Source organism: Ornithodoros turicata, chromosome 2, assembly GCF_037126465.1.
Source record: "Ornithodoros turicata isolate Travis chromosome 2, ASM3712646v1, whole genome shotgun sequence".
NCBI classification, from domain to species: Eukaryota; Metazoa; Arthropoda; class Arachnida; order Ixodida; family Argasidae; genus Ornithodoros; species Ornithodoros turicata.
In genome coordinates this window covers 132,987,122-133,055,119 of record NC_088202.1, presented here as the reverse complement: position 1 = coordinate 133,055,119, position 67,998 = coordinate 132,987,122, and the positions used below count along the sequence as shown (strand labels likewise).

Genomic DNA, 67,998 nt, shown 5'->3' with positions numbered 1-67,998 from the left:
TCGGTGGCGCACGACAACAAAATCGTGAGCCAAACCCTACACTCTTAAAAATGAACTTCACCTCATAGCACGCTCCTAGCCAACCATCATCTCAAATGATATCGTTATCTGTCCTGATTTGTTGAAAAACGGGGGGGGCGTACGCCTTTTTGTGACAAAAAAATGTCACAAAAAGCGTACGCCCCCCGTTTTCAACAAATCAGGGCAGATAACGATATCATTTGAGATGATGGTTGGCTAGGAGCGTGCTATGTGGTGAAGTTCATTTTTAAGAGTGTAGGTAACAAGAAGTTAGTGACGCGAACTTCGCTCTCCATGCATCTCCGAACTGCCTATACCGATGTCAACATGGCGGTCTTGGCGCAGTTGCCTCCTGCTACCGCTAGATACCGGTGCAGAACCGGTGCAGAAACCGAAACGAAATCTTATGTGGGTGCTTATGCGCTCATGGAGCTTGTAAACGCGGGCGTCATTGAGATTCACGCCTAACGAAGTGTAGTTTCGTTTCAACGGATGAATTTCTGTCACTCTGGTGACAATGATGACACGTTTCTGCACCGCGGCTACGCTAGTGGTAGTAGGGCGCAACTATGTCTAGAAAGTCGTGTCCCATTGGAAATGCACGGAGAGCAAAGTTTGCGTGGCTTTGCAGGGATAGCTGTACGAGGGAACTTTTGTCAAGGACACGGCGTGGTTCGCGACATTTTTTTTTCGGTACGCCATTCATTGGCTGAGCTAGACCAGTAGCAGAAATGAGAGAGCAGATAAAAAAGAAAACGAAAAGCGGTCACAGGCTGGCATAGGAGGATTCATTGGGAGCGCGCGAAGTCCGCTCTTATACTGACGTTTCAGACGTTTTCAGACATATGTCGGCACAGTTCCCTTAGCAGTCGGCCGAGGACGCGCATTCTCCCCGGGGCGTCAGTCGTGACGTTGCCCAACTGTGTGAGGCCGACAACGGCGCGCCCTTTCACCACCACATACCAAGCGTTCTTATACATTCTCAAATCCACTGGCCAACGATACGCGGCACTGATGTCCACGTTACCATAACCATGTATAACAGCGGCTGTACTTATGTTATGACTTTGCATGTCACAAAGAACTACGTACAAGAAAGGTACGTGACAGGAGAGAAGAGATATTAGGTACAGGAAAGCCACAGGAAAAATCTATGTATAGGACATTGAAAGGTGGAAGATCCAGCGAAATGAAAAAGGATATAAGGGAAGAGCATCAGGACGACTATATACCGCCGATATCTCGAACTGAGAAGTCTCGCCCAGAAGATGAGCAGACCCTGTTCGATATATATATCAGAGACACTTCCCGCTGTACTTCTTGCGTAAGTACGGTAGGACATCCCGCACACGATGTATCCCCTCTCGTAAAAGCGTTGCATTAAACGAGCATTCTATAACTGGATCCTCAGAGTCTACAGTTCAAGGACGTGCCACAAACACTCTCGGTCGAGTTGCTTCAGCCGAGGAAATTTTGAGTACTGCAGCCAGAACCCTCGTCAACGGCTTGACTGAGTTCCTAAACCAAGTCGCCAGCAGTATAGACACCGCTACGATAAGTTCGCTCATTCAAACTCTGTTTGCAGTCACCAGCGCTTTCAATCAAGTGATTTCCGTTCTGATTCCAGCTGCAAAGCCAGGAACATGTGCTATCGTTGCATGCTCAAGCTCATGTTAGTTTCGCCTTTTCTCTTTGTCTGTTAGTAGTGTTTTTGACTTACTAAAAGTAAAACTTGCCGTCCTTGTGGATAAATTTGTAAACAGGATCTGCAATTCATCAATCATGTCCTTACAACTTTATTCATCACCATACTTCGTACTGATAACCTTCCTCTGAAGCTTCCAATTCCCAGAACCAATTTCGGGCAGTTTAATTTTGCATTTTTTTGGTGCCAAGCTCTGGAACGTTTTCTCTTTGGTTGTATGTCAGCCTACCTTCATTCGTAAATTTAAACAGGATGTGAAAGTGTCTCAGATTGTACTTACGACTTTTGAAGCCAGGAAATAATATTACCGTGCACAATATCAGCAAGCGTTACAACATTAGAACGCTCCCCGGTTTCTTTTTGCTTCTGTATGTACGTCGGCATATAACAGTGACGTGATGTAATGTGAGAGAGGAAGAAAAATACACTAACACAAAGAAGTATACAACGTTATTTCCATGGCTCCTCGTATTCGAACGTTAAGGAACTGAACAGAAACACTGTTATTAATACCGTTACTGTTCCTTCCGTGCTACACGATTAGCGTGAGTTCAATATCCTCAACTTCATACGCACCATCTGCTTAAACGGGAACTGCATCTGTGCAATACACCACAGAGAGGTCTTTGACACAACATCGCGCCGCTGCTTCATAAAACAATTTAGTCGACAGAACTACCGCGTTTTTCAAGAGTGAGGGACGATGTTTAGCGATGTCATTGTGCGTGTAATGAATTTCTGGAGGTGAATGTCATGTAATTTGAACGATACTTATTCCTCTGTGATATCCATCCGTGGTATCGACGGGAGGGGAGGGGATATATGTTCATTGTGAAGAAGAAAAAAAAGAGGGAAAGATTAGCCTGCGGTAGGAGTCTTGCTATTCCCAGCAAAAAAAAAAACAAAAAGATAAAGGTAAAGAAAGAGAAAAAACACAACAACAAAAAGAAGGAAAGAAACAAACAAACACGGAATTGGTCACAGTTCATCCAGGAGGCCACAGATCCGCAGGAACCGAAGAAGTGCCTTGGGCACTTCACTATGCTCACTGTTGTTCGGAAAAGTGTTTTAAAATGGTGAAATAGGTAGATTTACATATATACTCTTTTCACGTGAGATTTACTTCTAACAGAAGGAGAAAAAGTGATACATTTCCCCTTCGTTTGAGAGGAAGGCGAATAGGTGGTGTACGACCCCCCCCCCCCCCTTTTAACCGTTTGAACGGATTAAATCTCAACTGTGCATTCCCGTCATGACATAAAATACACTGAAAGATGAAAGTCACGCAATCTGTCTCTCATGAATCATGAGCCCTCACCAACAAAAACAAATTATTTGTGAACATGTTTGATTCTGCCGCAGTCCCGTACCCTTACGCGATTTCCCCGTTCGCGTCGGTTTGGTTTAGAGAATGGCGAACCCAGGTCGGTGCTCGGTAGTTCGCAATACATATGGTTTGTAAGTTTTCAACTGTGACTGGGACGTTGAAGATCCTATGTGTGAAGCCTCAGAGTTATCAAGGAAATGATACTTTGCGGAAGGATTGTTCGGACTGATTGCATTTGGCAGCATGGTTCACCCACACGGTAGGGAAAAGCCCGAGATCCTGTGGCGAGCGATGCGCGATCGCAGGAGAAGACGGTGTTGGCGGTAACGGGTGCGGTGAGCAGCAGGTACGGAATGTCTCCTTAAACAGGCAGGTGGGGCAGATGGGTGATGAAATGTGGCCCATCTTAAACAGGAGCACTGGAGTCCGCGCCACGTTCATTCGAAGCCTGTGGAGCAAGGACTCTTCCTCCCTAGGGTTGGCCTACAAGAGTGTCCATCGTCCGCTCAATCGAGCGCAGAAAAGAGTTCGTCCTGACTAGCGTCTTGGAAAAAGGGCACGAGATCTATTCGAGCAGTATCGGTGAATGACTAGCCGTCAGAGAGACGGGGTATAGCGGAACGGAAGTGACAGAACCAGCTGCACAGGCACACCTGGCCGCAGAATCGGCGAGGACATTCCTCGAGATACCAACGCGGCTCGGAATCCACTGGAACCGCACACTGTGGTCGAGAGACGACAGCATGGCGTGCAGGCAAAGGATCTCCGTGTAGAGTCGTCGATCACTTTGGGCGAATACGATGCCAGGGCCTCCAAGGCTGACTTACTGTCTGAAAGAATAGTCCACGCTTTTGGTGTCGACGAAGAGGATGTACCGCAGAGCAGATATATATAGCAAAGGCTTCGGCTTCTGTTGTTGCCAGCGCGGGCATGAGCTTTGAATCGCACTTGTATGCGTCCTCATGAACATAAAAAGCAGATTAAGATCCATCGGAGGACTCCAAGTCGTCAGGTGTAAGCCTCCGTTCCATTTCAGTGCAGGGAATGGAGATATTGCAGCGTAAGCGGGCATGCAACAACAGCTGGGACGAGGCTCTTTTTCGCAAAACCAGAAACGGATGTGAACCATGTTTGTGTAGTATGAACCGCATTTATGCATAAGATGTTACTAATGGTAAGGAGCGCCCCAGTTTGCATCGTTTTCTCGGGATATATACATATCGTGTTAGTGGTATTATAAATCGATTTTGTTGAAGAACCCACGTGATATCCTACGTGTTCTTAGTCTGCGCTTTTATATGTCTTTGCGGTAGCCGCATTGTTTATACTTAAAGGGGCTGCAACATCATACTCAAGTTATTGCAGCGAAATGTAAAATGCTATTGTTTGCATGGATATGGACCTACCTTCCAAGTTTTGCAACCAATGGGGCAATAGACACGTAGATAACCGGCACCGCGAATACCGAAATCTACGGTCACTATATAAGCTTCGCTTACAGTATCGACACGCTTTTCCTCATTCATCTCACTGCCGACGGTGGTCATTGGCTTAGAGGAGTCACGTAAGTGCGCAGAGTGGCGTGCGAGAGCCGTGGGCGCCGTCATCTTGGGGCTTTCGTTGCGAGGATGTGACTCTTCACTTCCAGAATTGTGTTTTGTGCCCAGAATTCCGTAAAAAGCTGTGATATCCCTTGCTGCGCAGCTGTATATTGTAAAAGCAGCACCGAGAAGGGCCATATAAGGTTTACAGATCTCCTCTCAGAAACAAGGACGAACATTTTATCACGGCGTGGCTACACATCGTGAATTGCAAATCCTTTTCCTTGCTACAGAAGTCCCCGCTGCGTGTTTGAAAATCCTGATGAAAGCCCCAAGACATATACGCTCACCGAAGTTTCAAAAACAAAGCTCAATATCGAAGCCACGCGGCGCACTTCAGTGCGTATTGAAATCAACTTTCATTGAAAATCGCGTATGTGATGCAATCCGCCCGGAGCGAGTATCAAGTCAAATCCCTAATCCCTTTAGTACCTGGCCCTCATTTCCTTTCAAAATAAAATAAAATGAAATGATAAAAAGTAAAAGAAATGAAATGGTAGAGTGCACATGCTTTTTGCAGTGTCGGCGGTTTTTCAGCGTGTGTTTGGTTCACTGGCCGTTCAAAAGCACTGTGTGACTGCCGTATGAGCAGTGAAATAGAGACACCCGAACAGGAAAGCAGTTCCGCACACTGCAAGCTGTCAGTGCCAAAATAACAGTAAATAGTATTAATTAGAAGCACACATAATAGTAAACAGAGTAAATAGTATTTGTCGGTATGACGCAGGGTTTGCGTACGCTTGTTGAAGTCCTAACATCAAATCTAGCGTTTGCAAGGGCACCTTAGCAGCTCCGTAAAAAATTAGGTTATATCGGCTGTCGTGTGTGCACATTATGCAGTGGAATTCGGTAACATGCAGCTTACATACAGAAAGAACGGCGCAACGTTCACGCGGAACGGTGATAGCTGCAATATACTTGGGCAAATTTCAATGTTGTGATGATTTCTTACGACGATTGAACACGTATCTTTCGCCGTAAGTATTTTCAGCATTAAACGAAGCCTAATACACAGGTCACAGCATCGCGTATGAGTAATGGCGGAGCCGTCGCGAGGCGAGTTTGCCGCCGGGGCAAGGTAAACGTGAACCCCCCCAATCTGTCTCTCACTGTCGTCAGAAGCTCCGTAAACAAAGAAAAAAAAACGCTCACATCGCCCTGCCGAGATCGGAAATGTAAACTGTTTTCATTCCCGCTTTATACTGTATACAAACAACCTGCCAGGGGCCTGCCGTTTGGCGCCCCCTCTGGCGAGGGCGCCCGTGGCGGCTGCCCCTCTCGCCCCACTCTCCCGCCATCACTACGGCTCTGAGCAATGGACTTCCTACACACAGCGACGAAATGAAGTAACGTTACCGCTGGGCAAACCGAAACGCGAACTGCGCCGCTGCGCTGGGAGACGAACGCCACAAAATGGTCGCCCTGTTTGCCCGCGTTCCTCAGTGACGATACTGTAAGCGAAGCTTTTTGACTGAACCGAAACCCATGAAAAGCTGTCACTCACGTCAGGACAGGTCAGTCTCCGCCAGTGAGGAAGCACGAGGGAGGTGTGACGTGCTTACCACTACGAATGTGAATGGCTATAGATCTGATGTCATAACTTAACGAGTATACATCTGTTCCAGGGTTTATATTTCGCCAAGTACTACACGTAGAAAAATAAATCGTTTTTTTTTTTTGTTTTGTTGCAATACTCAAGTTTGCAATTCAATGTGTGCATGATGTAATAACATCTATCATAGCGTTATACCCCCTTTAACTTTCTTGTAAATCGTTAAAAGTATACAGTTAATCCTTTCACAATTCTTTTCGATTAGTGTGGCAAGCTGCTATAGGAATAGGAAATTGGAATAGGAATCACAGACCTAGAAGCAATTTCTTAATTCCATATCAAGACAAATTATTCGATTTCTCTTGTAGCATTCAAAGTCGCGTCTGTACCGTATTGATTTTTTGTTCTACTAAGAAGTTAATCAGTTTGTCGCGCAGCTGTATACTATTCGCTACTCAAGTAGTAGGAATGGAATAATACTGATATTATCTCTGCTTTCCACCCAGATATCGACATATGCAGATAGATATTGATAACATTTAGTTAAATGTAGTAAAGTGCCATAACGGAGTGAATCTCGTGTCTTCAGAATTTTGCCAAATTTATAAAATTGTAATCCACGTTTATTCCACTGTATTTTCCCAAAATATTTTTTGCTATTTGAATTGGAAGTGGCATAAAATTAATTTATAGTTTCGAGAATTGTGACGTCACAGTGTGCGCAATCCGCAACGTGCCTGGCAGGAAACGACGCTGGAACTCACAATAACGTTGTAGAATCCGAAATGATGAAGTTTTGCGGCTTCTTTCGAAAATGGTCACTCACTGCATTTATATTTTGCGTACTCAGTTTTGAAGGAGATTGACCAATAGTTTTTGTTTCGTAGTGGGGCTTGGAAGCACCGTTGCTTAAGTTGCCTCTTTTCTTTAAATTCCAGGTTAGAGGTTAGCTCCGCGAAGCAACTGTGGCTATGAGCAGCATACAGATGTGGAGAGATGGAGAGAGGACAGCAGGAAGGAGTGGGGACAGGGTGTTTAGTATGCCTTCTGGGCCGACTTCATGGGGAACTGTGCCGACATTCGTCTCGAAAGTCTTCGGAAAACCCAGGGAAAACCTGAGACAGCACAGCCGGTTATGGGATTCGAACCCACCACCTCCCATTCTTCAGCACGCCCCTTGGCTACCATCAACGAGCAGGACGCCTTAACACGCTCGGCTATGCCGCTGGGAAAGTTGCCTCTAACGATACGTATGATTAAAAGAACGAATAAGGGAGAGATAATCAAATGTTCAAATATGATGCCTTGGCGTCCTCAACGATACGTAGTTTTGAATGGACAGTTAGTAATCTGCCAGTTATTCTGATGCTAGGTAATTGCTATGCGTTAATGCTGCCATTTACATGCTGATTTATGCAGGCCCCCGCGTTGAAACACGAAGAGTAAAATATATAAGAAAAAAATTCACGTATATTGTTAAAGCACGGCGTTAAAGGCGTTAAAGAGAAGCGTGGCCCGCGGTGTCGTACACCCGCTAACGAAGAGGAAAACTGCCAGCACTGTCTTCTTGTGCATCTCTGTTTTGCGCCTTTGTGACAGGTGTTTAGCGTTTTACGCAGAGATGCGAAAAATTCGTTGGCCAAGCATCTCGCGATCATTGAGGATGCCGTTACGATCTTCTTCTGATGTACATTTCAGAACAACAACAACAAAATACACTGATGATTATGATGAATGGGGAAGTTAGCCACCTTGGACATTTCAGAAGAAGATATCACGATCTGAATGTTTAAAATTTCTGTGTTGTTGGTTGACAACGACGTCACCGCTTCTGAATAAAAGACGGTGACATTATCCAAGAGGTTTTCCCCGTTCAATTTTCTCAAGAGGTACGCCTTATCTGGCGGTGATGGCTGAAGTACAATGTACTTTGAAGTGAACTCTCTATGTACAACGTGTGAAGCTTCGGTCCGGGGTCCGTTAGCGGTCCTAATCATAGAAGAATGATTATCTTTACCAATACCAGTGTGATATGAGGGAAATGAGTAATCCAAGCAGTCAACTCCCGTTTGATACCCATACACGTGAGAAGGGTCTGCAGTTGTTACAACCCATTGGCCGGGGCTTAACCGAGACCCCGACCGCCACCGTTCATGGTTTCTATCCCTTTATCTTTCATCCCCTGGGCACGGAAGGGAATACCTTGGGACTTTGGGACTGCGGTCCGTGGCGGCAGCACTCACCAGGCATCAGCAACGTACGATGCCCTGTGCGGGGGTTGTGCCAAGCAAATGTGATAGTCAATTATTTGCACAGATGTGAACCTGTATGAATTTTTTTTAAACGGGGGTGGTGTAATAGACAGGTAGAAAATCCACACTGCGAATGCCGAAACCCATCCGGCTCTGACGTCAATGGAGGCGTCTCCACCAGTGAGACTACGCGAGAAGGGTCACGTTACTTACGAGTTCAAATGAGAATAGCCCGAGCTCTCGCTCCTCTGACGTCAGAGCTTGAATCGTAAGTGTGTTCTAGGGTATACATCTCGACAAGTACCTTACGTTGAAAATTAATTGTCTCTTTTTTCCGCAACACTGGAGCGCAGTATAATGTGTGCATGATGTGTGGTAGTACGGCTCTCGTCAAAGCCAGCCTGCGAAGCGAAAAGAGAGCCAGCCTGGCAGCGCCTAGCAGAAAACAACGCTTCCATAACGACGGTTACCCCTCTAACTGTAAATAAATGACAAAAAACACCTTCCGCCGTTATTTCCGCTAAGCACCACCGGGGTCTGCAGGCCGGAATGGCGTTCAAGTTAACTCTTATGCGAGCTGTACCACACATATCAAAGTGAATGCCTTGAACTTTTTCTCTCTCTCTTTTTTTTTTCAAAGGAAGTTATGGGGATAAGTTTGCCTCCTGACTATGTAGCGTACAATAATAAATCAATAAAAAGAAGCAAAGTCCCGGTTCAGGCATCTGCGACTAGACCGTAGCACACTGTGTCTCGAAACATAACATAACCGTAGGAAGCGCGTGGGGTGCCAGCCTTATTTCACTTTCCACTTCCACACCAGGGGCCCTATTGTTGTTAAAGTAATCGACCCCAATTGCTTTGTGTCTCGCCTGTCATTGGTCGTTACGTGAAGAAGGCGTGAAGAACAGAGCTGAATGCCACGCGCCATCAACCAACAGTCGAGCTCTTGTTCCTCCATCTTCGTGATAAAGTATAGATAAAGCATGAAGAGTGCAGGATCAAGTGCTCGACTATTGGTTGAGGGCGCGTGGCATTCACCTCTGTTCTCCACGCCTTCTTCACGTAATGACCAATGACAGGCAAGAGCAATCGAGGTAGATTAGTTTGACGATAACAGGGCCCCAGGAAGGGAATGCACGGTGAACATCGAGCAGCTGCTGCACAGGCAGATATTATCTCGTACTCTACTATTTGGGCTCGTATTGACAACCGTGCTGCGCATCTGTGTCTGTACGCGGCCCGACATTACTCTCCAAAGCAAGTAAGTTGTGCCGAGTCCATGCATATGTGTATGTGTGTTATGCTCTCAATCGACTCCACACTCTTAAATATGAACTTCACCGCATAGCACGCTCTTAGCCAACCACCATCTCAAATGATATAGTTATCTGCTCTGATTTGTTGAAAACGGGAGGCGTACGCCTTTTCTGTGACACTTACGCTGTTCATAATTGTCACAAAAAAGGCGTACACCTCCGGTTTTCATCAAATCAGTGCAGATCACTATATCATTTGAGATGGTGGTTGGATAGGAGCGTGCTATGCGGTGAAGTTCATTTCTAAGAGTGCATGGGTGGGAGTCACCTTTGGTAGTAATACGTCTCGCAACAGCTGCTGTATAGGGTTAAGATACGGAGCAATTGTAGAGGAGGTGGTGTCCCTACACATGAGTCCTGACCGGCGATGATGGAATGTCCCAGAGGGCAGAGGTTCGTGGCCTCACGCTAAGACGGTGCCGGTAGAACTGCCAGGCGCAGTGGCGCGCGGCAGCTTATAGGCACATCTTCATCGTTGTCCGGACACACCCCAGGCAGCACAGCGCGACGATCCAACGTCGGTGCGCCCGCTGCGACCGACCCGACCCGACCATGGAGCGGCATACGGTTTGCAACACGGGGATGTTAATGGTCGGTTATCGGCAGCCTGTATCGTGCCCCAACGATTTCCCGAGGTGCAGCCAATGCACACTTACGGGTACCTCCTACCCCCCAAACAAGAGTTATTTTGCGCGATTTTTAAAAACAAAATCAGTATGTCATTGTAGAAAGCTCTTTATTGCATCATAGTCACAAGATACATGGGTTCTTTAATGCATCACTTCACCAGCAATGAAAAAAGGAAAAAAAAAAGAGTGTTACATTGAAAGTATATAACCACCAGTCCCGCATATGTACTATTTACTTCACAAATATTCACTTAACACAGGTTATATGGAACAGAGGTAGAAGTTGGAACTCGTTGCCAGTTAAGTTAGACTGTTGAAAGATGGAAGTCACTGAAAAGGTTAGCCAGAACATAATTGTAGGCCGGTTCCACTTTAGCTCAGACAGGGAGGTCCCATGGACCTCCTGAATTTTCATGATTTTTTATATATATTTAGACGCTCATCGCAGATGATCAACATTGGTAAAATTAATCATTCGAATACTTTCCGTGCAAAAAATTGAGAAATCCAGCCCTGAATTCGATTGTTGCAATTTTGCCGTGTTTGCACGTGTATACATCCTGAGTTTTAAAAGATATCGTAGCGCAATTTTTTTGTGCTTTAGTATACCTACCTGCCAGCACTCCGAGCGCAAATTTAGGCGCACAGGTGCAACACTGTATGGTATAAAAAGCGGCGAACGTGCTCTGTCGCGCAGTTTTGTTCAAACTTCGACGCTTCTTGCTCTGGCTGTAGATATCTCCGACACGTTCGTACGCAGTGGGGCCGCGTTTTAACGCGCTAATTAGCAGTATACGCCTTTGGAGACGAAGTTTTTGCGTTAGATGAAAGGCTTAAGATCGGGCCATATCCTGGCAAAATATATACGAAATCAAGTGGGACATTTTTGAGAAATACACGCGCAAAATCCATGTTTATTTCGAAATATGCCTAAACATTTGCCTATTTCAGCACATGCGGCTAGGGAGTATATGGAAGATAGATATATGAGATGAAAGGACATTAAAAGCTGAGTGAGCCGATACCAAGCATTGCGATCAGGTACATCTATAGCCAGAGATACCAGGCGTCAAAATTAGGACAAAAGTGCGCGAGAGGGCATGTTCGCCATTTTTTATATCACACAGCGTTGCACCTGGGCGCTAAAATTTGCTCTCTGACAGCTGGCCTGTAGGCATAATAAAGCACCATAAAAAAATTCACAACAATATCTCTTAACACTCGGGAGGTATACGCGTGCAAACACGGCAAAACTGAAACATCCTAATTCAGGGCCAGATTTTCTCGATTTTTTTTGCACGAAAGTTATTCGGCAAAAATGTTGATAATAATATACGATGAGCGTATCAATATAAAAAAAAATACTGAAGACCCAGGAGGTTGATGGGACCTCCCTTCCTGAACTGACGTGAAACCGGCCCGTAGCTAAATTTCGAACGCAGTTACACGTAATAAAACGTAATGAAAATTGACGTAAAGTTCCTAAGCTACTTTAGAAATGTAACAGGTTACCTTCAAGTTATTTTCTACTCAATATATATACTTTTCAGCTTTTGACCTGTCTATATGGTTAATTCAGACCTTGCTGTCACAATGGGCGATTCAAGACGTTTCAAAATAGTCTTGATATACAAAAAGGTTATCAATATCTGCTACGACAAGAGAAGCCTACATCTATAGGCTTCTTTAGGGAGGGATTTGATTATTTTGATCTTGTAATAAGGCACATGAAAAAGGAGCACAAAGCAAGTTTATGCTCTACGAGTTGTCCCCTACATATATATTATATAGAACCGTATCAAGTTTTAATCCTGCTACTCAATGCCCTCTATCATTATCAATACACTGCTTATCGTTAAGATACGCGATACCTGAGCTTCCTAATGCTCGGCTAAAACATAATTTGTAACATTCACTGCGTAACAACGGGAGTTAGTCGCGCCGTGCACGTGCCATCTTTCATCTCAAGTCATGGGGGGAGGACTCAGCCTGCGATGTTTGTAGACCAGAATCGAACAAAAGGAACTTTGAACTTTCTTCAAGTTACTTTGACGAACTTAACCCCCCCCCCCCCCCTCGAAACAAAAGAAAAAGGAACGAGCTCCTCAAGAAGTTACTGGAGCTCAAAAGCGAAGAGCTTTGCAAAAAGTTACTGATAATAGCTAAGCCGAGTAGCCTAGTTACAGTGTCGAGTTACTGGTAACAAGTTACGCACAACAACATGGAACACGTGAACAACTTGAGAATTCGTACTACATGTGTCATGATCGTTCTATACCTTCTTTAAGAAAATAGAAGAAATATTTGCGCACCTTTGCTTATACGAGGGCAACATACACACAATTTGGGAACCACAATCTAAGAAAAAAGGCGTGAGCAGATGATAACTTCCTTAGTTACCTCCTAAGCCAACATAGCGTCTGATAGGGGGTGTAAAAAGGTGGTAAAAGGAATTATCATCCACCCAAATTACAAAAAAAAAAAAGAAAAGGTGTACGCCCCACTCGCTCACCGAATCAGAAGCGGTAACCCTATTATTCGTGGCAGAGAGTGACGTAGCAGGTAGAACTTTGCAACCTTTTAGGCACAACATATGCGACAACCATTACCTCCTAAAAGGTCTAATCCACCCGTTTTCTGAGAGTGCAGTATGGCACATGTAGTGTGACTCGTACCCTTGTCTTTAGGAGAAATATTAATGTATCAAGAAAATGCCTTTTCTTATGGCTTTCTTGCTACGAAGACCTCTTATTATGGATACCTGAAGTCCTTTTAAAAGAAAAAACAACACAGCATAGCAGATTGTATTCCTTTCAAGCAAGCATCACAGCGCGATAGGTTCATAGTTTAATTGTAACCGAAGTGCGGGGTGGATTCTAAAAGTGGAAGATAGCTTGAGGTCAGGGTTACACTGAAAAACGTACATCACACCACAAGATGCACACGTTACTGAATACAGACCAAGTAGCTAAACTTACAGTTTTCAGCATGACATGACAAGATCCGCTAGAAAAATCTTGACCATCATCACTGGCTCTGAGGCAGAGATCTCGTGGTGGGCACTTCGGTGATACCTTCATCGAGGCATTGATTTCTTTAAGCACGCTTTGGTAGTGGTCCAGCATGACATTCTGAATGAAAGATCAGGACAGCTTTCATTCACTCGCAGTTTCAAACAAATTGACAAATCATCCGCCGATCGCATTACGCAAACGGATTAAAGCGGAATAATTTATTCACTCTGGAGGTTCCTTTTCTTCTTTTCTTTTTATTTAGAATGACTACAAAAACGAACCTTGAGCTGAAGTCCTCCAGCATTCCAGTTTTGTACGCACGCAGGAGATCGAAAGCACAGCTGCAGCACGCAGTCGTCCTGAGAAATTGTTATATTTCGTTTGATGTCAGATACACAATACATACGATTCCATACTGAACCATGTTTTCACCAAAACGGAGTCCATTATCCTAAAAGCAACGCATAAACCACAATGGGTCACTGAAATCGAAACTATGCGATGCTGCGATGCTAAGTTTCGAGAGAAGTCTTATAGAACGGTGACACTCATGTTGAAAGGAATCTATGAGTAACGTTTATCAATGCGAGGAATACCACAAAAAGAAATAGCACTTACTGCTCGATGAATCGCGTAAAATTGTTGGAATTCCTCGAAAGTGTCGGGAGCACAGCCGGATACATACGTTTCTCGCAGCCAGAGCGACGGGGACTCCGACAGTGCAAACACGGCTGAATGATCGAGGAACATCATTGGCCAGATTCGAAACTGTCGGTTACTTACCGCCAACCTATTTAGGCAGACCGCCCGAATCCCCCCCCCCCCCCCCCCCCCCCCCGTTGTCCACGGGCCGCCACACAATAAGCTATGTATATAGAACAAGCAGGCCAACCCGTATAGAGACAACGGCAATTCGTTTTGTATCTATGTTTTTTTATCAATTAGCCTTAATGCCGACTGGAATTGGATTGATAGAGCGCAGTTTTTTTTTAATTGAGCATCACTCTTTTCATTTATCTTCTTCGCAAGCACGGTTTGGAAATCTTGATTCTAAAGTGTAAATTATGATGGGTTTCCACATCACGGAGCACGTATAGCTTGAAATTATAGTCGATTGTGTTATGCGACATCCAAACATATGACATCTCTGATTCCGATGCTCAACGAAATCTAACAACTGTTTTCTTAATGGCTGGAGCCTCATAAAAACTCCAAGCGTCGCGATCAACATCAGTTATCGTGTCTGTGCCTCTACTGTATCATTATTACGATGCATAAGTAATGTCAGTGAGATTAGACAGAGTGCATATATAGCATGCGATGCAGCACCTTTGGGTTAAGGTATAGCGCGCTGTTCCAGACCTGGGTGCAGTTGCATCAAACCAGTAGGCCTTACAGAAAGCCGTCACCTCGGTATGACACAACGTGAAGCCAGTACACTTCAGCCATCTCGTACACAGAGAGTCCACGCGATAATGGCGGCAAGGGGACACCCAGGTGCTAGCAGGGGCGGTCCAAGTGAAATACTTTTTTTTTTTGGGGGGGGGGGGGTGCTCTGTCGCGCAGTTTTGTTCAAACTTCGACGCTTCTTGCTCTGGCTGTAGATATCTCCGACACGTTCGTACGCAGTGGGGCCGCGTTTTAACGCGCTAATTAGCAGTATACGGCTTTGGAGAAGAAGTTTTTGCGTTAGATGAAAGGCTTAAGATCGGGCCATATCCTGGCAAAATATATACGAAATCAAGTGGGACCTTTTCTCGCACGAAATCCTATCACTGGTAATCCATTTTAGGTATAGTGCCCAGCATAAAGCCTGTTGTACTCTACAGTGTCACAGGGAAAGAGACGAAAACTGGACCAGGCTATGCTTTTGGCCCTTGGGACCGCCATTGGGGGCTAGATAGGTGTAACTTCCAGAGGTGGCTAACGAGGTAGAATCACATTTGCGGGGAGCTGTACGAGTAAATCGAACATGCCCGTACAGAGGAACATGCCTGAAAGTAGCACGGTGACGCGTAAGAAATGGTCTGTCTTGCCCTCCCTTCTTGTTTGCTTTTCTTATTTCTTGTTATTTTTTCTTCTTTCCGCATCAACTGCCAGAGCAGCGTATTAGCTTCTGTACTCTGCAGTTGCAGGTAGCATTTAAATTCATTTCAACTCTGATTTGTTCAGTGTAGAAGGGCTATAGGGCGCAGGCGAACTGGTACATGGCAACAGAATAGTAACACGAGACAGGGAAAGTGGGATGAAAAGGAAGGTGTTGTCGTTCCAAAGGAACGTTTTTAGAACGTGTTGTCCTATATTCGCCCCCTTTACCCTGTCTTGCGTTACCATTCCGCTGTCTTAATTGTTCTTTCACCGATATTAAACATTTCAGGTGCACACAGCCTGACAGCCGCAGTGCATTATGTTACTTCCGCCTGGCTTTCCTTGTGTCCTGTTTGTAGCGCTTGTCCTACGAATCCAAGAGACATGTGGCGTGGAAATCGACCCTTTCAAGTAAGTACTCGTCACAATACCATAATGAAATATATTACAACATCCTAGGTTATGTACGCGAGGTGAGATTCCTATAAACACACATAAATTGACGCACATACGCTTTTTTTTTATCATATCACCATCACCATCCCCAGATAATTTGATAGTACACCAGGTGGTTCACCATACAGGAGTACCATAGTTTGATATCATTGGTATCATGTTATCATTGTAATATCCTTTGGTATAATTGCCATGGTATAAAAGAATGATACTTATCTATCATATTATTGCTAAATAAATTATATTATTATTATTATAAGTGCCAAGTCATTCTGTTTCACTGCTCACGCTAGTTCTATCATGGGCGACAGTTTCCAGAAGAACGCGCAACGCATTCGACGCTCAGGTATCGCGAATCTAGGAAAGGAGACGCAAGGAGCCCTGGGAAAAGCATCCATACACATCCGTAAGTTTTCTTTTACTGTACTGTTTAAAATTGGCGTTGATGTTCACGATAGACCAGAATTTGTTCGCCGTGTTTACTGCGCGACAATTTTGTAGCGACTGTGGGCACTGCAGGAAATTCGGCTCAGTCCTATAGGGGTGGATCCAGGGGGCGGGGCGATTGCCGCTCAAATCATCAGGCTAAACATTAGGTTATCGTCTCTCGCTAGGCGAATCGACAAAGAAATCACCCCCCACTCCCTCAGAGCAATGTAATGCAATGAGAATTTATTTCCACAAAGGAAAATTGTGGTGGAAGCTGTGAAAAAAAGTCACTACAGTGACTTGAGGGACTCACACCTCCCAGCGACATACAATTGGCAATTGTGATACACTGCAACATTCGAAGGAAACACGCATCACTGCATAACGTATTAGGCGGTCAAAAAAAAAAGAGACAAATGTAAGTCAGTATCAAACATCAACATAGCTACAGAAACCAGTTAGTTCTACACCACACAAAAGTACACATCAAAATACAAAAAAAAACGTATTCTTGACACCTTTACCCCTGCTATTGATCATTGATAACTACTGGTCAAAACAATTAACTACAGAAATCACGAATGCATGTACGGGACACATTTTAAGGATTGAAAGGGCATTCATTTAATAACTGCGGCAAGCGATGACTTACCCGCTGTTCCCCGTAATTCGTCCCACAACGGGGAATGTTCCACTGCTGATGAGCGCGGAAAGCATAGTGACGTGAAAGCTCTGTGAGATCGAACATTGACAAGACACCAACCAGTGATTTCTTTACAGCCAATTTATAATAACAGATAAGTCTGCACTTATACAGATTGTGTATGGGAACCAAACCGTACCTTTCGAAACGACCAGTTGTTGTGTAGCAATAAGTAGAGGCGGTCCAGAATTCGTATGAATCTGTTTTGCAGGCTAAATAACCTATTCAGATTCGTACTTGTTGTGGTACCCCATACCAAAAAGCAATAATTGAAGTGTGCATATATGAGTGCATAGTAAAGCATCATGACAGTTCCCCTTGACATATAACTGCGATATTTGAATAAAAAGCAAAAAGCACGAGATGCATTGGTGTGTACATGACCTATGTGCAACGATCAAGAAAGGTTCGAGGTAAAGGTCACTGCAAGAATTCTAACACTATCAACAAGTGAGTGATTGTCTGGATCCGCCCCTGTTCAGTCCATTCGCGAAGTCGTGCGCTCGGTACATAGCTCGTTGTTCAGGCGTCCAGTTGGCTTTGTAAGTGTATGTTCTTCTATGATCGCGTTTCATAAGGCTTAGGAATAAAACGAGGCAAAAACCGAAGTCACTAAAGAGTGTGCTACCTAATAAACTTCTGCGATACCGCAGGTGCTATAGGCGTTTCCTAGTTTGTTGAATCATACATCGAACATGTTTATGTTTCTCTGTGTTTTCGTGGTGCAGTCTTATCGTAAGGGTTTTGCAGTGTGGCGCAAGGGGCTACAACATTACCGTTAGTACTCAATTGATTGTTCGAATATCAGGAACTAACGTAATGACGGCGGGGCCGCTGCTAAAGTAAATAACGAAACGTCGCCATATCGCCGTTATCAAGCGAACATGCAGCGTTCATCCCTGTCTCATCGTAATTCATCCGCAATCACTTTTCGAGAACTGCATGGCCACCGCACCCAGTAACCCACATGCATGCCCAATCGGATTGATGCTGGTCAGCGACGCAAGCCCAATGTGAAAGGGCATCGTCGTCCGTGTGCAGAGTGCCAAGCGCAAATGATCCTCGAGCGTGAGCGCACAGGTTTAAACGGTTGTAAACTTGCGCGGAGTTTCCATTCTGCCGGAGGGGGCCGGGGCACAACCAGGGTATCGGAGCGAATCGAAAACCGGAACCGAAAACCGAAAAAAAAACCCCGCTATTTTGGTGCGAACCGGAACCGAATCGAAACCGCATACGTTTTTTTCGCTCAGGAGTGAAACCGAAAAATTTATTTAACGGTTTTCGGTCCAAGCAAAAACTTCGCCGATTTGTACTACGAGTAGGCGAATGAAACTGTCGTCGTGTGTTCTGAAGTCATGTCATGGATACTTTACGAGGGTTACGGTTACGGTGCAATGTATGTCGGTATACTATGACCCTTAAGGCTGGTTCACACTGCCACGTTCGCGCTTACGGGCTACGGGTTGCGCTTACGTAGTACCCATCTCGTTGCCAGCTACGTTCCTCCATCGTTCACATTACTACGTTTCGGCGCTCCGTTCCTCCAATGAGGAGCGGCCTCCTAGAGCACCATCCTTCGGAAGAAAAGTGAAATAGAGCCACAGAGTAGCACGGCGTCCAGCGTCGAGCACCCCGGGTGCCAGCTGCTTTGGAAGACAATCAGACATTCCTTGACGATGTTCTTAACTGTTAACTGTTAGTGTTCTTAACTTAACGCCATCGTCGACAGTGCAACGTACAACTCGTTACTTCGGGCAGATTCATTGAGTAAAGATATCACCTGACAGACCCACTGCTATGCTAATTGTCATCCATGAGTTTTCTTTTTTCGTGGCATCCCTCTAGTTGCTTCTTTTGCTATCATAGCCAGGGAAACTTCTCAACTAGCAGAATAAGCGCTTCTAAGACATCCAATGTTTCCGCCATCTTTGCAAGGAGACGCGCGAGACAAAACGCTTGCGCGGCATCCGAACTTTTCTGCTATCCTAGTGCGCTTACGGTTACGGAGCGTGCGGGAGAAAAGTTGAAGTTGCTTCAACTCCTTGCGGAAACGATCTTGCGGGAGCCGTCTCTTCGTCGTCATGGCAACCCACACCGTAAGCGCCCGTAACCCGTAGACGCAAGCGTAAACGTGACAGTGTGAACCAGCCTTTAGGCTCTTAGGCTGTAACGTTTTATCGTTCGCGCACATAGACTTAGAGGTACATGTGACCGGTTGTGACTCTCTACCAATCTGCCGTAGTGTTCGTTTTAATTTCATCGCACCAATCCAGCAAGAAAGTACTTTACGTATGACATCACGACAAACAAGTCCGTCTGTGTCATGCGCTTCAAGAGAGGAGAAAGCCTATTTGAACAGATAGTCACCTACAGGAACCAGGAGCATATCAATTTCTCAGCTGCCTATTAATATTAAATATCATGTATGCGGCATAAACGGGTTTACATTTCGCAAGATTGATTTTTTTTTCTGTGAATGAATATGCCCACCAGAAGCGGAACCGGTTAAAACCGGTATGAACCGTTATTTTTTTGCTCCGGAGAAGAACCGGTACCGGACCGTTTATGATAGGACCGGAACGAAAACCGGAACGAAAAACGTTTCGGTTCGACACCCTGGGCACAACACCCTTCACATCTTTCATACACAGAGAAGGGTAGCAAATCCAGCGAACCGGTAGAGAAGTACGAAGGGAGATGCCTCAGGACAGAGCAGCCGATATTTCGAACAGAGACTGTTCTTCTTCTGGGCACCGTCCTCATCATTGGCATGGTGCTTAAAGGGGTTGAGATGATGTGTTAAAGGTTCACGCGAGTTGTGGGTCAACAGTCCGGAAAAGAAAAGGTCCACTCGGTGTTTTACAACCGAGATGTACGGACCACTTTGTTAGGGTGTGGAGGGCATTACCTGAAAGAAGGCATCTTTGCACCAGACCGGTTGCAAAAATGTGAAGTTCACAATGAAAGTTCGTTCACAATGTTGTGTTCACACAACGATTGTTCGTACCCTTCATTGTGAACTTGGCATTTTTGTAACTGGTCTGGTGCAAAGATGCCTTCCTTCACGAAATCCCCTCCACGCTCTAACAAAGCGGCCCGTTCACCTTGGTTGTAAAACACTGAGTGGACCTTTTCTTCCCCCGGGCTGTAGACCCCCAACTCGCATGAACCTTTAACACGTCAGCCCTAAACCTAAAAATACCATGCCGATGATGAGGACGGTGCCCAGAAGAAAGAAAGAACAGTTTCTGTTCTAAATATGTGCGGCTCTCGTCCTGAGGCACTTCCCTTCATATTTAATACACAGAGCTTCGGCATGGTGTCGCGCATTCCGTGTTGTGACGTTATGAGGCAAATTTTTAGTGTTCACTCGCACGAAACACGCGATTCTTGTGGTATCCCTCGAAACGTTAATCTTGAGTAGCGGCTGGGCAGACTTCTCGGGCCGCTTCTATGGGTAGGTGAGAGGTGGCCAAGAAAGTATGCCCACCCGCTTTCGTGAGGCGGCGCATGAATGACGAGATCCATTCCCAAACCCACTGGCCAAGGTTTCGCGGCGTTGATGTCTTCGCAGCCACTCGCTCGCATCTTACCATAACCATGTCTATAACAGGGACTGTTCTTACGACTTTGCATGTCACAATGAACTATGTACAAGAAAGGTACGGGACAGGAGAGGATAGGTATTAGGTACAAGAGAGCTACAGCAAAAAAGCGATGTATAGATGGTATAGAAAGGTGGAATATCCAGCGAAATGAAAAGTAGGTATATATTAAGGGAAGAGCATGAGAACGAGAGCCGCCGATATCTCGAACTGAGAAGTTCCGCCCAGAAGACGAGCAGACTCTGTTCGACATATCGGAGACCCTTCCCGCTATTCCGTATCTAGTCGGACATCTCCCAGACGATGTGGCCCGTTTCGTAAAAGCATTGCATTAAACGAGCATTCTATAACTGGATTTTCAGGGTCTGCAGTTCAAGGAGGTTCCACAAACACTCCCGGTCAAGTTGCCTCAGCCGACGCCATTTTGACTCCTGCAGTCACAATCCTCCTCAACGGCTTAACTGAGTTCCTAAATCAAGCCGCCAGCAGTTTAGACACCGGTACGATACCGCTCTTTCAAGCTGTGCCTGCCGTCACCAGCACACTGGGTCACGTGATTTCCCTTCTGAGTCCAGCTGCAAAGCCTGGAACTCTTATCACCAGAGCAGTAAATACTATAAGAGTACTGGTAACCCGACTAAACTTGGCTACAAAAGTTCGCGAAACAGCATCTTTCTTCCTGGTAGATCTGATAAGTGATTTAGCTAGCGCAATTGCTGAGATGCTGTCGAAAGCTAGAGAAGCGGTAGTGGAATCTACGATTACCATTTTGGAATTGGTGAGCCATGCTCTTGTAGAAGCTAATAATGTTACAAAGAAGGAAGTAATATCAAGCAACACGGTCCCTACGTTAGGAACTACCAGTGTTTGGCAAATCCAGTCGGTTATTAACAACACTGTGTTCGCCAACGACGTGTACGCACTGATTAACGCTGCTAAGCAAGTCGTTAATAAGACTGAGAGTAACCATGCCGAAAGTTCGCGGATATTTATCCCTAATGTGCACTTAGCCTAATAGCACGTGTTGTGTAAGCGAGACAACTTTACCTTTGTACACGTGTACAGGTGAAACCCGAAAGGAAGGAGGAGGGCAGGAGAGAGCGAACACTTATCACGGGTCACTTCCTTTTATTGGTGATAACGGGCGCCGTGTCAGGACCTTGATAAATATTCTTCAAAATGTTTCGTCGCTTTCAAATGCCCGATTTCTTAGAAGAGTATCGCTGGTACGAATGGCATTCCCAATGCCATCATACCTCCGACAGTTTCTGTTTTCATTAAAGGAGATTGAACTTCAAGGGGCATTAAAGTGGTATCTAACATGGACAAAAACTGCCGTCATCTTGTAAAGCAGTATGTGAAAAGCATTCCCACAAAATATTTTTGTCTGAAGTTGTTTCACCGCGACGCAATGAATCTGCAAAATCGCCTACCCACTCTCTCAGATCACCCGCTCTAGTGTGTCGCTTGTGGTAGAGAGCCTCCTCATTCGTTGGCAGGAAAAACCGTCTGCTACGGACATTGCGAGCTGTTTCTTGTTGACTTATTCGCTATATGATTTATATGACGTTTTCTAAAAAGTCAAAGCATATATGCACCCTGACAAAATAAGGTTGCAATCACAAGAGTAATATATGCGTGGCTTCTGTGCAATCGCAGAACTCACAGTAGCAGAAAGCAAGCGATTGTGGCGGTATTGTGGCGCCACCTGTTAGCCACTGAACCAGCCGTGCGGTGTAAACTGTCAGAGAGGCTGCACATTGTCGGGAAGCACTGGGGTATCGCTGTAGAACACACAGTTAATTTCGGGCTGCACCACTCGTTCTTCCCCTGGTGTCAGAGGTCCCAAAAATCTAGGTCGTGTCGTTGACTGCCTTCAAATCCTCCGTTTCGGACATCACGCAGCCGGAGAACGCATGGCGTCTCCGAAGCGGTAGCAGACACTCCGGCCTGCGCGGTGTTGCTCACCTCGGTCATGCGATCCCAGATCCAATGAGGAACGTCCCTACCACTCACGTCACAAGCGACGCGCGTGGCGGCGCTCATCACGTGGTTATCCTGAAGGCGAAGGAGGGTGTTTCGCGCACTGGGGATTCGGTGGGCTATTCCAGGCGTCCCAATTTCGCTACGGTTACACTAACTGTGGGAAAACTGTTTTCGGCCGCCTAACATTCCATACCGACCAAAAACAGAAACAAAGTTGTGTGCCGCTAGAATGCTCCTTTAAAGGAGGGATCAAAAAGCGCGCTTCTAGCAATGTATTGTCAAGTTTCTGCAAATGTACGTCGCCATGATGGGCTTGAAGACAAGAAAACATTGACACAACACGGTTATATGCGCTAGGTCCCAGTTGTATTCGACACGTTTAAGTGAGTTGAACATAGGAGCATATGTCTTACTTAGATGACGTACACACTTTGTTCGTGAATGACGCTCCCGGACAGCACATGATACAGCGCGTCTTGGCCGTGCACAGTATAAACATGCTGTCGCCGAGACAAGTGGATGCATGAGGAAAAGAAAAAGAAAAATTGCCTTGGCTTCGCTTCTCCTAGGTAGAGGTATATAACGTCATTAGACAAAATATACGATTTTACAGCCATTAAGGTAACTATCAAATTTCATGCTGGTGGTAACCAAGCTTCCCCGTGGTGCTGCGAGGAAGAATTAAGAAAGAGTGTGAAACATAAAAGTAATACATTGTATACATACAAAAAACATGACGGTCACAGATAAAGTAAATATGAAAAGGAAATCATCGGCGGGCACATCACAATGCAATAACGGTACACTACAGCCATAAGAATTTCTGTACATTTTTTAACGCCATAAGTCGAATGTCAGAAAGACTTTAAGAAACTGATACGAAGAAGAAGAAGAGAGCGTTCGATTTCCCAAAACGCGAACCTCAGGGGAATGCGGTATCTGCAGCCTTGTCTTTTCTGTTGTTACAGCAGAAGTCACTAGAAATGTTCTTCAGCCTCTTTGGCCGTGAAAGCACACGTTTATTTTGTAGATGTTTTTATCAAACCCGTCTTGCGGTGCTGGTTATCACAGGAGATTGCGCGCTGAAATCTGATAATTCCCCTCCCTTTCGAGTTTCATTCCTCCTCCCATTTACACGTGCTCAAATGTACAGTCGGCTTTCCTACATGCGGAAGTGTCGTTAGGCTAAGCCCTCTGTAAGTGTGCTGTCTCACATTTTAGTCGTACTTCGATGCCCTCGGGAACAAAATTGGCTCGCTACAAAACCAAGACATTCACTTTAGGTTCCAAAGATTGCCCCCCCCCCCCTAATTGTGAAACTGCAGTGGAAAATTACCTAAAGCGGATATGTTTTGATGTATAAGACTGTGAAATCACGATGGAGCGCGAATTCTACTTCTGTCCCATTGAGTACAATGTGTAAGATTTCAGACGCCGGGGAAACAAAAGCCTTGAGAGATATACGGATAATTCCTTTTCGGCATAATTTCTCGAATATAGTGAAAGTGAATAGTGTGAATACAGTGAAAAGTGTCGGCGTTCTCCGCCAAAATGAAATTATACGTTTCTTATGCATTGCGTCTATGGGTGTAATGCAGGCGAAGCACGCTTTAAGTTTTTGTCCGCGATTCTTGGGCATGTTAGGACAGACTGCCTAGCCTAAGGAGCGATTGGATGAAATGCTTGTATAATCTGAATGTACTACAAAACATGTGATTTTGCTACTCGTTGCCCTGTATTGCGTTGCGCCAGATATAGTGATTTCCGCAATAAAATTCGAGTCTGAACTATTTGAGGCCTTCTTTGTTGTGATTCCTCTTCAACAACATCCGTGGGGCAATATTGACAAGTTTTATGACTAATGATGAAGATGATGGTAGCAAAAAAGAAAAAAAAATGTAGACACAGACTCTAAGATTGGTAACCCTTAGTAAACGTGATAAATTTGCAATTTTCTCGACCATACTTCATAGGTGACGCTATAACCCTTTTACGTAAGGGCGACGCAAAGGCTTGTCCATCTTCAAGGCCAAGGGTGATGATAAAGGTCACTCTTCTGCCCGTGAGTAAGGGTGACGCAGCGTCACTCTCACTGATCTCAATAGTATAGGCTGGATCGCGCATAGGGTGCTCCACAGCGTGGTAAACGGCCGCCATATTGGTGGGCCCATCGCATCCTGTCGTCTGCATTTTGTTCAAGCGGTATTTAAAAAAAAAAATCCTTTAAATTAAAGGGCATGTCATTCCAGTTTGTTGCACATTTGAGTACACTTCACGCGGACAGAGAAAGAGGGATAATTTTTCTCAGGTAAGTTCTTTATTTTGAGGAAAAATCTGTTTATTCGTATATCGCATGCATCTCACAACTAGAACTTGCTTGCATTGCTACTTCGCTGATGCCATTACGTATTAAGAAAGTATGTGTGGCTGCTCCTATAAATCTCAAAACGACGTATTTTCTATAAACAATGCGCTTGTGCTATACAAGTTCCCCTCACAGTCGCTCAGCTGGCGCCGAAGAAGCGGATGCACAACCTGCGCCATTATGCCAATTTGTTCCACTGTTCTTTTAATTTGGAGGTACGGTGGAAGTAAATAAACTACAGTGTTAACCTCGTATGTGCAGTCGCTCCTACAGCGTGTGTGATAAGTCACGCGTGTGCATGCTCTTCGTGCACACCGCATCGAATTTCTCTAATAAAATACGCTGACAGCTGAACAACTGCAACACACTCGTGACAATAACGTTACTTTAAGATGACGAATGGGGTGTTTCATCGGCAGGGGCTATACTCCACCCCATTGCTGCTGGTGGTGATGTGGTGAATAAAATAATGAGCCCCTTCACAATAAGGGTCGACGTCTTATTGTAGAACACACAGAGAGACACTCGTAGAACATAATACGATAATGCAAAAAGTCAAACGAGAACCATACAGCACCAAACCATACAATAACGAGGGAGAACCGCGGAACACCACACGAAAACCGAACAATAAATGAAAACAAAAACGGAAGTACCTTACAATAACAAACAGTTGCGTATACGAAGAGGGGAGTCAAGTCCTGTAGATCACGTAAACAAAATACAGAAGCCGACACTGAAGATTTTTGTTTAAGTTTAATTTGTACAAGCTTTCGCGTGGAGGTCCACGCTTCCTCAGGTACAAAGTGAAGTGATGACACACATAAGTATATATAGTATAGACATATACACGACTAAACACACTGCTGTACAAAGAAAGGGAAGAGGAAAGGAGATATGGTGCCACATGTCTGTGTACAATGAATAGCTGGGCAGACGGATAGGTGACCTCTAACCGTTTAAGAACCGGTTCTTAAACGGTTCTTAAACCGGTTAAACCGGTTTAAGCCTTAAGCCGGTTTAAACCTTAAACTTAAACCGGTTCTTAAAGCGAAAGCTTGTACAAATTAAACTTAAACAAAAATCTTCAGTGTCGGCTTCTGTATTTCGTTTAATAACAAACAGTGTGAAACCTTCTTGAGCAAAAAGAATAAATTTTATAGGTTGACATTCACCGAATTCGCCTTCATGCGTATGCTCCACCTGTACGGCACTTACGACCCCCTATTCAGAATACAGGCAGCGCAGAAGAAAAAGAAGGCAATTACCATTAAAAACTACAGAAACACGGCTGAAGCACGTTTGGAATACATCAGCACACTGATTCCTAAGAAACATGAGTGATAATCAGCAATAAGGAGCGTTTAAGGCGCAATAAATACTCCGAATGAAATCGCTTCCCATTGTTTCCTATGAGAGCAGCGGGCGCCAGTGGGCCCTCCAACATGGCGGCCGGTTGCCGCACCTCTCTCCCACGAGCCCATCTCCTATGCGCGATCCAGCCTTTATATATAGAGATCAGTGGTCACCCTTGTTGTGCGAGTTTGCATATCGCGCCTTTATGGGGGACAAATAATGTCCCTTTTAGTGTGCTTCACCTCTTAGCAGCTGTGTTGTTCAGCGAAAGCCTTCTTGCTCTTTTCAATATATCCCGTTGCCTACTAAACGGAGATTTGCTAGCCTGCGTGTTCCCGCAAGCTTTAAAACTTAGGTCATGACTGCAGACTGCTGCCATAAACGAACCGGCCAAAAATATGCTTGTGTTGTGTGTGATACAATTCAGATTCCACGCTTTTCAGACACATCACGCTTTATTGAAGAAAAGTTAGAGCTAGAGGATTGGTACATATACTCCGTTTACATATGTAGTCAATTTTTGATACAAAATTATTCAGCTTGCTACTCATAAATCATTTGGCACTGCTGTCGTCTTTTGCAAACATGGCCTGTCGAAGGCCCAGGAGCTGACCAAAGTCGGCCGTGCACCACAGTCGTTTAACGGTCAGGAACAAAATTAAAGGTCCGGCTCTAGAGTTAAAACTTCGTTTTCTTCCTCTCCATAAACGCGCTTGCCGGTAGACCCGAAGAAAATTTTAGGTCCTGGTGTTACCAGAGGGAAGGATATATCCGTCTAGAAGTGCAGAGAAAAAGAATGGCATAAGACGGCGCCGATTCCTTAGTGCGATGCATCTTGATATCTGTTATATAACTAGGTTAAGTCAGATAATCACACGATAGAGGGCGCTCGAACACAAAGTACCCGTTTTGCCTCTCTCCCTTTCTTTCAAGAGTTTTGTTATTTTAGAGTGTTGCAATTTGTTTCATAGACATGGGAAACCGCTTGTTTTGAACCATTCATGTTCTGGGGCTTCCGGCGTACCTTTATACAGGGGTTCTTAACTTTAGACGACATATATTCCACAATCTACATGGTCTACACGCATGCATACACACCATTGTCCTGCTGGTGTCCACATTTCCGATTTCCACCACTACTGGTGTCAGGCATTCGCCACGACGTTGGGTGTTTGTCAATGGCGTCGGCGCTGCTCGCGTTTCTGGGCTGCACCGCAGTTGATGGGCATCGTTCAGTGGCCACTTCAGGTGTGCTGACTATGGTAAACATAGGTTAGAGAACAAAAGTTACACAAAAAAACATAAAAAAGAAGCGACTAGCACTTGGCATTGTCACACAAAAAAGACGCAATAAATTGGAATACGAGAAGACCTTCGCAACCCTCTGCTCACAGAAAAAAAAAAAAAAAATGCTGTCAGAGTATTTTCGTTATTTCCTCATCAAAAGAAATAATGCTCTCTCCACGATACTGTTTATGGGGAAAAGTGAGAGAAACTGACCTTCTCATTGACATCTTCTTTGGCTTGGTTGTGCAGCATCAAATATCATATCATAATAATCATATCATTATATATAATCATTATAATCAATTATATCATAATAATATCATAATAAATCAAAGCATTGTGGCACATCGCAAATATGGATAGAACAAGCAGTACGGTGTCGCTATAACACTCACGGGCAGGGATAGACTGTGAAATATCGTGGCATTACCCCTCTTCTAAACCAACGAACGCCTGGCAGGCTGGCATCCCTCGTCGTAGCGTGGAACTATGGAAAAGAGGCTCGTTGTGTCATTTCATGATAGTGAACACTTTACTGCGTTGTTGACATTAATGCCTAGACTAACCCATGTAGCCAAAGGTGGGATAATAAATGTCTAATCGACGTCTAACTTTGGATGACTGACAGGTCTAGTAGATGTCTCCCAATACCCTTAATGTCTAGGGGAGTTCATCTAGCCTTTTTCTAGCATAGCTAAGGTTACGCCACTTAGACGTCTCAACTTAGACATCCAACGTCTTGCCCTAGCCCAACTTTAGCCCTTTTATATACCAGACTGAGGCGGCTTCTAGCCCTGTACTAGCCCTTAATTAGCCATAATGTCTAGGATTATACCTTCATTAGCCTTTACTTAGACCACATCTAAAAGCCTTTCTGTATGTGTGCACTGTTTCAGGAATGTGTGCTGTGCATGCCAAGGTGACATGCGGTAGCTCACACATGAAGCACATTTTGACAAAACTTTATTTTAAGTAAAGCTGTTAAAACGCTGCCGAAGTGACCAGCGTATGCACTTTACGTTCGCGCAGCATTGCGACAAGACAATAATGGTACAGGCGCTTATCAAGGGCTAGACAATTACTATTACAATTAAGAGATTTGCGTTGCATGTTGATTACTCCAATCGTTTTGCCCCATCCAAACATCCTTCGAATCGCTCGTAAATTATTTACTTCTGGCGACTTTAGAACATACTTTCGCTCTGATAATTTTGGGTGTATTTAGGGAATTGATGCTTAGGGTTTAGTATACATTAAGCACTTCATTTTCCACAAACTGTTTTTGTTTCATTCCAAGAGATCCAAGAGCATGTTCATGATCTAGCATAATATCAAGATATCATTTGGAAGTGCCACAATGTTTTCATTCGTTCTGAGTCAGCTCACATTATACTTTGCCCAGGTTCTATTTGGGATACGTTGAGGTAGTATTTGCAGTTGATTATAATTTTCTTCTTTACTGAACATTCTACGCATATGTCTGTGTGTGGGACCGCAAAAATATGTGACATACGTGCCCTGGGAATATAGTTCTGCTGCTGTACGTTGTTCTGTTACCTGTCTAATTACTAATTACTAATTACCTATTACTTGTGAACTCTGCCCAGGAACATGCCGCGACACTCAAAGGCAGACCTCTCGACTTACGCCACCGACCACTCTGTCGTGTTGTCATTGCACGACACATTTCCCTGAAACGTTTCAGGCTTAGTTTCGGCAATATTCATAACATTACTTCTCTGTGCTGTACAGATATTGGACAAATTCATTTTGTGTGCCGCATGAGACTGGACATAACTTTTCAACAATTTTTCGCGTGTATATTGCAACACATGTTCTGATGGACGGTACTGCTGCGGGGTGTAAGCGTCATTACAACACAAATGCCTTACTGTATGTGTATCATGCGTAAAAATAAATCACTTTGTCCTTTATAGTGATTTCTATATTTTAATTAATATAATGGTTAAAAATCAACAAAACATTTAAATTTCAACATGAAAGAGTACTTCCATCCGTCGTCCGTCACGCATCCCGCATTTTCAAATGGGACCGCCGTGGGAAGTAACCGGGATGTTCGAGGAGCTGACAAAACGGTGTCCGTGGGACGTCTTTTGTCCCGCTAGACCCGTTCCGCAGGATGTCGTGAGATCCCGTTTAAGACACCCGTAGGACCTCCGTGGGATCAATTTGTTCTGTCTGGGGTGTTACGGGCTGTCTAATTCATCAGGAATACGTTCGCGCAGCTCTTAAAGGAAAATTGGAGAAGAAAAGTCCAGTTCCCCAATTTTACGGGATATTAGAGGGCGCGTCCGTACAATCTGGAGACTGAATGAAACCCGGGAGAGTTGGCAGGTATGTGCTCGACACACCTCACTTCTTAAAAAAAAAAAAAAAAAAAAACTATACCATAGATAATCCGTCCTACCAATAACCACTTGCCAAAAAGTTGGCGAAAAATATTCTGCTCTTCAGTTTCCAGGGGTGAAAATTTACATAAAAGATGCAAACCATATTACGAAGGAAGAAGCCGAGAGGGCGGACTTGCCCAAATGCATAAATTTGCAGGCGTCGTAACTGCAGAGAGGTTCGATATCTTTTAGGTAAACTTCGGCAAATGCCTATTGGTAGACCGAAGTATGTTTATTTTGTTTTCTTTATAAAGAACTGACGGGGGGAGGGGGTGTATGACCTTTGCATCATTCGGCGTAGAATGACCCTAATATAAACATCAGTCTGCAATTTGCTACCTAAAAGCTCTGTGACGTCGGAACAGCAAGGTCCAACTTCATTCATTTGCACCGCGCCTCTTGGGCTTTCTTCAAATTAGTAGCAGTATCAAAACAGCCTCAAATCTCACAACTGTTATTTACATGGCTTTCAGAAGCGTGACGAAATCGCGCACAAGCTGAATTGTTATTTCGACTACTTCTCTCATACTTCAGCTGATTACATCGTCCTCAGCCCGTGAAGATATCTACTGCATATGACTGGGGTCTTTATCAATGCGTTAGCATTATGATCCTCGCTACACAAGAAGAGCACCGTGGTCTGTCTGTAGCCACAGCGTCAGGCGTCGGCACTCAACAGTGCAGTTGTGGTGGTCGATAGGTTCAGACGTGTCTGCGTGGGCGCGCCATGGATTATGAAAGCTGTGCGGAGGTGCGGCGACGAAAGAAGGCTGCGCGACGAAAGAAGGCTGCGAAAGAAGACGGCAAAGCTGAACCGGAGTAAGTCCGAAAGGCTCGTTTGGCTGCGAATGCTGTCTTGCGTTAGCGTTGTATAGTGTCGTGTGAAGCGTTGTGTAGCGTTTGTGAAGGGTCGTTGAACGGCTGTGTAGCGTTGTGAAGGGGAGCTCCCAAAGAGATTTCAAGTTTTGATGCTACGCATTTCCGTGGGTCTATCAATGGAACGAACACGATTACTTTTTCCTTGTGCCCGTGAACAGTGCGCCGTACAGCCTAGCCTAGTCATCTCTCTCTCTTTTTGTTTTGTTTTCTCGGAGTAGCAGAACTTCTCAGGTGACAAGTTCAACCTCTCCATATTATTTTTAGTCCGTCCAACTCCAACTTTTTCTTTTTTTTTTTGTGAACAGGGAATGCGCGAGTGTTCTGGCTTTTTTTTTTTTTTTTCATTTTTTGACTGCGCGCCTGCTCTTGCTCCACACTCTGTATGTGCGTGCAAATAACTTCATAAGCCATCGTTATTTTTACGCTGCGGGCCATGGCCAACCAGGTTGACTCTGGCCACGTATCTTCTACCCGCCACCTCCTTCGCAAGTGCCGCGAGAGCTGTGTCTGTAAATAAAGCAAATGGACACAAAAGGAAACTGCTTTCATTCAATTCTGTGTTGCACTTATTTGTTCTCAAAATGTTGTCCTACTTATACTTATTCTACGATTTACTACTTTTCACTGCGACTTACTATAGCAACTTTTTGCTATTTACTTGAAGTGATGCTTCATGGCATGCCCTTTAGTGATGCCTGTGTTGTATCCTAAAAACGATGAAGAGGAGGCGTGATCTGAAACCACGCCTCCTTGCGACAACCAACCTCATCAAAATATGGTGCGTTGGATTTTCGTTCAAACACCTTTCACCAAAACTAGTGATCAAAAGAGAGGGTGCTGTGCCCAGTGTAGAGATAAGTTTAGTGTCTTGTCGGCGAACTTGTCTGGTTTTGATCAGCAATAACTGTAGCGGGGCTAGATGCATTCACAGTGACGCGGTTTATTGCAGGAGAAGTAACATGCGCTCGCGGAGTTTCTATGTCGATACAGAAAGACTGTATTTTCACGTTCCCCATCGAAAATACATCAGGCCCTGTGTTTTCTGGTTTTCTGTTCTTGAAAATTGGGTGTAAATATCAGGTGTTACTTCGGGAGCCGTTAAACAGGGTAAAATCGGGTGCTATCGGGAGGAAAAGAACATTTTCGGGTAGAAAAAAACAACAAAAAAACAAAGAACGAGCAATTAACGCATTTGGATTGACAGATGCGGGACAGCTATCCTGAGTGTCCAATGCTTAACATTGTCTAGCGCCGGTATTCGTGGCATAATTGGAACTTTTGTGAGTTGATTTTCCACTTTTTTCGGTTTTCACCCTAAGTGATGATGACACAAATCTTTATAGTGTTTTACTCGAGAACACACGACCCTAAACATAGACAACAATTTTCACTTTTACATGGAGCAAACAGCAGTACAATCATGTCCGAAGAGCTCGCTCTCAAGAATAGTAAGTGTTTTTGTTTGGAATCTGCTGTTGTGTGCGTCACTTTGAAGCGAGTGTCCGCGTATTCTTCTAAGATATTTAGGTAACACTTGCAAGGCAGCGGAATCCTACACTATGCGAATCACAAGAAAGCAATACAATTGATTATAATGCTGATTGATGACATCTCTGCCTTCTATAGTGTTAAACGGAGACTTCACAAGAATTCAAAAAAAAAAAAAAAGGTGAACATCACAACGAACAAGAACCACCCATTGGATACTGAATACAACATTCGCATTCATTTTGCGTCAGTAATTAATTCGTAAATGACGACAATACCAAACCAAAACCGAAATGCAAGAGCAGAAAACAGATAGCTCCATACCAGGGCTGTTCATCCGGAAGAGGATACCGTGACGTCAGTAACCATTGTCGTCTGCGACGAAGCCAGCATTCTCCTTTGCCGGATGTTGGATGATGTCAGCAGTGTGTCGCTTTCAGTGCCCTTTCGCCTCAGGGAGGTGCAGCGCTCGCAATAAAATATCCGCAGATTTGGAACGAGGTATTTCGTGCACATGTTCCTAACGTCGCAATAGTTACGGGTATGCCACAACCTTTGTGGTGATTTTGTTGCAGAGTCCCAATATTTTGTATTTAAGGTCTGACTTTTCCGTGTTGAACCTGATTCCGCCCGATTATTCCCTCCCGAATCACATCATGTTTACATGTACCACCATCATGTATCACCCGCACGATTTATTTATTTATTTATTTATTTACATACCCCAAAGGCCCTCACAGGGCGTTACATGGGGGGAGGGGGGGGGGTGGCACACAGAGGCTGGTAGGCACAATGCAGTATAATTACAACTTCAATTGTAAGTACACGGCTAAACAGAAACATATGAGTGATTATACACTACGATGCCAAATTGATGAGGGTCAGTAAGCACGACAATGTGATGAGGGAGGCTATTCCACGAAATGGCCGTTTGCAGAAAAAAATGAGCTCATGAAACGAGACGTCGACACAGTTGTCTTTCCACTGTGTGTGGATAGTCAACGCGTGGAAAAACTTCGCTGTTATGTAACGTCTACTAAGAGAAGGCTTGTCACAGAACCTGTGGGATAAGCATAGTCTCGCAATGACCCTACGATGTTGCAGAGATGGAATACCTAATGATGATTTCATGCTTGTGACACTTGATAAATAAGAGTAATCAGAAACAATGAACCGGACCACAGAGTTCTGGATGGATTCTATATGTGGTGTCAGGTATTGTTGCGGGGAATCCCATATTCCTTAGGCATATTCCAGATTTGGACGAACAAAAGTGGTGTATGCGATATGGCGAACTTCAGGGGAAGCAAGCTTCAAATTACGGCGAAGGGAACCAATGGTACGATCCCAAGCAGCACAAGGTACTGAAAGTCGAGTGCAATGGGGGTGGACGGGTAGGTGGAAGGCCTTGAGCAGACCCATGAAACTGAAGAACATTGATAAGACACATACCGTCCACCCTCATCGCACCCGACTTTCAGTACATTGTAATGCTTTGGGGAGAAGCATTGCTGATAAAAAACGTGAGCATTCCATGTGAGGTCAGAAGAAATAATGACTCCAAAATATTTGTACGAATCGCGGAGCCCCATAGGGTGAAGGTTACCGCAGTGCGGGAAAAAGGGATGGTACAGCATTTCGATATGTGGAACGAAAGAAGCCACTTGTCACACCAAATTTCCAGAGCCTGTAGGTCACGTTGTAGAAGATATTTATCCTGTGATGAGCGAATTGATCTGTAGATGACACAGTCGTCAGCGAACAGGCGTATACTCGATGAGACACGATCAGGGAGGTCGTTGACATAGACAAAGAAGTGGAGGGGACCTAAGAGCGTACCCTGTGGGACACCAGATGATACATGTCAGAAGGACGAGAAATGATTGTTCACGAAAGTGGACTGACGGCGGTGAGTCAAGAACAGATGTATCTAGAAGAGTATATATTGGTCAAGGCCTATAGTTGTGAGAGTTTTAGCATTAATGTAGCGTGCGGTACAGAATCAAAGGCTTCAGCAAAGTGCAGGAACACGGCATCGGTTTGAGTGGAACCGTCCATATTTGAGTGGAGGCAGTGGAAAAAGCGAGCCATTTGTGTTTCACATGAGCAGGTTTTACGGAAGCCATGTTGGCAGAGCGAAAAGAAAGCATTTGATTCTAGGAAGTTGACTACCTGCAAATAAATGATGTGCTCCATGATTTTACAGGCGATGCTGGTAATGGAGATTGGTCTATATCGGTCAACGGTGAATGAGTGTCATCACTTGCCAGTCTTCCAGCAGGACTAAACTATTAAGTGATTGTTGGAATATTGCAGCAAGAAACCCGCTTGAGTGAACCTTTGTGTTTTTAAGAATTTTGCTGTTTATCCCTTGGAAACCGTCAGAGGAGACGACCTTGATGGAAGAGATTATCTTTTCAATGCCAGCAGGAGATATTGTTATCGGTGACATGGTGTTGAGGATAGATGTGGAAGGCGCAGGAAAGGGGGGGGGGGACTGTCTTCGTTGGTGAACAATAAGAGAACACTGAATATCACTAACAAAATTACCGTCGCGAACTGTCAGTTACATGTTTAGCGGTGGGGATTTAGGGTTTATAACTAGGTAGAATGCTTAGGCATTGTGCTTCAAAAGATTAACGATGCCCTCGCTATAGAGCATGTGCTTAGAAGTAGTCACGAATAATTTGTATTTCCAGGCGCACTCTTGACAATTTAGCAGTGATGATGCAGACTTCAATAACTTAGCTAGCCTGTACAGACGTTTCTTTTTACGGGCCAGCAGTTGGATTTCATGATTGTACATGGTGCATGACAGTGTGTCTTGATGAGAATGGAGGGTACAAAGGCATCAATGAGTGCATTAATCTTGGATTTATGTAAGAACTGATGTTCTGAGGCTGGAAGGGACCATCACGTATAAGGCCTCAAGTTGCCTAAGAAATTAACGATGAAAGATGAAAGTCACTGAAAAGGTTAGCCAGCTGTAGGACTCGAACCCACATCTTCTGGATTACCGATAATCCGATACCGAATCCGAATACCGATAATCCAGAAGATGTGGGTTCGAGTCCTACAGCTGGCTAACCTTTTCAGTGACTTTCATCTTTCATTGGATTTATGTAAATACCAGTTTTCGTCGACTGACCTTACTTCGAAGTTAGCGAGAAAGTTAACCAAGTAGAATCAACCCTTGATTTATGAACACCCTTCGTTTCTCGAAAAATCGTTCATAAATCGAGGGACTCATAAATTGAGGTGCAAGGTGCGCGGAAGAGAAATGGGCTGAAACACGACAGGAAATGCACTATAGGTTACGCTATTTTTGAAAATATTGCGTAATTGTGCTCTGCACCATACATTCGGCTGCATTTATCCTGTTCAGAAGGGACGATAGAAGCCTGGCACTTGACTCGTCCGCTGGGTCTCAGAGTACCATATCGCACTGTGGATGTGAGTCCGGTAGATGTCCAGTTTGACATTCTGAATCACGATAAATTGGCATTATGCGTCATATCGCGCGGGCGAATTAATTCGGAATAATTTATACACTAACGAATTTGTTTTTCTTTGTAACTTCAATATTTAGCACAACCACGAAAAGTTACATTGAGCTGAAGACGTCCAGCTTCCAGTTTTGTAGGCACGCAGGAGTTGGCAAGCAGCACAGCTGCAGTACCCAGTCAACCTGCGAAATGGTTACATTTCGTCTCATGTCAAATACACTATACATGCGGTTCCACAGTTTACTGAACCATATTATCTTCAAAACGTAACCCGTTATCCGAAACGCAACGCAAAAAGCATAATGGCGCACTAAAATCGAAACCATGTGATGCTGCAGTGCTAAGTTTTGAGAGAAGCCTTCTAGAGCGATGTCATTCATATTGAAAAGCATCTACCAGTAACGTTTATCAATGCGAGGAGTACCATAGCAAGAAATAACACTTACCTGCGATGAACCGCTTAAAAAATGTCGGAATTCCTCGAAAGTTTCGGTGACACGGCAGGACACGTTTGTTACTCACAACAACGGCGACGCGGTCACCAACCATGCATACAAGACTGCATGGTTGATCGAGCCACATCATTGGCCAGATTCGAAGCTGTGGGTCACGTGATTGCTACAGTCAGCGGCTAGCAGTCGGGGAAAAGAAATCCGTTGTCGCGCTCGGGCCATGTGACTGATTATCGGGAAGTGATCAGAGCAGCATCGGGGAGCGATCCTATATTCTTGGTCACATGACCAAGACCAGACCAGACCGGAAAATGATCATAACAACGTCGGGGGACGATGTCCGCTTGCCCTCTACCTCCTCCGTTCCCACACGACTGGGAACCAGTCGGACACTATCGCCCGCTCAGAAGCCGAAGCCCCCATTGCGTTCCCATTCTTTTCCTGACAGCCAGTGCTGCCTGGGTTGTTTCTTTTCTGCTCGACACTGCCATGCGGTATAATGTGTGTATGATGTGTGGTACCACAGATATCAAACTGAATCCCTTGAACCTTTTTTCAAAGGAAGTTAAGATGCTAAGTTTACCTCCTGGCTATGTAGTAAGTAAATAAATACGTAACTAAAAAGAAGCGAGGTCGCAGCTCGGCCATCTGTGACTACGCAGCAGCACACTCTTGTCACGAAACACATCATGACGATAGGAAGCGTGTGGGATGCCAGCCTTATTTCACTATCCAACTGCACACCAGGAAGGGAATGCACGGTAAACGTCCTGCAGCTGCTGCGCCAGGCAGAGTTTCTCTCCTTCTCTACTATTTGGACTCGTATTGACGACCGTGCTGCGCATCTGTGTCTGTACGCGGTCGCACATTACTCTCCACAGTAAGTAAGTTGTGCCGATTTCATGCACGTGTTTGTGTGTTATTCTCTCAATGAACTCCATGGGTGGGAGCCACCTTTGGTAGTAATACGACTCGCAACAGCTGCAGTATAGGGTTAAGGTATGGAGGGTTAAGGCATATGACAGAAGGGCAACTGGGCGAACTCGTTTGTTATCTCTTTTCTTTTCTCCGAAATCTGTTTTCTCTCTCTGAAAATCTTCAAGCGTCGCCATCAAAATCAGTTCTTGTGTCTGTGCCTGTACTTTATCATTGTTGCGATGCATAGGTAATGGCATTGAGATTAGACTGAGTCACTATAGCCGACGCATCATCTTTGGGTTAAGGTACAGCGTGCTGTTCCAGATTCTGGTGCAGTTGCATCAAACCAGTAGGCCTTCCAGAGAGCCGTCATGTCGGTATGATACAACGTGAATACAGTAGACTTCAGTTATCTCGTACACCAAACGAACCCACGCCATCGTGGCAGCAAGCGGACACACTGATGCTAGACAAGTGAAGAGTGAAGAGTTACGAGTGTAGAATTACAAGTGCTCCAAGCTGCACAAGTAAGTCGAAGATGCCCGTGCAGTGGAACATGCCTCAAACTAGCAGTGTGACGCGTAAGAAATGGCCCGTGTTTGTCTCCGTTTGTTTATTTCTTCCCTTTTTTGTTGTTGTTTTTTTTTTCACATTAACTTCCAGAGTACCATGCTAGCTTATGTGTTTCGCGCAATGCCACAGCATGTGTCTCGTATTCTATTACATGTGCCCACATGCGTTTTCAGCGTGCAGTTATAGGGATCATTTAACTTAATTTCAACTGTTAACTGTTGAAGGTAGAAGGGCTAGTGCGCAGGCAAGCTGGTACATGGTAACGAAATGGTAACCATAGACAGGGGAAAAGGGAACGAAAAGGAACGCGATGTCGTTTCAAAGCAACGTCAAAGGAACGCTTTGAGAACGCGTTGTTCTTTCCGGCCCCTTTTCCCTGTTTTGGGCTAACATTCCGCTCTCTTAATTGTTCTTTCACCGATACTAAACATTTCAGGTGCACATGACAGCCACAGTACATTATGTTACTTCCGCATGACTTTCCGTGTGTCCTGTTTGTAGTACTTGTCCTACGAATCCATGAGACATGTGGCGCGGAAATGGACCCTTTCAAGTAAGTGCTCGTCACAACGCCATAATGAAATATACTGCAACATCCTAGGTTATGTACGCGAGGTGAGGTTCTTATGAACCCAGATAATTTGACTCACATATTCCTTTTTTTTTCTTTATCACATCACCAGATCATCTGATAGTACACGGGTAGTGCACCATACACGAGAGTCACCTGAACACGTCGTCTTCGGACAAGAATTTGACAATAGTATTCTACCGTTCAATTACGATCCAGCCAAGAAGGCCACAGTTTGAAGCCAAGAAGAACTAAAAGTTCAAGGATGCCTAAAAGTAAAGTATAGTGCTCGACAAATTTTGTCAAGCAACAGTTTGAACAATCTTCGTTAAGACAACGCTAAGCCGTCTTGTATAAATAAGATGTTTATGGACGCATGGATGCTGTAAAATATCTTACTCACGCAATGCGCGCAAAAGAATATATGCCTGTGCGCACACCATAACGCTCTAAGGCACAAAAAAGTAATGCGGCTCCGTGTACCACGTCATCAGGTGACACACGTAGCTCTTGCGCTACGTCAAACATCCCAGTATCATGCATTGTTACTGAGTTTTAGTACATCATACGCTGTCACCTATGCGCACTCAAGGGGTAGCGCGGTGGTTCTGGGCAATGCGCAAAGCTCTGTTTATGTATTGCGCGTGCGCAGGACCACCAACGCTACCCCTTGCATACCCAAAGTCGAAAGCGTACGGTCTACTAAAACTCAGTATTATTACATACGTCCCTTACAATACTCGACGTACCTCAGATAGTAATGTGTGTCTTTCATGATGAGTTTTATGAGTATAGGAGGATCAGGAACACGTACAGAACAACATTGACACGCACACGCACACTTGTTCTACTGCACACAAAAGAACCGGTATAAAGCAATACCTCGTGGATAGACCTGCGCACTACGTCGCACAGGGAGACGTTACAACTGTAGAGGAGGTGGAGTTCCTCTACATGAGCCCCGACCGGCGATGATGGTATGCCACGGAGAGGCGATGACGGTGGCCTATCTCCATGGCCGCGCCGGTGGAACTGAGGCAGGTGCTTCAGGCGCGTGGCCATCTTCGTCATTGTCCACGGCCCGCTACACAATTGTTGATGTTGCTATGACGTCAATGAAACAGCGAACAAGAGAAGACCTCGAATGAGCTCGCAAAGCTCACGCAGGCCTCCGTGCGTGAGCTTTGCGAGCTCATTCGAGGTCTTCTCTTGTTCGCTCTTTCATTGACGTCATTCGCCTCCGTGCGTGACGTAGGCTGCACGCCTTCTGCTATCTAGGAAGCTTTGCATAAATGCACTGTCATGACATCGTGGCGACATCATGATACCAAAACACAAGGAAACCTGAGGCCCCCCCGCGCGATAACCAAGGATAACTATATCATATTTCAAGTTCAGACTCTCAGCCACGTCCGCCTGGACACTCCCCCCAGGACACTTCCCCCAGGACGTTATCCCCAGGACGTTATCTCCTGGTATGCGTATCTGGGACAGACTTAAACCAATATATAATTGTCCCGCGAGGGGGAGAACAGGTGTGTTCTGTCCGTGTTCCTCTGTCATCTATGCTCGCAAGATGCCATCCCTGCCAACAATACAATCCTTCTGTTTGAGTAGATTTCATGACAGATGCGATTTTGATTGCGGTGCAAATTGGTACTTGGGCTGATGGCTTCATGATATGCGCATACTATTATTTTGGCACGACATTGTCATGGTATAAAATAATCACACCTGTTATTATTACTGCTAAATAGTACCTAGGATTATCATCAATCATTTTCTTTCAGTGCTCACGCCAGTTCTATCATAGGCGACAGTTTCCAGACGAACGTGCGGCGCATTCGACGCTCAGGTATCGCCAACCTACGGAAGGAGACCCAAGGAGCCCTAGGAAAAGCATCGCAACACATTCGTGAGCTTTCTTTTACTGTACGGTTTAAAATTGGTGTTGATGTTCACGACAGACGAGAATTTTCGCTGTATCTACTGCGCGGCCATTTTGTAGCGACTGTGGTGACACGATGCGGGCATTTTCTGTGGGAATTGTGTGAGCTTCGGCTCAGCCCCAGTGTTGGAACAAGAGAGGGGGACCATCGGCCCCTAAACCATCAGGTTAAACATTAGGTTCTCCTCCCCCTATAGGAGCTTCGAGAAAGAAACCACCCCCACGCCCCCCAAAATGAGTGTCTTGCCCTCGGAATGCGGTGCCCTCGGAATGCAGCTCGTTGTTCAGGCGCCCAGTTGGCTTGAAAGATGCATAAGTGTATGTTTTTCTATACGTTTCATAAGGATTAGGAATAAAACGGCGCAAAAACTGAAGTCAGTAAAGAGTGAGCTATGTAATAAACTTCTTCGGTACCGAAGGTGCCATATGCGGTTCCTAGTTTGTTCAATCATACGTCGAACATGGTTTATATTTCTCTATGTATTCGCGGTGCAGTCCTATCGTAAAGTTTTTACGCGGCACAAGGGACTATAACGTTGCTTTTCAATAAACTGCGTGGCCACCGCGCACAGTAATGCACGCGCATGCTCAATCAGAGTAATGCTGGTCAGCGACGTAAGCCTAATGTGGAGGGGCATCGTCGTCCGTGTACAGCATGTGAAGGGCGAATGACACTTGAGTACACAGGTGGAAACGGTTGTAGGCAGACGGAGAGGGCTTTCAACATGCTCGAAGGGGCCGGGGCACAACAACCTTCATGCCTTTCATAGACAGAGGTCGGGCAGGGTGCCGGGGATTCCGTGTTACGACTTCGGAAGAAAATTTTTGATAGGGTTTTCCTGAGTCACATGAAAGACGCGATTCTTAAGCGCAACCTCAATGGAGCGAATGTACAGCAAAAAAACTGCAAACTTCGCTCAGCGTCGGACGCCCTGCGCGAGGCGTCAACAATGGTTGCGTAAAGTAGGCGCCCCGGAGCGCGAATGTTTCAGACTCCACTCACTCAACGCGACACAAACACCACTTGCGCACACGGGAGTGCGAGGCTTCGAGCCGCTCCCCGCGCACCCGTTTTGTAATGGGGGCTTTGAAGTAGACGACAAGGGCCCGGGTTCTTGAAATTTTCCATGACGTAATTCCTGTTGAGCGCCGGCAGGACGACCTTCGAAATGTGGGCTCGGAAGCCAAATATGGCCTTTCTATGTTACCGAGTCCTGCTATTTAGAGATGCGAAGCCCTGAAAAAAAAAAAGAAAGACGAAAACTTTGAAAGAAAAAAAAAAACAGTTCTTTTCGGTTTTTTCCTCGTCTCCGGAAATTTTCCAGGCGACAAAATTCAAAAATGTAAATTTTCGTGCCTTTTATGCGTTCCAACCCGCCAACAGTGCCTTAGGTGCCTCTAATCCGCCAAAAACCACCAACTTAGTGCTCCGTCTGGCCGCTCCAAGCGATCGCCATCGCATTCACATAACGTCGGAGTGGACGGGTCGTTCTAATTACCTATGGCTGAGTAGACAGCAGTCTCATGCTCTGCATTCATGCCTAGAGTAGGAACACTACTAAAGCTTCTAGCTCATTGTATGCTGTGGTTTAGCCGGGAATGCTTCGACTCAGCAGTACCCACATTTGTTTCCATGTCTACCAATTTTTCGAAAAAAAAAACGTTTTTTTCGTTTTTTTTTCCGAGTGATCCAAAATTTCGGGAAATTTCGCATCTCTACTCCTATTCCAGTAAACTGTAAGATTTTTATAACCATAATCATTCTTTTGTATTAGTGGACAACTTCCACATGGATATCGGCAGTCATTCGCGGGATATGCGGTGCTTTATTGCAGACATCTCCACGCCACGCAGCTGTCTTCATAGTACACAGCTCCTATGATGTCTCTTACAGACACCAATATTTTCCATTTCATTTACTTTTACAAGGAGAAGTCTTCGCAACTGCAGTTGTCCCTTCCAACGTTACTATAGCTTCAAACTGAACCTACGTGTCCTCCGCCTGCGCACTGCCCTTTTATCACCACCACCGCCTGTGCACTGCGCGAGCAGACAACAGGAAGCGGCATCTGGGAGCCAGCAGTGTAGCGCTCCAAAGTTGCTTTTGGCTGTTTAGTGGCCGCTCCGGGTGCCTCATACTCCCGATTTGAGTGCGCCAAAAGAGGAGCGGCTACTTAACGCAACCAACGTGAGCATCCGCCGGCGATCTACCCATGCCAGATATTTTCGCCCAGCGTCCGCGATTCCGGAATCGTGGTGGTGATGGCGATAGGGCTCGCCGTTGTCGGCTGCTTCAATATGTGGGCAACGTCACGACTGACGCCCCGCGGGGAATGTGCGTCCTGGGCCGACATCTAAGGGAACTGTGCCGACATATGTCTGAAAGCGTCTGAGGAAAAACCCAGGAAAAACCTCGGAAGCGTCAACTGCCGGTGAACACGAGGCCGGCCAATCAAAGCGTTCTTCCGCTACGAATCTACCCCAGCTACGCTGCCTTGTCGTCTGCACGTGGTCGTCTGCTCTCGTAGGACGTCTTCTTCTTTTTCTTCCTATGGGGTGCTGTCGTCTGCTCGCTGTCTCGCCTGCTGCACCGCTAGAACGCCAGGCATTCTCTGCCAAGAAACATGTTTTCCTTTCGTAGCACTGAATATGCTTTTAAGTACATTACTGAACGAACTTTTTGAGACCGTTGTTGGATTTAGTTGCAAAATTTGTGACATTTTTCATCTTGTACTCTGGCAACAGTGACATCAGAGCAAGACTTTCCGACGCCGTGCGCTAGTCTTCTTTGCAAAAAATTCGCTCAATGGAGGTTGGCCATGAGGATATCCCAGGAAACGTTTATCTTGAGTGTCACTAGGTAGACTTCGCGGGGGGGGGGGGATAGTTCCGGGAAGGGAGGATGGGGCTCAGGCCATCAGGGCCCGATGTAGTCGGCGCCTATGGGCAGATGAGATAGGACGCAAACAGAGCACCAACCCGCTTTTGTGTGGCGGCGTATGCACGACGAGCTTCATGCTCAATCACACTGGCCAAGGATCCGCGACGCTGATATCCTTGCAGCCACTCGCTCGCACGTTACCATAACCATGCACTAATAATAGCGGATGCACTTACGACCTTGCATGCCACAACTATGTACGGAAAAGGTACAGGACAAGACACAGTACACTAGTATTCAGCTTCACTAAGTGAGTTCGTAACGTTGGTTCGTGTGTAGCTGTGTTCTTCGGGTTTGAGTACTGAATTTTGAGACGATTATTTTTCCATTTATTTCGCCATGTATTCCGAAATGCCATGATAACATTACACCTTTCCCGTTGGAATGTCGGCTGCAGTTCCCTGATTTGACATCCCACAGGCAAAACCAGCAAAGGATTACTCGTCCAAGCTCCTGGACTTGGTCTGAATACACTAGGGAGTTTGAGTCAAACGGTTCCTGATTTGTGTAAGGATCCCCTTTGTGGTACTAACAGCGAACTGTTAAATGGTAAACCATCGATTCTTTTAGCGTCCGCGTCAAACGGCCTCCTGAGTCAGACAGCACCAGGCCTGAATCAGGTTTCCCAGAGGTCGAAGAGCATAGGTGAGTGCTTGTTGAACAGAAATGTTTCATTGGATTTCTACGCCCTGCTTTCCCAATGAGCTCTTAAGCGGTGAGTATTGCATTAGGTTTGAGGTGCACTACAACCTTTCTTTACTGCCGCGAAATGCAAATGACAACAGTGACCGTTAAAAGGTCCTGTCTAAAAGGTTATCACAGGTCATACAGTGCTCTCAGTACTGTGAACAGAAGAAAAATAATTTTTAAAAAGGGACAGTTGCTGTGCCATGCGGAAGTCTACTCGAGGTTCGGCGAGCTATGATGAGAATGGCTTCACTTCTTCAAATTTTCCGAGTTTTCTTTCGAAATACTAGGCAAATGCATAGAAAGTGTGCTCAGCCAGTGTGCAGTCCACGTCTGTAAAACAAATCACAGGAATTCCGTAGAAAATGACAGCGATTCATGGTAGATACTATCGTAGTCCCCACGATCGTAGAGGACAATCTCTTGCCGTGTAGAACGCCTGCCATCCAATGGAACACTGCGTGATCAGTCAATTGTTCTAAGGTAATACTATCACTACAGCCATATTATGAGAAATGGATATTTATAATTTGTCTGAAACGTGGGGCGTAAAATTAGGAGATTTCGTCAATGGACGTCAACAGAAACGCAGGCAGGCATCGGCAAAGTCGCTGGATTGCTCATCATTGGAGCAAGGGAGAACAGACTGCGAGTCAAGAAAATGATAATTAAGAACACGAAACAGAAAAACTGGACAATTTGGATACATAGCATATAAAATAAATAACAATACCCGCAATTATGCAAGTAAAAAAATCGCTCAGCCGGGCGACAGCACACTCGGAACGGCATGATTTAGACCTCACTGTAGCAGAGATCATCTGTGTGTCTTCTACATCTACAAAGGTAGTGATAAGTACACCTCCTCCACTACTCTCTAATCGCATGCATTCAAACACGTTCAAAATGCAAACTGACGAACATGTTTTGACGTAACGTGTTCTGACGTAGTGTGTCAAAAAATTATATTTAAAAATCTACACGTCGGAAAATTATGGGGTCAACGGTATTCGCCTTCAGAGAGGTTTTGCCATCGTGTGAGACATTTTTATGAATTTTTCGCCATGGGAAATTTAATTTTCCGAATTAAAGTCTGGAAATTGCGTGGTCAACGTAACATTTTTTCGACAGATTCGAGAAGCGCGGGTCGAGTTTAGCCCACCACGGAAAATTGCATTTCGTGGTACAACAGTAAGGAGCGGAAAAAAAAGGAAAAATATCCCATTTCGGGCTGCACAAAACGCCGCTCGCCTTTCGCATCCCGTCAGAGCGCTCCGGGAAGCGTCGCATGAAAGGACAGCGCCCCTAACAGTCGCCCCGCCACTTTAATTCCACTCTCAATGCCCTCATGTTATCAGCGACAGGTTCACTTGGTGTTCGCGTTTATCTTCTTTTCTGGTTCTACTCTTCGCTTTATTTTTTTTATCGTTTGCTTTAGTGATACGGCTCGCCAACCTGCGTGATATGAAGGACCGATTGCGAAGGGGCGGGGCGACTGTTTTTTATGCGTCGCTTCTCGGACCGCTCTGGCGGGATGCAAAACGCTAGCGGCGTTTGCGAGGCCCGAAATTGGAATGTTTTCCTAATTTTTTTCCGTTCCTTAATTTTGTGCCACGAAATCAATTTTTCCGTGGTAGGATAAACCTGACCCGTGCTTCCGGAATCTTTCGAAAAAATGTTAGGTTGATTAGGCAACTTCCGGACTTTAATTCGGAAAATTAAATTTCCCAAGCGAAAAATTCATAAAAGTGTCTCACACGATGGCAAAGACTCTCTGAAGGCGAATACCGTTGACCTCATAATTTTCCGACGGTAGATTTTTAAATATAATTTTTTGACACGTTCCGTGAGACACCCTGTAGAGCCAAGTTTCAATGAACAAAATTTTGTTTGCTTGAGAAGTGTTAACTATAGGCTATATAAAGTCATACCATTTGGGCGTAAGAATACGTATATTAGTGTAGAGACAAGAAAGCAGGCCGTAAACCGGGGTGGGTGTTACTTAATAAGTGCGACCGTCGTGGCTATATAGTTGATATATGTACAGCACGTGCTTGTCGCTGTTTCATCAACAGTATCACTTTCAACGAAGCTTCGTTCGCGGCAACTCATCAAATCCCAGAAGCTGTCGCCAAGCCGGCTCTTTGCCTGGCTAACCTTTCCTTTCATTTATTTATGTTTTTTTTTTAAATAAACATATACCCCCCACGGTTTTAGTCGCCTGGATCACGCTAGGGGCATCGTAGTCGCTCGTCTTCAGATTCCGTCGTCTGCTAACCCATGTGAGCTTCGACGTGCGGGTCATTCAGGGCGCTCGTCACCCTCGCGATGCGGATGTGACCACATCTGATATACGTGGGCAATGCACTGGCCGGTCGCTTCGAGGCCGGGCGGAAAAAGTGCTAACTGGCAAATTCCTGGCGCTCGGAAAGCACCACGAGAACACACAAGATTGCTACGTTTTGACCAAGCGAACGCAGTTGCTCGGAATCTGGCAAAAAAGAAAGAAAGAAAGCTGCTCGGAAATGACCACACCAAATGTGTGAAGCTGTGAGACTTTCGCCATGTGCGTTCGCCTTACTCTCTTGAGTGTGGAGAAGTATAATTTTTATTTATTCCGTTAGGCATCGTAAATGTATTAAGAGCACCACTCATGCCTCCTGTTGGAATATCGGTTACAGCTCTTTGATTTTATATCTCGCAGGCAAGGCTACTAAAGGAGCACTCGGTGGAGCTTCCAGACTCGGCCAGAATGGCCTGGGGACATTGAATCAGGGGGTTCCCGATTTGGGTAAGGACCCCCGCTTTTGTGGCCGAAATAGTGAGCCATTAAAAAGCAAAGTTTTCGTCTTCCTCAGCTTCCGTCACTAATGGCGTCTTGGATCAAGGAACACCTGCGATGAATCAGATGACACAGGTAGCGAACAACTTAGGTGAGTTACTTAGCTTCTCACTCGTGAGTACTGCATTAATCTCAACCTACACTGCTGACATGGCACCCCAGATAGATCTCCCTTCTTAACGATCGCGAGATGCAGGACAGCCCTTACAACAACAACAACAACAACAACAAATAAATCATGACTATGGCATGGGGTGATTCACCGCTTGAGAACGGTACACTAACCCATTACATACTAAACATGAGATGTGAAATATGAAAATGAAGGTATGTGTAAGTACAACACTTCAACTCCCCTCCACTGGCTGCGCAGCGCTACGTCACACAAAAAGGAAGAAAGAAACACATTAAAGAAGCGCCAATGGTCCTTGAGATGCAAGGGAGGATCCAACAGCCCTTACACAGTACTTACAGTACTTAAAGTTTCAGAAAAAGGTTATGAATAATGACTGTTCCTTCACAATGATGCATACACTATTATAACATAACTTTCATCGCGTTCATCCCAATACGAAAGATAGCCCTAGTAATGGAGATTCCAGTGCTGTTCATGAAATAGCGAAACACAAAAGCGATCCAGCCAGACAAGTCCAACAAGTGATGCCATAGGATAAGAACTGTTCCATTGCTTCATCCATTTCGCCTCGCTTGGATTGAATAACCGCAGGCGCTTCTTTAGAGGCAACGGGCTTGCGAAACCATAGAACCCAGGAAAGATGCACGCATCGCACATGTGGTGCTGCCCACAATTTTCAGGGCACGATAAATTGACAAACATGTTTCTCGTGCATTCCTTTCTCTGCGTGTGTTCTCTATATTCAGTGTGTTGTTCACAGCTCTTTTGTGTCAGTGCACTCTTGGCTCAATGGAACTCTTAGCCGAAGACCAAGGTTAACAATGTTGTTACGTGCCCAAAACTGATGTTGTAACGAGGAGGGAAAAGTCATATGAATATGTGACAGCAGTTATGCGAGATCCTGACGTATACCACTTTTCAGGCCAAACTGCCACCGGTTTTCTAGATCAAGCTCCAACAGTTGGCCAAGGCGCCATGCAATCTGTGGGTCAGTCACTTCCTGACTTAGGTACGGGCCATATTTGAGGCTGAGACCGCATTCTGTTGATGCAATAATGGTGCTCCGTTTTCTTCAGCCTCTGTCACCAATGGCATGTTGAATCAAGTCGCTCCTGTTCTAAATCAAGGGCTGAATCAAGGGCTGAATCAAGCGGGCACCTTAGGTGAGTACGCGAACGACCCGAATAGTTTTGGTTGCATTGTATCTACGTCAGTATAACACCCGACCCTACCTTAATCACCTTACCGACCTTAAATCAATTAGCTTCCCGCAGGCTAGTTCTGCATTCATGTTGTTACCGATGCCACGTTACACAATAGGGGTATCTCATGAGAAAGTGGAAAGTTCGATCAGTTGGTTTTCGTCCATATGGACGGAGAACGAAAACACGAAGCCACAGCACTTGTCGCGCAGCGCTTGTCCGGTGTTGTTTTCCCTGTTTTCGCTCTTCGTTCAGCATGTACGGTACCTCATTCGTGAATTCGCTAATTTGAAGTGATATCCTCAATAGCTTAGGGGAATAGACGTCATGGTACTGTTTCCTTATGTCATTTATTATTCCATAAGGAAGACTCTGAAAGTGCTAAGGTCCTCAATCAAAGCATGTCCCACAATAAATATTTAAGTTGTCGTACCACTTTATCACGTCAAGCCGCGACTGGTGTCTTAGGTGGAGCCCCACCACTACTCCAAGGTGGTTTGCAAACTGTTGATCAAGCAGGTCCTCTTCTTGGCCAAACTGCACAAAGTGGACTAAATCAATTATCGAACTTAGGTAATTACAACTATACAGTATCAAGCATTCTTTTGCATATGCCAAACGCTACTCCGTAAGGACAGTCGCACATTTCCCAGACATTTCCCGCACATTTCCATTTCCATGTGCCAATTTTTCGTAACAGCGTGCGGCGTTGCACTAAGCGAGCATTCTATAACTGGATTTTCAGGGACTACAGTCCAAGGAGGTGCCACAAACACTCTCGGTCAAGTTGCCTCAGTCGACGCCATTTTGACTCCTGCAGCCACAAACCTCGTCAACGGCTTAACTGAGTTCTTGAATCAAGCCGCCAGCAGTTTAGACACCGGTACGATGAGTTCGCTCATCCAAGCTGTGCCTGCAGTCACGAACACCCTCAATCAAGTTATTTCCGTTGTGAGTCAAGCTGCAAGGGCGGGAACGCTTATGACTGGAGCAGTAAATGTTATAAGTCAGCTGATAACCCTACTAAACAGCGTTACAATAGGTGGCCAGACAGCAACTGCCTTGCTGATTGAAATTGCAAATGCTTTAGCTGAAGCAATCCTTACCACGCTAAGCCAAGCTAGTGAAGCGACACTGCAATCTGCGAGCACCATTATGAATCTCTTGGTCCTGGCTTTTCAAAACGCTGCTACTGTTATACTGAACGAAATAATGTTAGGCAACACCTTCCCTACGTTAGGGAGTATTGCAACTACCGTTGTTGGGGAAATCCAGTCTGTCATGAGCAACACTGTATTCGCAAACGACGTTCACGCACTCATTAACGCAGCTACGCAAGTGGTTAATGAAATTGCGGGTACTTTAGCACAGTCTGCCTTAGGAACGGCTGGATGAATTGCTTGTATAATCTGAAGGATCTGCAGAACATGTTTCTCCCACACTCTGCCTTGTATTGAGTTGCGCCACACGTAGCTCTCGCTCATTCCGCAATAAAATCTGAGTCTGAACTATATGAGCTCTTATTTGCTGTGATTCCTGTTCATCGACATCCCTTTATGCCGATTTATACTCCATTTAAGGTGGCCCCGCTAATCCAGCTATTCCAGAGCAATTAACAGTACGTAATTAAAAACAGCCACTGACACTACTACTCACACTAATTAGGGCACTCTGTGTCCCTCTGAGACGCACTTACGTGCTGCCTGTCACCGCATGAGGCTCCCTCAACGACAACCGATGGTGCCCAACGAGTTCAGATACACCCGCTGGCTAATATTACCTCAAGAATAGTTTGGGCTAGTTGGTATAAATCCATTTTCAAGAGAGCAAGGGACGAACACAACACAAGGCACAACCAGGTCGCACTTTCAACCACTGTCTCACAAATGAAAAATACAATGAATGTTGCACTCACGAACCTAATCTTCTAGCACGTGATCCTGCCCCCTTCCCCCTATCAAAACCAAGCCACCTTATCTATCAAAGCTTATCGTTTCTGTGTCAGCGAAGCTGCACGGGAGCTGACGCAATCGTCTTTCTACTTTTTACAGCGGCAGCTGTTAACGGAAAGTACCGGGAAATCGCTGTGGTTGCATTAAGGCGGGCTACTTACCATAACAGTATCACGACTCCCCCCCCCCCCCCTCCCTCCAAGCCTATTCTTTCTTCTTCTCTGTCTTCTTCTCTCTTCTTGTTCTGTTTGTTGACTGTCGGTTTCGGTGATGCAAAACAAATTAAAATAGCAACAACTTCAGTTGAATATGGAGAGTGGGGACGTTCATCGTCAGACGTGATACTCTACCCCATTGCTGGTGGGGAGTTGGGGAATAAAATAATGAGCCCCTTCACAATAACGATCGAAGTCCAATGGTGTCCAGAAATGTCAAACGAGTTTTGAGCGCAGATCGTTGATGGGCTGGATTCCGCCAAGGACCAAGCAATTTCGATAGGGAGAAGGGGCGAGAGTCCAGCTGACTAAGAGACTCGGAGAGTGCGGTCGGGAAGTGTGGGCAATGAAGAAGAATGTGCTCCAGATCTTCAAGAGCACCATAGTGGCAGCAGGTGGGGGAGTCAACTTGTCTCAAGCGGTAACGCCACTGAGCCGCAAAGGCCACATCGAGTCGCATTCGGTGGATTAATGCAGCATCTTGACGAGAGGTGTTTCGTGGCATCCAGAAAGCGTGCGTTGGATCAACTCTGCTCAACATAGATGAGGGGAGAATGTCGGTTGTCCATTGGTGGGAAGCCAGGGGATGTCACGAGGCGTCGCAGTATGGAACAGCGGTTCCCTCTCAGCAGAACAATACTGATCCGTTTCGGATACGAGAGTGCTCCTTCTGCGGCGCCGTCGGCCTGCTCGTCCCCCACGACACCACAACGGGCTGGAACCCACTGGAGAACTAGCCTGTGGCCTGCTGCGTAGACAGCGTGGTAAGCCATTAACACATCTGTGACTAGGGGTGCGGATGGGCCTCGTATGCCGGAATTTTCAATAGCTTGAAGTGCAGATTTGGAGTCTGTGAAGACTGCCCAGGGGTAAAATCAGCGATGTGTTGTAGAAAGAAAAGGATGGCATAGAGTTCCGCAGTTGAAATTAAAATAATGTATGCTAATAAATACAGTTTTGACACACTCAGAAATGCGTACGTTGTCCCTGGAAGTGTGTCGTTTTTTCAGTGTCTCCTGTCCCACTTTTGTCCCGATTTTAGTAATATTTTTGTCCTGCTAATCCCAGATCTACACATCACCACTCACTTCACAGATCACAAGTCGGTACTCCTCACTCTAAAGTGTGTGTAGTTGTGCATATACCAGTGTCATATATAAAACGACACTGACACACACGTTAGAGAGGTGGTTGGAACTAACATAAAAACGTTGAAAGAAGATTGCGCCAGCTCCCCTACAGCTTCCCTGACGCAAAAACAACAAGCTTTGATAAATAACGGGATAAAAAAGGTGGGCACGTGACACATTGCTTGTGACGTGTGCCACGGCCTTCACGTATCGCGCGAAGAGCGCCGTGCACGTGTTTTATCACGTGCCCACCTTTTTAATTTTTCCGCCCGCCTTTTTTAATTTCCCGCCACTCGTTAGCTTGTAACGACCGTGACGATAATGAAGCGATTAAGCCCCCTGGTTTGGATAAGGTGAGGAGGGAAGGATCACGTGCTAACAGATTAGGTTCGTGAGCGCAACATACACTGTCTTTTTCAGTTGTAATACAGTGGTTGAAAGCGCCACTTGTTTGTGGTCTTGTCTTGTGTTCGTTCTTCGGTCGCTCGAAAATGGACTAATATTAATTCTAGCTGTGCTAGAGATGTGCTCGCCGGTCTCTCCGCTCCATTTGTGGCGGTTGGCGATATCAACATACAGCATCCACTGTGGGGCAGCAGAACCATCGACCGTCGCAGAAAGATTTGGGTGGACTTTATAGGAGGCACACGACTTCATCTTTACCTTCTGAACGATAGGACTCCTACCTCCATGGGTCGGTGCTTCCATACTGGCAGTTCAGATATATAGTTGAACTCAAATGACCTTTCCAGACACCTAGAATGAGCACCTAGTCTGAATGGTACGAAAAGTGATCAGCTTCGTATTTCCATCACCTTGGAAGAACTGGTCCAAAGAGTGAGGTATATAAAGTTGATAATGTCACAAGCTGGTCGGTCTCGCGCGCGCTATGCGCAGACAGCACCCACGAAGGCATATCTGCGAATCTGATGGCAGAAGACTGCGGAGAAGCTCCGTTCGTGAGGTAAGCTAGTGAAGCTCTTCCCTGGATACCTTGGCGCAGACACAGGGATGAAACATGTGCCGCATGCAGACAGTGCGCTGAATGGAAAGCGGTTCGGACGGGGCTGTTTAAAGATGTTCTGGAGGGTTGTCGAATGAACAAAGTAGTCAAACTAGGAATCGGCGGCTGTCGACAGAAAACGCTGCGATTCGGAGCAACGCTATCGCCTTTCGATAGCCCTGCGGTGGTATGGTGCTCCTAGGTGCTCTTGTGTTATTCTCCTCTATGCCTGAGGTAGAGGTGGCTCTGGCTTTCTGCCACGTCAGTGCCACACCATCGGTGACAGCGCGTACCCCGACTTTGATGTGCCATATGACATCCTTATCACGCTATCCGAATCACGCTACCTCACCACAAAAATCCGGATTGTGTGGTGAACTCTGTTCAGATATTTAGGAATACATATATTCTTTTCTGAACGTGTTCGTATTGCAGGAGGTTCACAAGACCAGAACCTTCACTAAGAACATTCCACAGCGGAGGCATCATGGTAAAAAGGCCGGGGGTCTTGCGCTTTCCACTCCAGCCACGTGCATTGCAACACCTCATGCAACACATGATACCCAACGTCGTATCACGCCACCTTCGCAGCGCGCTTCTTCTGTAACTTACAGCACAGCGATATCTGGGACACACAGCGCACGCGCGCTATCCGGTGCTTAACTTCCCATATACTGCTGTCGCAGTAAAAGCAATTTCGAAACAGAGAAGTTCGGTAGTGAAAGGGTTTCATCGTCAGCAGGTGATCTAGACGTTGTGATATGAAATGTGGTGATAATACATGCCACTGTGGGGAATACGAAATAGCTCGGACTAAATACAATGAAAGAGTCCCGTATTCGATACGTCCTGGAGAACTGGAAAAGACAATGACAGTTGGTAGACAGGCGAGCTACACCACTGTTGAAGCCGGGTAAACCGCCCTCGAAGCTCTCCTCCTTTAGACAGTTAGGCTGACCAGCTGCCTTGAAAAGCTGCTGGAGCGCATGAAACTTGACACAGTCGAGTGGTGGCTGGAAAGGCCCCCCCTCTTCCCACGGGAAATGACAGGGACCGCCGACACAAGTCTGCAGTGGATTTCGTCCTTGGCTTCCTCCTCCGTCTCCTCGTTTTGGCTTAATGGCGTCGGTGGAAGAAACAAAATCGCGTAAGAAGATTGTGGTGGCTGGATATCTTGATGTTATATCGTGCATGCGACGCAATGAGCCACATCTCCGTTCTGCTTACTCTGATCCATGCAGGCGTGGCGTCCAGAGCGATGTTACGTATAACGGACTATTTGTTCGCATGCGATAGGAAGATACAGAGTATTACCCCTGTCACACGGTCAACGGAAAATGACAATCGACTAGAAGGCCTTCGGGATTTTATATCGCCTTTGAACTTAAATGGATTGTCTCGGTGCCACACGGGAAGTTTTTGATGGCCGTTGAAAGCTTCCGCATTTGGCCTTAAAAATGCTGCAGCGCGCCAATCACGATGTAGCTCCTTCAGCTTCTTTTCGTCTGGCCACATTGTTTGTTGTTTATTGTTATTGTATTGTTTTATTATTGTTATATCTTTGTGCTGTGGTTTGACTCCGCGTATCCTCTCGCAGGCGCCGGTGAAAATGCAGGGAAATGCATAATATGCAGACTAACGTACCTTGAAAAAAAAAAAGAATATGAAGCTTCCAATAAATACAAAAGCAGAAACCGCGTCAGGAAGTGTCGTCTGATGCAAAGAAATCTCGTTTACAGCGCATTTAAGGCGAAGACAATGTACCCGAGAGTGTAGGGATCCTCGTCCCGACGGCCTTCGAGACTTCGAGGGAGTTCTGTGGCTCTCTCTTGACCCACTTGACAGTCCGGCCGAAGGCCATCCCGAAACGCCGTCTGGCAGCGCACAATTAGCAGCTGAGTCAATTGATAACAACCCCAAAGGCCTTCGAGATGCCCGTGTGACAGGGGTATATTTCACGCCAACCCATAGAGTCACACAGGGTAGCGTCTTGACTCCGACCGTGTTCAACGTGGTCATCCAGGTCTTAGACGCTGCATCGGAAAGCCTGGAATGCTGATGATATCTGTATTTACATCAGTGCCAGATCCCGTCGTAACATCCAGTGCCACCTACAGCAGACCTTGAATGCCGTTGAGCATTGCGTCACAAAAGCCGGTATCAACATCTAGTCTGAAAAGTCTGTGGTACTCCCATTCACAAGAAGGACCATACAACCCTTCCAACTTTCAGTTGCTGGCCCACAGTATGCTCTCTTTGATCTTTGGTGTTACTGTCGCCTTATGGTCAGCTTTATGTCTTGCTGTCTAGTGGGGAGCGTTGCGAGCTTAGTCTCCAGGATGTCTTGTGGAAAGCATATTGCGAGCTTGGTAGCTGAGCACTGGTGAATTGCGGTTATCCGGCATTTAGCAGGCATAAGGTGGTGTGGTAGCACAACGCCGATTTCGACCATCCACCAGGCTTTTGTTCGGGAGTCGCTTGCATACAATTTATCTTTGTTGAATGGTCTGAGAATGGTTTGCCTCCTTCGTCAGACCACAAGGTTCAATGTCTGGTTGCGCGGAGTCTCCGTGAGTACTTGGGAGTCCCCTGAGCGATCGAGACTCGTATCGTCATTGCTGAAGCGAAGGAAGCCGCGGTGGAAGTCCTTCGTCACGGTGAAACGTGCACGCCGTCTCCGCCTGCCTACCATAGACAGCACCCTCTTGCTACTAAGATCCGGAGAACCAAGCGTAGGCCGGCTTGCTTTTCTTTAAAGAAGAAAAAAAAGACAAACACACACAAGGGAGCGCTAGAGGCTGGTCGAGAGGCCGTGAAGAAATTTCATGAATTTCATCCGTTTCGTGAAGAAAGCTCAAGAGGGCAGCCGTAAGCGCCGCATGCGTGTGCAGGACAGGGCCGAACAGAGTGGCCAAAGAGACGTTGGGGTAATCCAGTTGTCGCAAGAGACGTTGGGCTAATCAAATTGTCGCAAGTGGCGTTGGAGGACGAGTCGTTGAGACACATTCCGGTGGCAGGATGATAGTGCTCAATGTCGGCTTCCACGCAACAAGTTCTGCAGTTGGGGGAGTTCGTCTGGCGCATTTTATACAGGAGTGAGAGTGTGCGTGCGTGCAATATTCATTCGAGGACGATGGAGGAGTGACTCTTCAGCTCTATTGGAACGGCAGGCAATAGTAAAGTCTTGCAGGGGGTCCATGAGACGTAAGAAATTATCATATGGGTCCGCTCGGAACTGGTGGGTACGGATACAGCGCCAATGGCGAAGGTGCAGAGAACAAGGCACAGGTCGTTAGGGGTAGAGGGGTAGCAGGAAGAAATCTGGTAGATGCTGCGAGTCCCGCCATTGTGTCTGCGCGGGTGTTCCCAACAAGGCTTACGTGCCCCGGGATTCACTGAAGCGTCACAGAATGGCCAGTGGCCACAAGTTGTGTGAGAGATTGCAGTACGAGCGGGTGGAGACTGCATATTGTGCTGGGGCGAAAAGGGCAGCAGATCCAGTGAAACCTTGCTGTCAGTGAGAAAAACCCACTATGCAGCCGGCAAGCAAGTGTTGTAGTGCCGACAGGATGCCGAAGAGCTCTGCTTCCATAGAGGACATTGGGTAAGGGAGGGCAACGGCTTGCTGAAAGTCGTTATCAGGGATATAAAATGCAGCGCCCAATGCTTTTTCAAGGTCGTCGACCCACAAGAGCGGCTATAGGAACACATGATGCCTACCAGCAACTAATATAACTGTTCTTCCCTTCCCCTCTATCCCTTCTCCCTCTCCCCCAAGCAATGTACCGCCGTGGCGGTAGTACTGACCCGTGGAGCGTAGAAAGTCGAGAGCGAGTTGGAGGGCTACAGGTGCGGGAGTGTCACGCTTGACCGCAGACCGGAGATGGCGGAGCAGATATCAGAACGGGTAAACGTCCGCATTGTTGGCGCGTAACAGGGAGCGGATGAGGAGAGAGGAAGATGACCCTTCAGGCGTGCGATGGCCTTCCGAAAGTTGAGTCAGGCAGAATAAGGCACGAATACGGTGTCAGTGGCGTTCCAGTGGAATATCAGGCCATGTGGGAAGGTTCTTTGAGCAGGTTCTCAGGTTCTCTGAGTCATGTACCAACAAGCCCATCAAGCTACTCTAGTCATGTGGGCATCAGTGTAAACGAGGACGCAGGTCAATAACACCTGGCGAGCGGCATCACGGCCCTCTCCCTGCGTTACGACATAGGTCCCACCTTGTCCCTCACCACAGCCTTCCACCGCATTTACAATGTCTTTCAAGCAACCGCTCGGCTTCGATGCATCCGAACTTTGACCCACCTGTGGACCGCGTGGTGACCTGCATCTTTTTGGTCTTCTGGTAGTAGGAACGAGAGCGCGACATCATGAAAAATGATTTGCGACGAGTCGATCATCAATTGAGCTCAACATAGCGAAAATTGTCGGGCCGTTGTCATGACCATGCACAAAAGATGCAAGTCATCCGTTGTCATCCGTCATTGTTGTGGAGTGCCTGTGCCGCAATAAACGAACAGTTTCTTTTTTTTTTTTTTTTTCGTGATCAACCCTCTCTCAACCCTACAAGAAAACCAATGGGGAAGTGCGCCGCCATAACAGTCTTGAATGTCCCATTACATCACCATCCCATGTGTATATACGACTATGTGTGTGCGTGTGGCTAAAGTCTCAACGCGAGGTCCGGACGCGGGTGGGGGGGGAGGAAAAAAGCGTTGACTCCATGAGAGGACTTGTGGGAGGTCCAAGCACGCTGAGCCATATGCTTTAACGTGGGAGCCATGCGGCTCTACTGCGTTTACATGAACTCGACAGGAGCGGGTAGAGTTGACTAGCGGGTTGAGGAGTCGAACCCGACCCGACGCTGTTTACAGGAACTCGCTCCAACCGGAGACGTACACAGCGGCGTCTAGCGGGTCCAGCGTCGTGCCTAGCCCGAGCGTGTCGAGTCGGGCTGACCTACCCCCTGCTGTCGGGTTGACTCGACTCTACGCGACGCAACGCGTGTGAACACGACACGATAGCGTATACATGAGCGAGTCAAACCCGACAACCCAACTCGACCCGCTTCTCTGGAGTTTATGTAAACGCGGATCGTATATGAGCTAGGCTTAGAAGGCAGAGAACGATTCAGTGTCCGCACTACTGGAAATTGTCGTCGTGTGTTTAATTTCTTTAGGCTCATCCGTTTGTATCGTGTTTTGAGGTGCGTCATAATTATCTCACATATCTATATAAATGTTTGTGTAAGAGTTATGATATGCGGAACAAGACTAACAAATACGTGGACGTGATTGGATGGGGTAGCAACGCTCGAGTGCACTATACCCTGTCCTCGTTGCATGAGAAACATTAGTTAGACGACACGACAACGAACTGAAGATGAGTGACGTAGTCACGAGAACGAGAGAACGACTGGGGCGTCTGGACGTGGCTCCTGCATGTACAAAACAAGAGCAGGGTGAAATAAAAAATGACAAGAGTTTAATGTATGTTTTTATTTTCTTACCTGATATCTTCAGGTAGCAGCCCCCGAACAACACTTCAACATACATACCTTCCGTCTTGTGCGGTTCGTAAATTTATCCCGAAATTGTGAAGTATGTCACACAATATAGCGTGACGTACGAATCCGGCGCAGTGTCTTGGTGTGCGGCAGAAAGCGAAATATTGTATTATAAAACGTATTCGGCCTCAGTCACATCTGAAACACAAATGAGAAAAAATATAAAACAGAAAGAAGGGACGTGAGGACACAGATGCAGGGCCGGTGCTAGGGGTGTGGGGGGCCTGAGTCAAAGGCACATTGCGAGGCCTGTTTCACACGATTAAGTGTATACTTGATATTTAAAAAAAAAGTAACCGCGGGGGCCTATGGAAGCGCGGGGCTTAAGGCGGTCGTCTTTCTCCCCCTCTCCTATCGCTGTCTCTGCCTAGATGTCATTTGTATTTTTGCGACGCTACTATATGTATTTTTTTTAATTTGACGTGAAAATGTCTAGGTTTGATTTAGTAGCCCGGTCAAAATTTACGACGCAACGAAATTATGCCGAATTTCATGATGCCGTAACTGGGTGAGTAATAAACCGATAGCAACCAACCCGCTAAATCGAGATAGCTTACAGGTGTAAGATACTAGCTAACAATCTCATTGCGGCGGCTGACGCAATCTCTGAGTGTGGCGGGAGCGTGCGAAAGGTGCACGGAAATATAGGGGTACGCGCGGGCTGTCTATCTCGCGAACTCGTGAAGCGAGGACTCCGATCGAAGTGTCTTTGGGAAGCGCTTAAGAGGTTATACCTGGACCTTAAGCGGTATCGGCTTCAACAACAATAACCAAAATTTTATGAGTTTGCAAACTTGAAATATCAAACTTTTGCCAGAATGTAGCCATATATGAAACTACAATATGATCAGAATCAAAGGAAAGGGCAATCAGAAGAAAGGGCGCTCGAGAAGAACCAAAGTCAAGCCCCGAGCGATCGAGAGAGCTACGGGAGCGCCGAAGAATATTAGCGGAGGAGGCAAATGCGGCTGGGGTGGGGGTGGGGTGGGGGTAGCAACGTGGAGGAGCCACAGCCGAGCAATGGAATCCGTGATCGTGACGTTTTCCTGTAAAGCAATACGGCTAAGACACGGCCGAGCACCGCCCCAATTTGTTTCTGGGCAATTTCCATCTTGTGCCTGAGGTAGTTCTGTGATTATCATACGTCTGCGTACAGTTGTTGTGTCTGTCTCACATTGTGCTTACGGCCGAAGAAAATAATATTGTGATGAAGAGACTGGACTGGAAAAAGACGAGGAAGAGCAGCGGAGGGGAAGAGAAGAAAAGAGGAGGAGGGAGTGGAACACGAGAAGGCTTGCGGAAACCTAGACGTGGTCCCGAAGACCAGAAGGAGGTGAAGAACGACGAGACACACGGATACGACAGAGAAGAAGAGAACAGAAGAGGACCAACGGCGGAATCGACTCGACGTGTGACGTGAAATTGTGATCCTGAGGACATGACATTGGTGAGATCCATTCTCGAATACCGCGTTTCTTGGCCGGAACTTTATTGCACTTATTTCTTTGATTAAACGGGTTGTAATTGTTGAGCGTGTTTGGCTCTTCCCCTTCGCTCCGCATAAACCCACTTAGTGTTAACAGTGACCTCAGCAGAGGGTCGTCTCAATTGGTGGCAGCGGTGGGATTTTGCGGAGTTATTGGGTAAGACATCATGCCCTTACCCGAAGGAGGAGCGTCTAACGGCGCCGGGGACTTGCAGGCAGTTCATGCGAGCGTCGTAGGGGCCAGTGTTCTGGCTTTAGGAAATATGGTTCCTATGTTCACGGGAGATGACAAAGGCATCAGAGCAAAAGATTTCTTGCGCACATTAGAGCAAGTAGGGGCCATGGGCGGATGGAATGATGTACAGCTCATAGGTATCGCAAGATGCAAGATGGTGGGTGAGGCTTATGACTTTGCCTGGCGAGACAGGGACTTGGCCAATGCAAAGACGTACGCAGAGTTTAAAACGTTAGTGCTGGCCCAATATGATACCGACACTCGAAGCTCTAAAATGGAACGGTTCATGAAGGCGAAACAGTTAGATGGAGAAGGAGTGAGGTCATTTGCTAGCCGCCTCCGTGCACTTGGCTACGATACATTGGATAATTTTAGTGGAGAAGGCTCTGAACAGAAGAATTCTGTGGCTCGAGAGTTGTTGGACGGTCAGTTACTCACGAGGTACTTAACAGGCTTGCAGGACCCTATCAGACGATTTGTGCTATCACGCGACCCGTCTTCATTTCGGGAAGCAATAGAGGTGGCGGCAAAGGAAGAGAGAAATGAGAAGATGACAGTAGAACAACTGCCCGTACGGCCCGTTGTAACTAATTCAGAACAGACGGAGGACATGAAACACCGGCTAGAGCGGTTGGAGCGGATGCTCGCAGAGTTGACCACCGAGATGAGGCAGGACAGACAAACGGGGCCACGACAACAGACCAGTCGAGAGCGACGGTGCTTCAATTGTGGAAACTTCGGCCACTTCGCTCGGGAGTGTCAGGACAGGCCTAGGAACTGGATCAGCCGCAGACAGCAAAGTGGTGACGGCCCAGATCGAACGCGACAACCGTCTCCCCAAACGAGGCACGTATCAGGTACTAGTCCGGGAAACTAGTGCCAGCCTCTACGCAAGACCACTACGAAGAGGCGGTTCATATCAAGGTGGTCAGGTTATGTACAGAGACAAGTCCAATCATTGAGTGTGAAGTTGGAGGTCAAAAGGTTACTTGTCTACTAGACACGGGATCCCGGGTTACGTTGGTCAAAGCGTCGACACTTTACGGGATCGACCCCGGCTGGGAAACGTCTTTCGAGCATTCGCGAGACGAACGTACGAAGTTGGTCGGCATCACTGGTGAGGCATTAGACACAAGAGGTGTGTTTAAGTTGCCCTTCCGTATAGGGAACGTCACATTCGAGCACTATTGCCACGTGTGCACGGATGAAGCGGTATTCCCAACTGCAGGCATTATTGGACACGACCTCTTACGTTCGAGAGACATAGATCTGATTACGAGTAAAGGAGTTGTACGTATAGAGGGATGCGAAGTCCCGATGATAAATGGGGGTCAAGAAGGCCACGTTGAAGGTAGGCAGGAAGTTCACAGATTCGACTGTGTCCCTATCAGACTGGTCCGTGAGGTGGTGTTACCACCTAGAACAGAGAACATATGCTTCGGTCTTGTTCAAGGGGTGGAGTTACACACGACAGCTGTGGCCCACTTAGACCGGATAGAGACGCAAGGTTTAGTAGGTGCTGCCACGTTGGTACGGGTGGGCAAAGAAAACATGGTTCCACTACGAATCGCCAACACAACTGAGAAGGAACTTTCGTTGCCCCGAAGAAAAGTCGTGGGAACACTCTTTCCGGCTATCGTAGAAGAGTCGCCAACCGAAGAAGGGGAGTTGTGTGCCACTATATCAGAATTCAATCAAGAGGAGATCAGCAGCAAGTTCAAGTTGGATCATATTAGCGACAGAGAACGTTCACAGCTGCTAGAGTTACTCAGAAAATATCGTCGTGTATTTGCGATGTCGGAGCATGACCTGGGTCGGTGTGAAGTAATAAAGCACCGCGTACCGACCACTTCTTCGGTGCCTGTCTACCGCCGTGCATATCGGGTGCCTTACGCCCAAAGGGAGGAAATGGATAGACAGATAAGCGCGTTACTGGATAAAGGCATCGTTGAGCACTCCACGTCGCCGTGGGGCGCTCCGGCCCTGCTAGTCGAGAAAGCCGACGGATCTTTCCGCTTGGTAGTGGATTACCGTGAACTGAATAAGGTGATACGAATCGACCCTTACCCGCTGCCAAACGTTCACGAAACCCTTTCCTTGCTCGGATCAGCACAGTATTTCACCGTTGTTGACATGGCGTCAGGGTACTGGCAGATCGAACTCGACCCCGCCGACAAGGTGAAAACAGCTTTCAACACACACTCTGGACACTACCAGTGGTCAAGAATGCCCATGGGGCTAGCCAACAGTGCGGCAGTCTGGCAGAGGACGGCGGACGTGATCCTTTCAGGACTGCTGGGGAAGGTCTGTCATGTGTATCTCGACGATGTTATCATATATAGTAGCACGTTCGAGCAGCACTTGAAAGATGTCGAAGACGTCTTCAACCGACTCCACGATGCGGGACTCAAACTAAAGCCGAGCAAGTGCCAGTTCCTCAAGCCAGAAGTCAGTTATCTAGGACACGTCGTCTCGCGTCATGGCGTCAGGCCCGACCCGAAGAAAGTAGAGTGTGTAAAGAAATACCCAGTGCCCAAGACGGTAAGAGAAGTCAGACAATTTTTGGGATTAGCTGGCTATTATCGTCGACATATTAACAATTTCGCGAGCATCGCTCAACCGCTGACCAAGCTAACGTCTAAAAAGCGCACCCCATTCCAATGGGATGCTGAAGCACAGGAAGCTTTCCAGTCGTTGAAGGACGCTCTCACGACAGCCCCGGTCTTGCGGTTTCCAGACTTTTCAAGTTCCTTCACGTTAATCACTGACGCGTCAAAGTACGCTGTCGCGGCGGTGCTGTCGCAAACGATAGATGGCACAGAACATCCCGTGGCGTATGCGAGCAGACAGCTAAACGATGCCGAAACAAGATACGGAGCGACAGAACAGGAGTGTCTCGCAGTTGTCTGGGCCGTACGCCACTTTAGGTGCTACTTATACGGGAGGAAGTTTAGAGTTGTCACAGACTGTAGCGCTCTGAGATGGCTCATGAATACTAGGGACCCGAACTCAAGACTCGCTCGTTGGAACTTACGGTTGCAAGAGTATAAAATGGACATCGAGCACAAGCCAGGCAAACTGAATCGCAATGCGGACGCTCTGAGCAGGGCAGTGGTACGGAAAGTCACAGAATTTGTCCCGGCTGTGAATGAGAGGGAAATCAAAGAAGCACAACAGGGAGATACAAAGCTGAAGGGGATCATCGACAACGTCAAACTAAGCAAAGACCAGCGTTATGGACATTACATCATTGATGAAAGAGGCATTCTCTGCCACATAGAAGAAAGAAGGAACGGTAAGAACGACTGTGAGTTGCAACGTCCCGTTGTACCCACCAGCATAGTACCCATGATACTTCGGCAGTATCACGACGCGCCGTACGCGGGACACCTCGGAGTACGGAAGACAAGGCTCAGGATAGTAAAATGTTTCTTTTGGAAAGGGATGAACAAGGACATTAAAGAATACTGTGCGCAGTGTCAATCTTGCGTGGAACGAAAACAACCGAAAAATCTGGCAAGGCCACCACTTCAACTTTTCGGAGAAGTCAGTAAACCATTTGAGAGAACAGCCATGGATATCATGGGACCACTTCCCATAACAGCCATGGGCAACCGTTACTTACTCGTGTTCGTCGACCATTTGACCCGGTATGCTGAAGCGGTGTCTATGAAAGATCAGAAGGCGGAGACCGTGGCAAAAGCGTTTGTCGAAGGAGTTATCCTTAGACACGGTGTACCTGGACAACTTCTCACGGACAGGGGAGCAAACTTTACGTCGAAGCTGATGACAGATGTGTATGAACTTCTCGGCATATCAAAGTTACAGACTACGGCCTATCATCCAGAATGCAATGGTGCTGTCGAACGATTGAATCAGACAATAACAAACTTGTTATCGCACTACGTCGCCCACGATCAGAAAGACTGGGACATGTGGGTGCCGTATGCGCTATTTGCTTATAATACCGCTGTTCACGAGGGAACGAAGGAGTCACCGTTTTTTCTCCGATACGGCCATGACCCTACATTTCCCAACGCCCTAAGGAAGACTCCGACCCCACACTACGGTACCCTCCAGAATTATAGGGCAGAACTGTCGCAAAGACTGACAATCGCTCATGACATAGCCAGGAAGGCCTTGACTAATGCGGCTGAAGTAAGGAAAGCACGACTTGACAAGGGTAGCAGACAAACGAATTATGAAGTCGGCGATCGGGTGTACGTACGTATCATGGCAGGGAGACAAGGGGTGACAAGGAAGCTAGCTCCGAAGTGGGAAGGACCATACCGTGTGGTCGAGAAGCTCTCTCACGTCACGTACAGGATCCGAGGTATTACAAACAGAAGGCAACAAATTATACATGCAGCAAGGCTGAAGCCAGCCCCATACGTTGGACCATACGAGAACGGCCCAGATGAGGCAAATCTTAGGACAACGAGAGACGATTCCGTTAACGAACATTTCACTTCACCTGGCAGCGGAACTGACACTAGGCAGGGGTGTACACAGGAACAAGAACCTGAGGTTCTTCGAGACAGGGTAACAGTGCACTACCCTGCCGGATCTTCATCTTCACATACAGGCGAATCCGGCGCGCTGCAACCAGATGTAATGATGCACACCCTGCTGGAGGGAATAGTTGACGAACTGTGCCGACAACAGAACATGCTTCATCAAGCACAGTTATCTCATCCTCAACCTCGGTATTTCTTGCGCAGTCGAGGGCCCGTACCCTCAGCATACCAGGTGTAGCTCCGTTCGAGCGCCCCGTCAGCATGATAGAACTGCCTGCAAGGGGGTTTAATCTCAATGAGACAGCACGCCGAGCTGGGAAAACAGTTTAGTTAGAGTTGAGTTTGATTGAGGAATGAGTGTGGCTGCAGTGAAATTTGTTCGACTGGACACGACAAACCATCAGAAGTGGTTGGGTTAAAGGAATTCGCCCTCGAGTCGAATTTTTTCTTTGTTGTGGCGAGTGTGATGAAGAGACTGGACTGGAAAAAGACGAGGAAGAGCAGCGGAGGGGAAGAGAAGAAAAGAGGAGGAGGGAGTGGAACACGAGAAGGCTTGCGGAAACCTAGACGTGGTCCCGAAGACCAGAAGGAGGTGAAGAACGACGAGACACACGGATACGACAGAGAAGAAGAGAACAGAAGAGGACCAACGGCGGAATCGACTCGACGTGTGACGTGAAATTGTGATCCTGAGGACATGACATTGGTGAGATCCATTCTCGAATACCGCGTTTCTTGGCCGGAACTTTATTGCACTTATTTCTTTGATTAAACGGGTTGTAATTGTTGAGCGTGTTTGGCTCTTCCCCTTCGCTCCGCATAAACCCACTTAGTGTTAACAGTGACCTCAGCAGAGGGTCGTCTCAATATTGTAGTTTGTAATATCAGCGCTATAAGCGTTACAATGCAACAACACAAACACTGCTCCCCTGCATTTTTTCCCCCTGTGCATGTACGTACACATGTTTAGCGACTTTCTATCTAATCACACCCAATACACAATAACAGAGAAGGATATGTGACGTTATTGCCATGGCTCCTAGTATTCGAACTTTCACCAGCTGGATAGAAACACTGTTGTTAACGGGGTTACCGTTTCTTCCGTGCTACACGGTGACTGTGGGTTCAACATCCTCAATTGCATGCGCACCACCTGCTCAAAACGGTGAACTGTATCTGTGTAACGGACCACAGAGAGGTCTTTGACACAGCATCGCGCTGCTGCTTCATAAAAGGATTTAGTCGACATTAGCACCCCATTTCTGAACGGTGAAAGACGCTGTCTACCGATGTAAGTGTACGTGTAATTAATTTCTGGATGTGCCTTTGACATAATCTGGGCGATGTGTATTTCAGTGTGATAGCCAACCGTGGGAATGGACCACATCCGTGCATAACCTGTTGCTAGTGGTACGGTAAGGAGCTGCTGAGTTTTCATCTTTTTCTCTGGATATATACATATCATGGCAGTGGTGCTGTAAATCGATTCTGTTGGAGAACCCAAATGATTTCATAAGTGTTCTTAACCTGCGCTTTTATATTTGTCTTTGGCGGTAGCAGCGTTGTTTACACTTAAAGGGGCTGCGACGCTTCATCTCAAGTTACTGCAGATAATTGTAGAATGTAATTGTATTTGCATCGATGTGAACCTGCATTCCAAGTCTTACAGCAAGGAGGCTAACTATATGACTAGACGCACTAGAGAGTTTTGAACTAGACTACTGCTACTGACTAGACGCTAGACGTACCGAGTTTTGAAGGAGCTTGAATAGTTTTTGTTCAGTGGTAGCGCTAGGAGTTACCATTGCAAAAGTTTCCTCTAATGATATGTAGTTTTGAAAGGGCTGTTAGTAACCTGCTAGTTCTTCTGATGCTATATCATTGTTCAGCGTTCGTGCTTCCATTGACGTGTTTATTTACGCAGGTTCCCCTGTGTTGAAACATCAAAGGGGGAACAAGACGCGTACATCATTAAAGCACGCTGACACGCTTATCACTGCATGTTTCTAACCTATGGGAACGTTATTGTTAAATTAGTTCAGGTTTTCTACACGTAGTCATCTGTATTCAATAAAGAAATATTGCGATTGAGATTGAGATTTGAAGCACGCTTCCCTTAGCTTTTGCTACCCGCAGGCTACTCCGTCTCTCATAGTCAGACTAGTTCATTCTGATACCTGGATCTCGCCCCCTCTCTCACACAAAATTGCTTGGTCCCTGGCCACATCCAGCCCACCAACGCTCTGCCCTCAAAGCTCTCTTCACTTTTATGGGTACCATAGGACTTCGATCCTTATTACGAAGGGGTTCACTATTTCATTCCCCGCATCAACACCAGCATATGGGGTAGAGTATGGCCCCTGGCCGATGGAGCTTCCCACTCATCATCTCACAATGAAGTTGTTGTTGATCACGATAGATGTCTAATCAGTTCTACTTATTCATGGAAAAGGAAGAGAACCGTAGGCTGAAAAAAAAATAGAACAAACAATGTTTGGGTACCAGTTCACAACACCCACGGTCTTTTCATGTATCGCTGTGGAGATGTAAGGCAGCTGGGCGAGGCATACTCCTCACGATATAGCACACGTGAGTCACGAATCGCAGGATTCCCAAAATTTCTTATGCATATACTCACGCTGACAGCTCTGATGCTTTGATGCGTTCAAATGCAAAATACAGGGTTTGTGACCAACCTTTATTTCTATCATTAGCCCTGCCGGCGCACAAGAGTGATGAGGACAATATTACCTTCCTGTAAGGGCCGGAATGACGTCCAGTGGACGTCTTCCATGCTGCTCGTCCTTCTTGTTTTGGGACAAGGCTCCGATGCACTCGCTACCGGTCCTGGAAAAGAGGAAAATGAAGCTGTACTGGGAATCTTAGTAAGGCAAGATGTCTTATTCATCACCATCACCCTTACTTTTACCATCTGAATGAATCCTATAAATTTTTCTCGTTCAGTGTTTCGTCGCTCCCAAAGTATCACAACATCTTGGCTCAATATTGGCGATATCGGCCCAATATTGGGGTAGTATTGTGGTGGATGTTGTACTACTTGGGTCATTGCAGGCCTCGTTCTCCCCTATAGGCAGTGTTGTACGTATCGCCGTTACAGTAATCGATATTTTTTCGGTATCGAAGTGCGTATCGCGATATTTTTATAAATTGGTATCGGGAAAGTATTGCCGTTACAAATTTATGGTAACGCGACCTCTGTATCGTTACCGATACCGATACTTTTTAGCGCCCCACCCTTTCTTTACCGACCATATTTCTCACTCTTATTCATTGTCAATGGTCCACCTTGCCTTCGACAAGAAGCCTGTGGACGCGCCTACGTGCTCCGTAACCGGAATTGTGGAATTATACCGAACACATGTTCACCGTTTTTCTTTGAAACTGGAGGAAATAACCTCGCTGAGTTAGCAAAAGAGTTGAGGTCAACGAACAGAGATCAAGTTTTTTACAGTGCGCTTTGGATTCCAGTGCTTCGGGTAGGATTCCTTGGTAATTGGAGTCCGCGGTATGTGTGGGCCTGACACTAACGTAATTGTCACACTGGCCTCTGTCAGCTGCCCGAGAGACCACGGCCTGCAAGGTCGGCAGAAGACGACTTCGAGAACCCACACTGTAAACTGA

General features: G+C 46.2%; 2 protein-coding genes and 2 long non-coding RNA genes across 4 annotated transcripts; 3 read left to right on the top strand and 1 right to left on the bottom strand.

Annotated features, from left to right (window-relative positions):
• Positions 1 to 26,909: 26,909 nt before the first annotated feature.
• LOC135384071 (uncharacterized) lies at positions 26,910 to 39,510 on the bottom strand. Its single transcript, XR_010420229.1, has 4 exons — positions 39,376 to 39,510; positions 28,091 to 28,182; positions 27,507 to 27,665; positions 26,910 to 27,183 (listed from the first exon to the last, which is right to left on the bottom strand). It is a non-coding gene; the product is annotated as an uncharacterized LOC135384071 (long non-coding RNA).
• Positions 39,511 to 40,293: 783 nt separating this feature from the next.
• Positions 40,294 to 44,023, top strand: LOC135384073 (uncharacterized). The gene is made up of 3 exons (XR_010420230.1): positions 40,294 to 40,408; positions 43,803 to 43,889; positions 43,953 to 44,023. It is a non-coding gene; the product is annotated as an uncharacterized LOC135384073 (long non-coding RNA).
• A 2,584-nt stretch (positions 44,024 to 46,607) lies between these two features.
• Positions 46,608 to 49,732, top strand: LOC135385049 (uncharacterized). Its single transcript, XM_064614225.1, has 6 exons — positions 46,608 to 46,635; positions 46,774 to 46,860; positions 46,928 to 47,002; positions 47,970 to 48,056; positions 48,124 to 48,210; positions 48,995 to 49,732. Exons 1-6 carry the CDS (start codon positions 46,608 to 46,610, stop codon positions 49,642 to 49,644), a joined length of 1,014 nt encoding a protein of 337 aa, XP_064470295.1. The 3' UTR covers positions 49,645 to 49,732.
• A 10,039-nt stretch (positions 49,733 to 59,771) lies between these two features.
• LOC135385048 (uncharacterized) lies at positions 59,772 to 60,716 on the top strand. The gene has a single exon (XM_064614224.1). It carries the CDS (start codon positions 59,772 to 59,774, stop codon positions 60,714 to 60,716), a length of 945 nt encoding a protein of 314 aa, XP_064470294.1.
• Positions 60,717 to 67,998: the final 7,282 nt, after the last annotated feature.

What these genes read in the sequence shown, in the direction of transcription:
- LOC135385049 (XM_064614225.1), top strand. Translation starts at nt 46,608, where the DNA reads ATGTGTGAAGCTGTGAGACTTTCGCCAT. An exon ending in AGCTGTGAGACTTTCGCCAT is followed by an intron (nt 46,636 to 46,773) that starts GTGCGTTCGCCT and finishes TATATCTCGCAG; the next exon opens with GCAAGGCTACTAAAGGAGCA. An exon ending in TCAGGGGGTTCCCGATTTGG is followed by an intron (nt 46,861 to 46,927) that starts GTAAGGACCCCC and finishes CGTCTTCCTCAG; the next exon opens with CTTCCGTCACTAATGGCGTC.
- LOC135385048 (XM_064614224.1), top strand. Translation starts at nt 59,772, where the DNA reads ATGCCCTTACCCGAAGGAGGAGCGTCTAACGGCGCCGGGGACTTGCAG.